This window comes from Oryzias latipes, chromosome 14 (assembly GCF_053564925.1).
Source record: "Oryzias latipes strain Hd-rR chromosome 14, Olatipes_Hd-rR_3.1".
NCBI classification, from domain to species: Eukaryota; Metazoa; Chordata; class Actinopteri; order Beloniformes; family Adrianichthyidae; genus Oryzias; species Oryzias latipes.
This window is the reverse complement of record NC_136250.1, coordinates 129,077-200,045: the sequence shown is the minus strand read 5'-3', so window position 1 is coordinate 200,045 and position 70,969 is coordinate 129,077. Positions and strand designations below refer to the sequence as shown.

Sequence of the window (70,969 nt, the reverse complement as noted above, 5' to 3'; positions counted from 1 at the left end):
TGGAAGATGGTTCTGCTGCAGGAGTGGGCTTCTCTCGTGATGGAGGAGGAGTCAGTAGAGAGCTGTCCCCTTCTGTGTGTTTCTTCTTTGTCTTCTTGGGGGAACGTTTATGTGCTTCTGCTGCGCTGTGTGGTCTTATAGAGAGAGGCTGGATTGCTGCTGGTGGAGATGATGGAGCCAGCTCGAAGCTTGGGTGTTCCTCTGGTTCCTCTGTGAGTTCTGCAACAGAGTGAGGAGGAGAGGGGGGGACCGGTTCTTTTAACCTGGTGGTGAGCATTCTCTGGCAGCGGTCCAGGGTTTCTTGCTTCAAACGCGTGCCCAGGTGTCTCTTAGCCCAGCATGTGGCGATCTCAAAGGGTCCTCTCCAACCTCCTGTGGAGAGCTGGGACAGTCTGTTCAGCTCCAAGTCTATGTTATTCTGATAGTGTTCCCTCAGAATCAGGATGGTGGTGTAGGCCCAGTTTTCAGCATTACCCTCTATGAGACTCAATGTTTGTAAATTGGGAGAGGAGGGTTTGATGATTGCAGTTAGATTTTGACTTATTCTGCATAAGGATGGAGGATAAGCCTCTTTGGATACATTATTAAGGTGGTGCACTGCTTTTATGAGTTTATTAATGACACGCACCTTCTGTGTAAAGTCTGGGTCGTCCGACTGCACTCTATGTGGGGGGGCTCTGGTTTCCGCTCCCCGTGTTGTGACCCAGTGGCCGCCCTCTTGGTTTGGGTATCTGGCGATCCTTTGGGGTCCCTGAGCACGCAGATTCTCCTCATCGTCAGGGTAAACACGCCAGTAATAGGATGCTGGCGGTGTACTGCGGCGTCGTGCGTGTTGTCGCTCAAAAGGGCTGGGCTCTCTCTGCTGCTGCGGGTCCCCCCTGGCTGCGTCAGCGTAGGAGCGCCCCTTGATGTGGTGTGGATGACTGGATGACGTGCTGCTGTAGTCTCGCTCGAACACACGGCCTCTTCTTCTGCATCTCCTGGATTGGACTTGTATCCAGTCGCCTTCATGTGGCCTCGGTGCCATATTAGCTCAATAAGGCTCTATCAGACGTGGCTACTAAGAAGCTAAAGCTAATACAAAATGGAGGACGAGTCGTGTTTTCACCGATGAATTTCGGTTTATTAATGGAGCGTTCAGGTTTAAAATAGAACTATATACAAGCCGAAGTTGCAACGTTTCGAACAGTAAAGAGTCTTCATCAGGCAATGGCTTTGAATAAATTCGAATAGAGTATGAAAACCTGCAATTGCAGCTGCGCTCCGAGTGAGGTCCGCTCTGTCTGGAGATCAAAGTCAAGTCACCGTCAACAACACGGATCAATACCCAAAATGCACCTGGGTCCTTCAGTGACCAATCGCTGCTTGTCTCTGGGCAGAGTGCGCCCTCCACTGGCCCGGCGGAGTATGGGAATATTCCAACTCGGAGGGTTACATTCAATGACTGTTGTCATTTTGTACTTGCATGTAAAAAAATCACTTTTAACTATTTACACATAAAAGGAGTCATGTTTAAACTATTTGAACAATAAAACATGAACATATATTGTAAGGTTACCAATCAGACATTACAAAATGCTTTTAAACCAATACTTTTTTCTTCTTTTAAATCAAAATTGAACTGATTGTATATTTGCAGCATGTGTCCTTCCAACTGGAGTTAGATGATGGAGGAGAAAAGGAAGAAGCCTGGCAAAGAATCAGAGGGCTCTGGCTGATTAGGAGTGAGAAAATTAAGAACCCCATGCCGAGCATGGGGTCCTGATGCACGGGCCATCTCTGTCTCGACCATGGCTCCACCTTCATCTCCCCTTAACTTTATTTTTTTCTTTTTGTTTCAGGGTTGTGCTCGTGGATGGAGCTGTCTGGTAATCACAGCAGGTAGGTATGGGTCAAATTTTACCATTATTTTGGATCCAAATCTTTAAGTGGGTAAGTATAGGGCCTTATGGGTCCAAAGGGGTTAGGATTAGGGCAAAGTAATCATCCGGTTAGGGTTAGGGGACCAAACCCATCTGGTTAGGGTCAGAGGTAGGGACCAGGGACAGTTAAATGAAGATGGTTCAATGAAGGTCAAACAGCCATGGTTAAGCCCAAAGAAATTGACAGTCAAAATTAAGCATTCAGATTATGAGACTCTTTGGTTCCATCTGCTGGATAAAAAAGAAAGGTAAATCAACCTGATTGGTTTACACATTAAGTCCCTCTTCTGGATACAGAGGGAAAGACACTGGTTGCGAACCATCTTTTGTGCTGGGGCTGCTCTGAAAACAAAGAAACAGATGTAAATGAATGTTGATCACTCTGTATTTTCCCTCCCTCCAAAGCAGATTAAGGGGGAATTATTTTAACCAGGGACCCCAGTATTGCAGAACTCTCAACGCTGCGTCTGCAGTCCAGTCCACATTGTTCTGGCCTGTTTCAACAGAGTCACCTGAAAGAGGGATGTGATTAAATAGTTCCACGACATGCTCATTCAAATAGTCCAGCACAGCTTTTTGTTGTGGTGGCAGGCTAGGTGAGTACTTGATTGCAGGGACCACAATTTTGGCCTCTGGGAAAAGTTCTTCTGCCACTTTAACAGTTTGGAACATTTCAGTCACAGGGACATCCTTGTCCTCATGAGTCCTCTGGTGGATGCCAAAGGACAGTAAAAGGGTCCTTGGTGAGGTGTGGCAGGTGGCGTTCTTCAGAAGGAATTCCGCATCACGCCATGTGGCTTCAGGAAAGCTGTCCACCTGGATGTGGCCAGACTTAAAAGCTGGAAGTCTGCCAATGTTGGAATCCCCCATAATGACAACCTCCTGACGTATGTGAAGATGCCAGTCTAGGAGTTTGTGGGTGGTGGTGGCATGTCGCATTGGTCTGCATACCTGCACAGCTGCTGTAGAATGTGCTGCACGTCTCGCTGGGGTGGAGTGAGGAGCTTCGCTGCTTTGCTCCTGTGACACACGCTGAGCATCTGCTGGCTGCAGCCCCAGGATGGAAGATGGTTCTGCTGCAGGAGTGGGCTTCTCTCGTGATGGAGGAGGAGTCAGTAGAGAGCTGTCCCCTTCTGTGTGTTTCTTCTTTGTCTTCTTGGGGGAACGTTTATGTGCTTCTGCTGCGCTGTGTGGTCTTATAGAGAGAGGCTGGATTGCTGCTGGTGGAGATGATGGAGCCAGCTCGAAGCTTGGGTGTTCCTCTGGTTCCTCTGTGAGTTCTGCAACAGAGTGAGGAGGAGAGGGGGGGACCGGTTCTTTTAACCTGGTGGTGAGCATTCTCTGGCAGCGGTCCAGGGTTTCTTGCTTCAAACGCGTGCCCAGGTGTCTCTTAGCCCAGCATGTGGCGATCTCAAAGGGTCCTCTCCAACCTCCTGTGGAGAGCTGGGACAGTCTGTTCAGCTCCAAGTCTATGTTATTCTGATAGTGTTCCCTCAGAATCAGGATGGTGGTGTAGGCCCAGTTTTCAGCATTACCCTCTATGAGACTCAATGTTTGTAAATTGGGAGAGGAGGGTTTGATGATTGCAGTTAGATTTTGACTTATTCTGCATAAGGATGGAGGATAAGCCTCTTTGGATACATTATTAAGGTGGTGCACTGCTTTTATGAGTTTATTAATGACACGCACCTTCTGTGTAAAGTCTGGGTCGTCCGACTGCACTCTATGTGGGGGGGCTCTGGTTTCCGCTCCCCGTGTTGTGACCCAGTGGCCGCCCTCTTGGTTTGGGTATCTGGCGATCCTTTGGGGTCCCTGAGCACGCAGATTCTCCTCATCGTCAGGGTAAACACGCCAGTAATAGGATGCTGGCGGTGTACTGCGGCGTCGTGCGTGTTGTCGCTCAAAAGGGCTGGGCTCTCTCTGCTGCTGCGGGTCCCCCCTGGCTGCGTCAGCGTAGGAGCGCCCCTTGATGTGGTGTGGATGACTGGATGACGTGCTGCTGTAGTCTCGCTCGAACACACGGCCTCTTCTTCTGCATCTCCTGGATTGGACTTGTATCCAGTCGCCTTCATGTGGCCTCGGTGCCATATTAGCTCAATAAGGCTCTATCAGACGTGGCTACTAAGAAGCTAAAGCTAATACAAAATGGAGGACGAGTCGTGTTTTCACCGATGAATTTCGGTTTATTAATGGAGCGTTCAGGTTTAAAATAGAACTATATACAAGCCGAAGTTGCAACGTTTCGAACAGTAAAGAGTCTTCATCAGGCAATGGCTTTGAATAAATTCGAATAGAGTATGAAAACCTGCAATTGCAGCTGCGCTCCGAGTGAGGTCCGCTCTGTCTGGAGATCAAAGTCAAGTCACCGTCAACAACACGGATCAATACCCAAAATGCACCTGGGTCCTTCAGTGACCAATCGCTGCTTGTCTCTGGTTAGAGTGCGCCCTCCACTGGCCCGGCGGAGTATGGGAATATTCCAACTCGGAGGGTTACATTCAATGACTGTTGTCATTTTGTACTTGCATGTAAAAAAATCACTTTTAACTATTTACACATAAAAGGAGTCATGTTTAAACTATTTGAACAATAAAACATGAACATATATTGTAAGGTTACCAATCAGACATTACAAAATGCTTTTAAACCAATACTTTTTTCTTCTTTTAAATCAAAATTGAACTGATTGTATATTTGCAGCATGTGTCCTTCCAACTGGAGTTAGATGATGGAGGAGAAAAGGAAGAAGCCTGGCAAAGAATCAGAGGGCTCTGGCTGATTAGGAGTGAGAAAATTAAGAACCCCATGCCGAGCATGGGGTCCTGATGCACGGGCCATCTCTGTCTCGACCATGGCTCCACCTTCATCTCCCCTTAACTTTATTTTTTTCTTTTTGTTTCAGGGTTGTGCTCGTGGATGGAGCTGTCTGGTAATCACAGCAGGTAGGTATGGGTCAAATGTTACCATTATTTTGGATCCAAATCTTTAAGTGGGTAAGTATAGGGCCTTATGGGTCCAAAGGGGTTAGGATTAGGGCAAAGTAATCATCCGGTTAGGGTTAGGGGACCAAACCCATCTGGTTAGGGTCAGAGGTAGGGACCAGGGACAGTTAAATGAAGATGGTTCAATGAAGGTCAAACAGCCATGGTTAAGCCCAAAGAAATTGACAGTCAAAATTAAGCATTCAGATTATGAGACTCTTTGGTTCCATCTGCTGGATAAAAAAGAAAGGTAAATCAACCTGATTGGTTTACACATTAAGTCCCTCTTCTGGATACAGAGGGAAAGACACTGGTTGCGAACCATCTTTTGTGCTGGAGCTGCTCTGAAAACAAAGAAACAGATGTAAATGAATGTTGATCACTCTGTATTTTCCCTCCCTCCAAAGCAGATTAAGGGGGAATTATTTTAACCAGGGACCCCAGTATTGCAGAACTCTCAACGCTGCGTCTGCAGTCCAGTCCACATTGTTCTGGCCTGTTTCAACAGAGTCACCTGAAAGAGGGATGTGATTAAATAGTTCCACGACATGCTCATTCAAATAGTCCAGCACAGCTTTTTGTTGTGGTGGCAGGCTAGGTGAGTACTTGATTGCAGGGACCACAATTTTGGCCTCTGGGAAAAGTTCTTCTGCCACTTTAACAGTTTGGAACATTTCAGTCACAGGGACATCCTTGTCCTCATGAGTCCTCTGGTGGATGCCAAAGGACAGTAAAAGGGTCCTTGGTGAGGTGTGGCAGGTGGCGTTCTTCAGAAGGAATTCCGCATCACGCCATGTGGCTTCAGGAAAGCTGTCCACCTGGATGTGGCCAGACTTAAAAGCTGGAAGTCTGCCAATGTTGGAATCCCCCATAATGACAACCTCCTGACGTATGTGAAGATGCCAGTCTAGGAGTTTGTGGGTGGTGGTGGCATGTCGCATTGGTCTGCATACCTGCACAGCTGCTGTAGAATGTGCTGCACGTCTCGCTGGGGTGGAGTGAGGAGCTTCGCTGCTTTGCTCCTGTGACACACGCTGAGCATCTGCTGGCTGCAGCCCCAGGATGGAAGATGGTTCTGCTGCAGGAGTGGGCTTCTCTCGTGATGGAGGAGGAGTCAGTAGAGAGCTGTCCCCTTCTGTGTGTTTCTTCTTTGTCTTCTTGGGGGAACGTTTATGTGCTTCTGCTGCGCTGTGTGGTCTTATAGAGAGAGGCTGGATTGCTGCTGGTGGAGATGATGGAGCCAGCTCGAAGCTTGGGTGTTCCTCTGGTTCCTCTGTGAGTTCTGCAACAGAGTGAGGAGGAGAGGGGGGGACCGGTTCTTTTAACCTGGTGGTGAGCATTCTCTGGCAGCGGTCCAGGGTTTCTTGCTTCAAACGCGTGCCCAGGTGTCTCTTAGCCCAGCATGTGGCGATCTCAAAGGGTCCTCTCCAACCTCCTGTGGAGAGCTGGGACAGTCTGTTCAGCTCCAAGTCTATGTTATTCTGATAGTGTTCCCTCAGAATCAGGATGGTGGTGTAGGCCCAGTTTTCAGCATTACCCTCTATGAGACTCAATGTTTGTAAATTGGGAGAGGAGGGTTTGATGATTGCAGTTAGATTTTGACTTATTCTGCATAAGGATGGAGGATAAGCCTCTTTGGATACATTATTAAGGTGGTGCACTGCTTTTATGAGTTTATTAATGACACGCACCTTCTGTGTAAAGTCTGGGTCGTCCGACTGCACTCTATGTGGGGGGGCTCTGGTTTCCGCTCCCCGTGTTGTGACCCAGTGGCCGCCCTCTTGGTTTGGGTATCTGGCGATCCTTTGGGGTCCCTGAGCACGCAGATTCTCCTCATCGTCAGGGTAAACACGCCAGTAATAGGATGCTGGCGGTGTACTGCGGCGTCGTGCGTGTTGTCGCTCAAAAGGGCTGGGCTCTCTCTGCTGCTGCGGGTCCCCCCTGGCTGCGTCAGCGTAGGAGCGCCCCTTGATGTGGTGTGGATGACTGGATGACGTGCTGCTGTAGTCTCGCTCGAACACACGGCCTCTTCTTCTGCATCTCCTGGATTGGACTTGTATCCAGTCGCCTTCATGTGGCCTCGGTGCCATATTAGCTCAATAAGGCTCTATCAGACGTGGCTACTAAGAAGCTAAAGCTAATACAAAATGGAGGACGAGTCGTGTTTTCACCGATGAATTTCGGTTTATTAATGGAGCGTTCAGGTTTAAAATAGAACTATATACAAGCCGAAGTTGCAACGTTTCGAACAGTAAAGAGTCTTCATCAGGCAATGGCTTTGAATAAATTCGAATAGAGTATGAAAACCTGCAATTGCAGCTGCGCTCCGAGTGAGGTCCGCTCTGTCTGGAGATCAAAGTCAAGTCACCGTCAACAACACGGATCAATACCCAAAATGCACCTGGGTCCTTCAGTGACCAATCGCTGCTTGTCTCTGGGCAGAGTGCGCCCTCCACTGGCCCGGCGGAGTATGGGAATATTCCAACTCGGAGGGTTACATTCAATGACTGTTGTCATTTTGTACTTGCATGTAAAAAAATCACTTTTAACTATTTACACATAAAAGGAGTCATGTTTAAACTATTTGAACAATAAAACATGAACATATATTGTAAGGTTACCAATCAGACATTACAAAATGCTTTTAAACCAATACTTTTTTCTTCTTTTAAATCAAAATTGAACTGATTGTATATTTGCAGCATGTGTCTTTCCAACTGAAGTTAGATGATGGAGGAGAAAAGGAAGAAGCCTGGCAAAGAATCAGAGGGCTCTGGCTGATTAGGAGTGAGAAAATTAAGAACCCCATGCCGAGCATGGGGTCCTGATGCACGGGCCATCTCTGTCTCGACCATGGCTCCACCTTCATCTCCCCTTAACTTTATTTTTTTCTTTTTGTTTCAGGGTTGTGCTCGTGGATGGAGCTGTCTGGTAATCACAGCAGGTAGGTATGGGTCAAATTTTACCATTATTTTGGATCCAAATCTTTAAGTGGGTAAGTATAGGGCCTTAAGGGTCCAAAGGGGTTAGGATTAGGGCAAAGTAATCATCCGGTTAGGGTTAGGGGACCAAACCCATCTGGTTAGGGTCAGAGGTAGGGACCAGGGACAGTTAAATGAAGATGGTTCAATGAAGGTCAAACAGCCATGGTTAAGCCCAAAGAAATTGACAGTCAAAATTAAGCATTCAGATTATGAGACTCTTTGGTTCCATCTGCTGGATAAAAAAGAAAGGTAAATCAACCTGATTGGTTTACACATTAAGTCCCTCTTCTGGATACAGAGGGAAAGACACTGGTTGCGAACCATCTTTTGTGCTGGAGCTGCTCTGAAAACAAAGAAACAGATGTAAATGAATGTTGATCACTCTGTATTTTCCCTCCCTCCAAAGCAGATTAAGGGGGAATTATTTTAACCAGGGACCCCAGTATTGCAGAACTCTCAACGCTGCGTCTGCAGTCCAGTCCACATTGTTCTGGCCTGTTTCAACAGAGTCACCTGAAAGAGGGATGTGATTAAATAGTTCCACGACATGCTCATTCAAATAGTCCAGCACAGCTTTTTGTTGTGGTGGCAGGCTAGGTGAGTACTTGATTGCAGGGACCACAATTTTGGCCTCTGGGAAAAGTTCTTCTGCCACTTTAACAGTTTGGAACATTTCAGTCACAGGGACATCCTTGTCCTCATGAGTCCTCTGGTGGATGCCAAAGGACAGTAAAAGGGTCCTTGGTGAGGTGTGGCAGGTGGCGTTCTTCAGAAGGAATTCCGCATCACGCCATGTGGCTTCAGGAAAGCTGTCCACCTGGATGTGGCCAGACTTAAAAGCTGGAAGTCTGCCAATGTTGGAATCCCCCATAATGACAACCTCCTGACGTATGTGAAGATGCCAGTCTAGGAGTTTGTGGGTGGTGGTGGCATGTCGCATTGGTCTGCATACCTGCACAGCTGCTGTAGAATGTGCTGCACGTCTCGCTGGGGTGGAGTGAGGAGCTTCGCTGCTTTGCTCCTGTGACACACGCTGAGCATCTGCTGGCTGCAGCCCCAGGATGGAAGATGGTTCTGCTGCAGGAGTGGGCTTCTCTCGTGATGGAGGAGGAGTCAGTAGAGAGCTGTCCCCTTCTGTGTGTTTCTTCTTTGTCTTCTTGGGGGAACGTTTATGTGCTTCTGCTGCGCTGTGTGGTCTTATAGAGAGAGGCTGGATTGCTGCTGGTGGAGATGATGGAGCCAGCTCGAAGCTTGGGTGTTCCTCTGGTTCCTCTGTGAGTTCTGCAACAGAGTGAGGAGGAGAGGGGGGGACCGGTTCTTTTAACCTGGTGGTGAGCATTCTCTGGCAGCGGTCCAGGGTTTCTTGCTTCAAACGCGTGCCCAGGTGTCTCTTAGCCCAGCATGTGGCGATCTCAAAGGGTCCTCTCCAACCTCCTGTGGAGAGCTGGGACAGTCTGTTCAGCTCCAAGTCTATGTTATTCTGATAGTGTTCCCTCAGAATCAGGATGGTGGTGTAGGCCCAGTTTTCAGCATTACCCTCTATGAGACTCAATGTTTGTAAATTGGGAGAGGAGGGTTTGATGATTGCAGTTAGATTTTGACTTATTCTGCATAAGGATGGAGGATAAGCCTCTTTGGATACATTATTAAGGTGGTGCACTGCTTTTATGAGTTTATTAATGACACGCACCTTCTGTGTAAAGTCTGGGTCGTCCGACTGCACTCTATGTGGGGGGGCTCTGGTTTCCGCTCCCCGTGTTGTGACCCAGTGGCCGCCCTCTTGGTTTGGGTATCTGGCGATCCTTTGGGGTCCCTGAGCACGCAGATTCTCCTCATCGTCAGGGTAAACACGCCAGTAATAGGATGCTGGCGGTGTACTGCGGCGTCGTGCGTGTTGTCGCTCAAAAGGGCTGGGCTCTCTCTGCTGCTGCGGGTCCCCCCTGGCTGCGTCAGCGTAGGAGCGCCCCTTGATGTGGTGTGGATGACTGGATGACGTGCTGCTGTAGTCTCGCTCGAACACACGGCCTCTTCTTCTGCATCTCCTGGATTGGACTTGTATCCAGTCGCCTTCATGTGGCCTCGGTGCCATATTAGCTCAATAAGGCTCTATCAGACGTGGCTACTAAGAAGCTAAAGCTAATACAAAATGGAGGACGAGTCGTGTTTTCACCGATGAATTTCGGTTTATTAATGGAGCGTTCAGGTTTAAAATAGAACTATATACAAGCCGAAGTTGCAACGTTTCGAACAGTAAAGAGTCTTCATCAGGCAATGGCTTTGAATAAATTCGAATAGAGTATGAAAACCTGCAATTGCAGCTGCGCTCCGAGTGAGGTCCGCTCTGTCTGGAGATCAAAGTCAAGTCACCGTCAACAACACGGATCAATACCCAAAATGCACCTGGGTCCTTCAGTGACCAATCGCTGCTTGTCTCTGGGCAGAGTGCGCCCTCCACTGGCCCGGCGGAGTATGGGAATATTCCAACTCGGAGGGTTACATTCAATGACTGTTGTCATTTTGTACTTGCATGTAAAAAAATCACTTTTAACTATTTACACATAAAAGGAGTCATGTTTAAACTATTTGAACAATAAAACATGAACATATATTGTAAGGTTACCAATCAGACATTACAAAATGCTTTTAAACCAATACTTTTTTCTTCTTTTAAATCAAAATTGAACTGATTGTATATTTGCAGCATGTGTCCTTCCAACTGGAGTTAGATGATGGAGGAGAAAAGGAAGAAGCCTGGCAAAGAATCAGAGGGCTCTGGCTGATTAGGAGTGAGAAAATTAAGAACCCCATGCCGAGCATGGGGTCCTGATGCACGGGCCATCTCTGTCTCGACCATGGCTCCACCTTCATCTCCCCTTAACTTTATTTTTTTCTTTTTGTTTCAGGGTTGTGCTCGTGGATGGAGCTGTCTGGTAATCACAGCAGGTAGGTATGGGTCAAATTTTACCATTATTTTGGATCCAAATCTTTAAGTGGGTAAGTATAGGGCCTTATGGGTCCAAAGGGGTTAGGATTAGGGCAAAGTAATCATCCGGTTAGGGTTAGGGGACCAAACCCATCTGGTTAGGGTCAGAGGTAGGGACCAGGGACAGTTAAATGAAGATGGTTCAATGAAGGTCAAACAGCCATGGTTAAGCCCAAAGAAATTGACAGTCAAAATTAAGCATTCAGATTATGAGACTCTTTGGTTCCATCTGCTGGATAAAAAAGAAAGGTAAATCAACCTGATTGGTTTACACATTAAGTCCCTCTTCTGGATACAGAGGGAAAGACACTGGTTGCGAACCATCTTTTGTGCTGGAGCTGCTCTGAAAACAAAGAAACAGATGTAAATGAATGTTGATCACTCTGTATTTTCCCTCCCTCCAAAGCAGATTAAGGGGGAATTATTTTAACCAGGGACCCCAGTATTGCAGAACTCTCAACGCTGCGTCTGCAGTCCAGTCCACATTGTTCTGGCCTGTTTCAACAGAGTCACCTGAAAGAGGGATGTGATTAAATAGTTCCACGACATGCTCATTCAAATAGTCCAGCACAGCTTTTTGTTGTGGTGGCAGGCTAGGTGAGTACTTGATTGCAGGGACCACAATTTTGGCCTCTGGGAAAAGTTCTTCTGCCACTTTAACAGTTTGGAACATTTCAGTCACAGGGACATCCTTGTCCTCATGAGTCCTCTGGTGGATGCCAAAGGACAGTAAAAGGGTCCTTGGTGAGGTGTGGCAGGTGGCGTTCTTCAGAAGGAATTCCGCATCACGCCATGTGGCTTCAGGAAAGCTGTCCACCTGGATGTGGCCAGACTTAAAAGCTGGAAGTCTGCCAATGTTGGAATCCCCCATAATGACAACCTCCTGACGTATGTGAAGATGCCAGTCTAGGAGTTTGTGGGTGGTGGTGGCATGTCGCATTGGTCTGCATACCTGCACAGCTGCTGTAGAATGTGCTGCACGTCTCGCTGGGGTGGAGTGAGGAGCTTCGCTGCTTTGCTCCTGTGACACACGCTGAGCATCTGCTGGCTGCAGCCCCAGGATGGAAGATGGTTCTGCTGCAGGAGTGGGCTTCTCTCGTGATGGAGGAGGAGTCAGTAGAGAGCTGTCCCCTTCTGTGTGTTTCTTCTTTGTCTTCTTGGGGGAACGTTTATGTGCTTCTGCTGCGCTGTGTGGTCTTATAGAGAGAGGCTGGATTGCTGCTGGTGGAGATGATGGAGCCAGCTCGAAGCTTGGGTGTTCCTCTGGTTCCTCTGTGAGTTCTGCAACAGAGTGAGGAGGAGAGGGGGGGACCGGTTCTTTTAACCTGGTGGTGAGCATTCTCTGGCAGCGGTCCAGGGTTTCTTGCTTCAAACGCGTGCCCAGGTGTCTCTTAGCCCAGCATGTGGCGATCTCAAAGGGTCCTCTCCAACCTCCTGTGGAGAGCTGGGACAGTCTGTTCAGCTCCAAGTCTATGTTATTCTGATAGTGTTCCCTCAGAATCAGGATGGTGGTGTAGGCCCAGTTTTCAGCATTACCCTCTATGAGACTCAATGTTTGTAAATTGGGAGAGGAGGGTTTGATGATTGCAGTTAGATTTTGACTTATTCTGCATAAGGATGGAGGATAAGCCTCTTTGGATACATTATTAAGGTGGTGCACTGCTTTTATGAGTTTATTAATGACACGCACCTTCTGTGTAAAGTCTGGGTCGTCCGACTGCACTCTATGTGGGGGGGCTCTGGTTTCCGCTCCCCGTGTTGTGACCCAGTGGCCGCCCTCTTGGTTTGGGTATCTGGCGATCCTTTGGGGTCCCTGAGCACGCAGATTCTCCTCATCGTCAGGGTAAACACGCCAGTAATAGGATGCTGGCGGTGTACTGCGGCGTCGTGCGTGTTGTCGCTCAAAAGGGCTGGGCTCTCTCTGCTGCTGCGGGTCCCCCCTGGCTGCGTCAGTGGGGGGGCTCTGGTTTCCGCTCCCCGTGTTGTGACCCAGTGGCCGCCATCAATGTGGTGTGGATGACTGGATGACGTGCTGCTGTAGTCTCGCTCGAACACACGGCCTCTTCTTCTGCATCTCCTGGATTGGACTTGTATCCAGTCGCCTTCATGTGGCCTCGGTGCCATATTAGCTCAATAAGGCTCTATCAGACGTGGCTACTAAGAAGCTAAAGCTAATACAAAATGGAGGACGAGTCGTGTTTTCACCGATGAATTTCGGTTTATTAATGGAGCGTTCAGGTTTAAAATAGAACTATATACAAGCCGAAGTTGCAACGTTTCGAACAATCAAAAGTCTTCATCAGGCAACGGCTTTGAATAAGTAGAAAAACAGTATGACAACCTGCAAATGCAGCTACGCTCCGAGTGAAGTACGTTCCGTCTGGAGATCAGAGACAAAATGCCGTCTGCAGGGCGGATGCACACCCAAAATGCACCTGGGGTCATCAGTGACCAATCAGTCCTTGTCTCCGGGCAGGATGCGCCCTCCACTGGCACGGTGGAAAATAGGAATAAGCCAACTCGGAGGGTTGCATTCAATGACACTCGTGATTTTAAAATTTCACATAGAACAATATTTTTTAAAAAAAGCTTATTTGAACTGTAAAACATGAAATTATATAACAAATGAAGCAAATTATCCTTAAAGCATCTTGATTGAAATATCTTCCATGTACAATAACATTGAACTAATTGCATTTTTACAGCATATCCTTCTGAATGGAAGTGGATCATCTGAGGAGTAAAGGTAGAAACCGGGCCAGGAAGCAGGGGGCACTGGCTGATTAGGAGTGAGAAAAATTAAGATTTCCATGCGATACGCATGGAATTCTGATGCACTGGCCTTCCCTGCCCCAACCATGGCTCCACCCTCATCTCCTCTGGAAAGTGTTTATGCCCTTGTGTTTCAGGGTTCCCTTGTGCCGAGGAAACCTGTCTGGAAATCGCTGCAGGTAAGGAAGGGTTAAAAACACAGCATCGCCTTCAACCCCTAAATTGAAACGGATGAGTTCAAAGTTTTATGAATATTAGGGTTAGAATTGAGGCAAAAAATTCTTTGGTTAGGGTTAGAGATCAAAATAAACTGGGTTAGGGTTAAAAGATGTAATCATCTGGAGAGATTAGGGGTACCTGAGGGGGAATGATTAAAAGGAAAGACAAAAAGCCATGGTAAGTCCAAAAATGACATGTCAAAACATTAATATTAGAATTTGTTACTCGTTAGTACACTCTGGTGGACAAGGAGGGAAAAACTCTGGTTTGCTCTTTATATGACCTGGAGCTGTCCTGAAACAAAGACAAAGGATTTTAAATTTTAGATCACTAATTCAGTCTTTTCCCACCCTCTGAAGCAGGTTGATGGGGGAGAATTATTTTAACCAAGGACTCCAGAGTTTCAGCATCCTCACGGCTGTGTCGGCAGTCCAGTGCACATTGTCCTGCTCTGTCTCAATGGAGTCATCTGAAAAGTAAATGTGATTAAACAGTTCTCCAATGTGTTCGTTCATATAGTCAAGGACTGCTTTTTGTTGCTGTGGTAGACGAGGTGAGTATCCGATCATAGGGATTACAATTGTGGCATCTGGAAACAGTTGTTCTGCCACTTTGAATGTTTGAAACATTTCAGTCACAGGGACATCCTTGTCCTCATGAGTCCTCTGGTGGATGCCAAAGGACAGTAAAAGGGTCCTTGGTGAGGTGTGGCAGGTGGCGTTCTTCAGAAGGAATTCCGCATCACGCCATGTGGCTTCAGGAAAGCTGTCCACCTGGATGTGGCCAGACTTAAAAGCTGGAAGTCTGCCAATGTTGGAATCCCCCATAATGACAACCTCCTGACGTATGTGAAGATGCCAGTCTAGGAGTTTGTGGGTGGTGGTGGCATGTCGCATTGGTCTGCATACCTGCACAGCTGCTGTAGAATGTGCTGCACGTCTCGCTGGGGTGGAGTGAGGAGCTTCGCTGCTTTGCTCCTGTGACACACGCTGAGCATCTGCTGGCTGCAGCCCCAGGATGGAAGATGGTTCTGCTGCAGGAGTGGGCTTCTCTCGTGATGGAGGAGGAGTCAGTAGAGAGCTGTCCCCTTCTGTGTGTTTCTTCTTTGTCTTCTTGGGGGAACGTTTATGTGCTTCTGCTGCGCTGTGTGGTCTTATAGAGAGAGGCTGGATTGCTGCTGGTGGAGATGATGGAGCCAGCTCGAAGCTTGGGTGTTCCTCTGGTTCCTCTGTGAGTTCTGCAACAGAGTGAGGAGGAGAGGGGGGGACCGGTTCTTTTAACCTGGTGGTGAGCATTCTCTGGCAGCGGTCCAGGGTTTCTTGCTTCAAACGCGTGCCCAGGTGTCTCTTAGCCCAGCATGTGGCGATCTCAAAGGGTCCTCTCCAACCTCCTGTGGAGAGCTGGGACAGTCTGTTCAGCTCCAAGTCTATGTTATTCTGATAGTGTTCCCTCAGAATCAGGATGGTGGTGTAGGCCCAGTTTTCAGCATTACCCTCTATGAGACTCAATGTTTGTAAATTGGGAGAGGAGGGTTTGATGATTGCAGTTAGATTTTGACTTATTCTGCATAAGGATGGAGGATAAGCCTCTTTGGATACATTATTAAGGTGGTGCACTGCTTTTATGAGTTTATTAATGACACGCACCTTCTGTGTAAAGTCTGGGTCGTCCGACTGCACTCTATGTGGGGGGGCTCTGGTTTCCGCTCCCCGTGTTGTGACCCAGTGGCCGCCATCTTGGTTTGGGTATCTGGCGATCCTTTGGGGTCCCTGAGCACGCAGATTCTCCTCATCGTCAGGGTAAACACGCCAGTAATAGGATGCTGGCGGTGTACTGCGGCGTCGTGCGTGTTGTCGCTCAAAAGGGCTGGTCTCTCTCTGCTGCTGCGGGTCCCCCCTGGCTGCGTCAGCGTAGGAGCGCCCCTTGATGTGGTGTGGATGACTGGATGACGTGCTGCTGTAGTCTCGCTCGAACACACGGCCTCTTCTTCTGCATCTCCTGGATTGGACTTGTATCCAGTCGCCTTCATGTGGCCTCGGTGCCATATTAGCTCAATAAGGCTCTATCAGACGTGGCTACTAAGAAGCTAAAGCTAATACAAAATGGAGGACGAGTCGTGTTTTCACCGATGAATTTCGGTTTATTAATGGAGCGTTCAGGTTTAAAATAGAACTATATACAAGCCGAAGTTGCAACGTTTCGAACAATCAAAAGTCTTCATCAGGCAACGGCTTTGAATAAGTAGAAAAACAGTATGACAACCTGCAAATGCAGCTACGCTCCGAGTGAAGTACGTTCCGTCTGGAGATCAGAGACAAAATGCCGTCTGCAGGGCGGATGCACACCCAAAATGCACCTGGGGTCATCAGTGACCAATCAGTCCTTGTCTCCGGGCAGGATGCGCCCTCCACTGGCACGGTGGAAAATAGGAATAAGCCAACTCGGAGGGTTGCATTCAATGACACTCGTGATTTTAAAATTTCACATAGAACAATATTTTTTAAAAAAAGCTTATTTGAACTGTAAAACATGAAATTATATAACAAATGAAGCAAATTATCCTTAAAGCATCTTGATTGAAATATCTTCCATGTACAATAACATTGAACTAATTGCATTTTTACAGCATATCCTTCTGAATGGAAGTGGATCATCTGAGGAGTAAAGGTAGAAACCGGGCCAGGAAGCAGGGGGCACTGGCTGATTAGGAGTGAGAAAAATTAAGATTTCCATGCGATACGCATGGAATTCTGATGCACTGGCCTTCCCTGCCCCAACCATGGCTCCACCCTCATCTCCTCTGGAAAGTGTTTATGCCCTTGTGTTTCAGGGTTCCCTTGTGCCGAGGAAACCTGTCTGGAAATCGCTGCAGGTAAGGAAGGGTTAAAAACACAGCATCGCCTTCAACCCCTAAATTGAAACGGATGAGTTCAAAGTTTTATGAATATTAGGGTTAGAATTGAGGCAAAAAATTCTTTGGTTAGGGTTAGAGATCAAAATAAACTGGGTTAGGGTTAAAAGATGTAATCATCTGGAGAGATTAGGGGTACCTGAGGGGGAATGATTAAAAGGAAAGACAAAAAGCCATGGTAAGTCCAAAAATGACATGTCAAAACATTAATATTAGAATTTGTTACTCGTTAGTACACTCTGGTGGACAAGGAGGGAAAAACTCTGGTTTGCTCTTTATATGACCTGGAGCTGTCCTGAAACAAAGACAAAGGATTTTAAATTTTAGATCACTAATTCAGTCTTTTCCCACCCTCTGAAGCAGGTTGATGGGGGAGAATTATTTTAACCAAGGACTCCAGAGTTTCAGCATCCTCACGGCTGTGTCGGCAGTCCAGTGCACATTGTCCTGCTCTGTCTCAATGGAGTCATCTGAAAAGTAAATGTGATTAAACAGTTCTCCAATGTGTTCGTTCATATAGTCAAGGACTGCTTTTTGTTGCTGTGGTAGACGAGGTGAGTATCCGATCATAGGGATTACAATTGTGGCATCTGGAAACAGTTGTTCTGCCACTTTGAATGTTTGAAACATTTCAGTCACAGGGACATCCTTGTCCTCATGAGTCCTCTGGTGGATGCCAAAGGACAGTAAAAGGGTCCTTGGTGAGGTGTGGCAGGTGGCGTTCTTCAGAAGGAATTCCGCATCACGCCATGTGGCTTCAGGAAAGCTGTCCACCTGGATGTGGCCAGACTTAAAAGCTGGAAGTCTGCCAATGTTGGAATCCCCCATAATGACAACCTCCTGACGTATGTGAAGATGCCAGTCTAGGAGTTTGTGGGTGGTGGTGGCATGTCGCATTGGTCTGCATACCTGCACAGCTGCTGTAGAATGTGCTGCACGTCTCGCTGGGGTGGAGTGAGGAGCTTCGCTGCTTTGCTCCTGTGACACACGCTGAGCATCTGCTGGCTGCAGCCCCAGGATGGAAGATGGTTCTGCTGCAGGAGTGGGCTTCTCTCGTGATGGAGGAGGAGTCAGTAGAGAGCTGTCCCCTTCTGTGTGTTTCTTCTTTGTCTTCTTGGGGGAACGTTTATGTGCTTCTGCTGCGCTGTGTGGTCTTATAGAGAGAGGCTGGATTGCTGCTGGTGGAGATGATGGAGCCAGCTCGAAGCTTGGGTGTTCCTCTGGTTCCTCTGTGAGTTCTGCAACAGAGTGAGGAGGAGAGGGGGGGACCGGTTCTTTTAACCTGGTGGTGAGCATTCTCTGGCAGCGGTCCAGGGTTTCTTGCTTCAAACGCGTGCCCAGGTGTCTCTTAGCCCAGCATGTGGCGATCTCAAAGGGTCCTCTCCAACCTCCTGTGGAGAGCTGGGACAGTCTGTTCAGCTCCAAGTCTATGTTATTCTGATAGTGTTCCCTCAGAATCAGGATGGTGGTGTAGGCCCAGTTTTCAGCATTACCCTCTATGAGACTCAATGTTTGTAAATTGGGAGAGGAGGGTTTGATGATTGCAGTTAGATTTTGACTTATTCTGCATAAGGATGGAGGATAAGCCTCTTTGGATACATTATTAAGGTGGTGCACTGCTTTTATGAGTTTATTAATGACACGCACCTTCTGTGTAAAGTCTGGGTCGTCCGACTGCACTCTATGTGGGGGGGCTCTGGTTTCCGCTCCCCGTGTTGTGACCCAGTGGCCGCCATCTTGGTTTGGGTATCTGGCGATCCTTTGGGGTCCCTGAGCACGCAGATTCTCCTCATCGTCAGGGTAAACACGCCAGTAATAGGATGCTGGCGGTGTACTGCGGCGTCGTGCGTGTTGTCGCTCAAAAGGGCTGGTCTCTCTCTGCTGCTGCGGGTCCCCCCTGGCTGCGTCAGCGTAGGAGCGCCCCTTGATGTGGTGTGGATGACTGGATGACGTGCTGCTGTAGTCTCGCTCGAACACACGGCCTCTTCTTCTGCATCTCCTGGATTGGACTTGTATCCAGTCGCCTTCATGTGGCCTCGGTGCCATATTAGCTCAATAAGGCTCTATCAGACGTGGCTACTAAGAAGCTAAAGCTAATACAAAATGGAGGACGAGTCGTGTTTTCACCGATGAATTTCGGTTTATTAATGGAGCGTTCAGGTTTAAAATAGAACTATATACAAGCCGAAGTTGCAACGTTTCGAACAATCAAAAGTCTTCATCAGGCAACGGCTTTGAATAAGTAGAAAAACAGTATGACAACCTGCAAATGCAGCTACGCTCCGAGTGAAGTACGTTCCGTCTGGAGATCAGAGACAAAATGCCGTCTGCAGGGCGGATGCACACCCAAAATGCACCTGGGGTCATCAGTGACCAATCAGTCCTTGTCTCCGGGCAGGATGCGCCCTCCACTGGCACGGTGGAAAATAGGAATAAGCCAACTCGGAGGGTTGCATTCAATGACACTCGTGATTTTAAAATTTCACATAGAACAATATTTTTTTAAAAAAAGCTTATTTGAACTGTAAAACATGAAATTATATAACAAATGAAGCAAATTATCCTTAAAGCATCTTGATTGAAATATCTTCCATGTACAATAACATTGAACTAATTGCATTTTTACAGCATATCCTTCTGAATGGAAGTGGATCATCTGAGGAGTAAAGGTAGAAACCGGGCCAGGAAGCAGGGGGCACTGGCTGATTAGGAGTGAGAAAAATTAAGATTTCCATGCGATACGCATGGAATTCTGATGCACTGGCCTTCCCTGCCCCAACCATGGCTCCACCCTCATCTCCTCTGGAAAGTGTTTATGCCCTTGTGTTTCAGGGTTCCCTTGTGCCGAGGAAACCTGTCTGGAAATCGCTGCAGGTAAGGAAGGGTTAAAAACACAGCATCGCCTTCAACCCCTAAATTGAAACGGATGAGTTCAAAGTTTTATGAATATTAGGGTTAGAATTGAGGCAAAAAATTCTTTGGTTAGGGTTAGAGATCAAAATAAACTGGGTTAGGGTTAAAAGATGTAATCATCTGGAGAGATTAGGGGTACCTGAGGGGGAATGATTAAAAGGAAAGACAAAAAGCCATGGTAAGTCCAAAAATGACATGTCAAAACATTAATATTAGAATTTGTTACTCGTTAGTACACTCTGGTGGACAAGGAGGGAAAAACTCTGGTTTGCTCTTTATATGACCTGGAGCTGTCCTGAAACAAAGACAAAGGATTTTAAATTTTAGATCACTAATTCAGTCTTTTCCCACCCTCTGAAGCAGGTTGATGGGGGAGAATTATTTTAACCAAGGACTCCAGAGTTTCAGCATCCTCACGGCTGTGTCGGCAGTCCAGTGCACATTGTCCTGCTCTGTCTCAATGGAGTCATCTGAAAAGTAAATGTGATTAAACAGTTCTCCAATGTGTTCGTTCATATAGTCAAGGACTGCTTTTTGTTGCTGTGGTAGACGAGGTGAGTATCCGATCATAGGGATTACAATTGTGGCATCTGGAAACAGTTGTTCTGCCACTTTGAATGTTTGAAACATTTCAGTCACAGGGACATCCTTGTCCTCATGAGTCCTCTGGTGGATGCCAAAGGACAGTAAAAGGGTCCTTGGTGAGGTGTGGCAGGTGGCGTTCTTCAGAAGGAATTCCGCATCACGCCATGTGGCTTCAGGAAAGCTGTCCACCTGGATGTGGCCAGACTTAAAAGCTGGAAGTCTGCCAATGTTGGAATCCCCCATAATGACAACCTCCTGACGTATGTGAAGATGCCAGTCTAGGAGTTTGTGGGTGGTGGTGGCATGTCGCATTGGTCTGCATACCTGCACAGCTGCTGTAGAATGTGCTGCACGTCTCGCTGGGGTGGAGTGAGGAGCTTCGCTGCTTTGCTCCTGTGACACACGCTGAGCATCTGCTGGCTGCAGCCCCAGGATGGAAGATGGTTCTGCTGCAGGAGTGGGCTTCTCTCGTGATGGAGGAGGAGTCAGTAGAGAGCTGTCCCCTTCTGTGTGTTTCTTCTTTGTCTTCTTGGGGGAACGTTTATGTGCTTCTGCTGCGCTGTGTGGTCTTATAGAGAGAGGCTGGATTGCTGCTGGTGGAGATGATGGAGCCAGCTCGAAGCTTGGGTGTTCCTCTGGTTCCTCTGTGAGTTCTGCAACAGAGTGAGGAGGAGAGGGGGGGACCGGTTCTTTTAACCTGGTGGTGAGCATTCTCTGGCAGCGGTCCAGGGTTTCTTGCTTCAAACGCGTGCCCAGGTGTCTCTTAGCCCAGCATGTGGCGATCTCAAAGGGTCCTCTCCAACCTCCTGTGGAGAGCTGGGACAGTCTGTTCAGCTCCAAGTCTATGTTATTCTGATAGTGTTCCCTCAGAATCAGGATGGTGGTGTAGGCCCAGTTTTCAGCATTACCCTCTATGAGACTCAATGTTTGTAAATTGGGAGAGGAGGGTTTGATGATTGCAGTTAGATTTTGACTTATTCTGCATAAGGATGGAGGATAAGCCTCTTTGGATACATTATTAAGGTGGTGCACTGCTTTTATGAGTTTATTAATGACACGCACCTTCTGTGTAAAGTCTGGGTCGTCCGACTGCACTCTATGTGGGGGGGCTCTGGTTTCCGCTCCCCGTGTTGTGACCCAGTGGCCGCCCTCTTGGTTTGGGTATCTGGCGATCCTTTGGGGTCCCTGAGCACGCAGATTCTCCTCATCGTCAGGGTAAACACGCCAGTAATAGGATGCTGGCGGTGTACTGCGGCGTCGTGCGTGTTGTCGCTCAAAAGGGCTGGGCTCTCTCTGCTGCTGCGGGTCCCCCCTGGCTGCGTCAGCGTAGGAGCGCCCCTTGATGTGGTGTGGATGACTGGATGACGTGCTGCTGTAGTCTCGCTCGAACACACGGCCTCTTCTTCTGCATCTCCTGGATTGGACTTGTATCCAGTCGCCTTCATGTGGCCTCGGTGCCACATTAGCTCAATAAGGCTCTATCAGACGTGGCTACTAAGAAGCTAAAGCTAATACAAAATGGAGGACGAGTCGTGTTTTCACCGATGAATTTCGGTTTATTAATGGAGCGTTCAGGTTTAAAATAGAACTATATACAAGCCGAAGTTGCAACGTTTCGAACAGTAAAGAGTCTTCATCAGGCAATGGCTTTGAATAAATTCGAATAGAGTATGAAAACCTGCAATTGCAGCTGCGCTCCGAGTGAGGTCCGCTCTGTCTGGAGATCAAAGTCAAGTCACCGTCAACAACACGGATCAATACCCAAAATGCACCTGGGTCCTTCAGTGACCAATCGCTGCTTGTCTCTGGGCAGAGTGCGCCCTCCACTGGCCCGGCGGAGTATGGGAATATTCCAACTCGGAGGGTTACATTCAATGACTGTTGTCATTTTGTACTTGCATGTAAAAAAATCACTTTTAACTATTTACACATAAAAGGAGTCATGTTTAAACTATTTGAACAATAAAACATGAACATATATTGTAAGGTTACCAATCAGACATTACAAAATGCTTTTAAACCAATACTTTTTTCTTCTTTTAAATCAAAATTGAACTGATTGTATATTTGCAGCATGTGTCCTTCCAACTGGAGTTAGATGATGGAGGAGAAAAGGAAGAAGCCTGGCAAAGAATCAGAGGGCTCTGGCTGATTAGGAGTGAGAAAATTAAGAACCCCATGCCGAGCATGGGGTCCTGATGCACGGGCCATCTCTGTCTCGACCATGGCTCCACCTTCATCTCCCCTTAACTTTATTTTTTTCTTTTTGTTTCAGGGTTGTGCTCGTGGATGGAGCTGTCTGGTAATCACAGCAGGTAGGTATGGGTCAAATTTTACCATTATTTTGGATCCAAATCTTTAAGTGGGTAAGTATAGGGCCTTATGGGTCCAAAGGGGTTAGGATTAGGGCAAAGTAATCATCCGGTTAGGGTTAGGGGACCAAACCCATCTGGTTAGGGTCAGAGGTAGGGACCAGGGACAGTTAAATGAAGATGGTTCAATGAAGGTCAAACAGCCATGGTTAAGCCCAAAGAAATTGACAGTCAAAATTAAGCATTCAGATTATGAGACTCTTTGGTTCCATCTGCTGGATAAAAAAGAAAGGTAAATCAACCTGATTGGTTTACACATTAAGTCCCTCTTCTGGATACAGAGGGAAAGACACTGGTTGCGAACCATCTTTTGTGCTGGAGCTGCTCTGAAAACAAAGAAACAGATGTAAATGAATGTTGATCACTCTGTATTTTCCCTCCCTCCAAAGCAGATTAAGGGGGAATTATTTTAACCAGGGACCCCAGTATTGCAGAACTCTCAACGCTGCGTCTGCAGTCCAGTCCACATTGTTCTGGCCTGTTTCAACAGAGTCACCTGAAAGAGGGATGTGATTAAATAGTTCCACGACATGCTCATTCAAATAGTCCAGCACAGCTTTTTGTTGTGGTGGCAGGCTAGGTGAGTACTTGATTGCAGGGACCACAATTTTGGCCTCTGGGAAAAGTTCTTCTGCCACTTTAACAGTTTGGAACATTTCAGTCACAGGGACATCCTTGTCCTCATGAGTCCTCTGGTGGATGCCAAAGGACAGTAAAAGGGTCCTTGGTGAGGTGTGGCAGGTGGCGTTCTTCAGAAGGAATTCCGCATCACGCCATGTGGCTTCAGGAAAGCTGTCCACCTGGATGTGGCCAGACTTAAAAGCTGGAAGTCTGCCAATGTTGGAATCCCCCATAATGACAACCTCCTGACGTATGTGAAGATGCCAGTCTAGGAGTTTGTGGGTGGTGGTGGCATGTCGCATTGGTCTGCATACCTGCACAGCTGCTGTAGAATGTGCTGCACGTCTCGCTGGGGTGGAGTGAGGAGCTTCGCTGCTTTGCTCCTGTGACACACGCTGAGCATCTGCTGGCTGCAGCCCCAGGATGGAAGATGGTTCTGCTGCAGGAGTGGGCTTCTCTCGTGATGGAGGAGGAGTCAGTAGAGAGCTGTCCCCTTCTGTGTGTTTCTTCTTTGTCTTCTTGGGGGAACGTTTATGTGCTTCTGCTGCGCTGTGTGGTCTTATAGAGAGAGGCTGGATTGCTGCTGGTGGAGATGATGGAGCCAGCTCGAAGCTTGGGTGTTCCTCTGGTTCCTCTGTGAGTTCTGCAACAGAGTGAGGAGGAGAGGGGGGGACCGGTTCTTTTAACCTGGTGGTGAGCATTCTCTGGCAGCGGTCCAGGGTTTCTTGCTTCAAACGCGTGCCCAGGTGTCTCTTAGCCCAGCATGTGGCGATCTCAAAGGGTCCTCTCCAACCTCCTGTGGAGAGCTGGGACAGTCTGTTCAGCTCCAAGTCTATGTTATTCTGATAGTGTTCCCTCAGAATCAGGATGGTGGTGTAGGCCCAGTTTTCAGCATTACCCTCTATGAGACTCAATGTTTGTAAATTGGGAGAGGAGGGTTTGATGATTGCAGTTAGATTTTGACTTATTCTGCATAAGGATGGAGGATAAGCCTCTTTGGATACATTATTAAGGTGGTGCACTGCTTTTATGAGTTTATTAATGACACGCACCTTCTGTGTAAAGTCTGGGTCGTCCGACTGCACTCTATGTGGGGGGGCTCTGGTTTCCGCTCCCCGTGTTGTGACCCAGTGGCCGCCCTCTTGGTTTGGGTATCTGGCGATCCTTTGGGGTCCCTGAGCACGCAGATTCTCCTCATCGTCAGGGTAAACACGCCAGTAATAGGATGCTGGCGGTGTACTGCGGCGTCGTGCGTGTTGTCGCTCAAAAGGGCTGGGCTCTCTCTGCTGCTGCGGGTCCCCCCTGGCTGCGTCAGCGTAGGAGCGCCCCTTGATGTGGTGTGGATGACTGGATGACGTGCTGCTGTAGTCTCGCTCGAACACACGGCCTCTTCTTCTGCATCTCCTGGATTGGACTTGTATCCAGTCGCCTTCATGTGGCCTCGGTGCCATATTAGCTCAATAAGGCTCTATCAGACGTGGCTACTAAGAAGCTAAAGCTAATACAAAATGGAGGACGAGTCGTGTTTTCACCGATGAATTTCGGTTTATTAATGGAGCGTTCAGGTTTAAAATAGAACTATATACAAGCCGAAGTTGCAACGTTTCGAACAGTAAAGAGTCTTCATCAGGCAATGGCTTTGAATAAATTCGAATAGAGTATGAAAACCTGCAATTGCAGCTGCGCTCCGAGTGAGGTCCGCTCTGTCTGGAGATCAAAGTCAAGTCACCGTCAACAACACGGATCAATACCCAAAATGCACCTGGGTCCTTCAGTGACCAATCGCTGCTTGTCTCTGGGCAGAGTGCGCCCTCCACTGGCCCGGCGGAGTATGGGAATATTCCAACTCGGAGGGTTACATTCAATGACTGTTGTCATTTTGTACTTGCATGTAAAAAAATCACTTTTAACTATTTACACATAAAAGGAGTCATGTTTAAACTATTTGAACAATAAAACATGAACATATATTGTAAGGTTACCAATCAGACATTACAAAATGCTTTTAAACCAATACTTTTTTCTTCTTTTAAATCAAAATTGAACTGATTGTATATTTGCAGCATGTGTCCTTCCAACTGGAGTTAGATGATGGAGGAGAAAAGGAAGAAGCCTGGCAAAGAATCAGAGGGCTCTGGCTGATTAGGAGTGAGAAAATTAAGAACCCCATGCCGAGCATGGGGTCCTGATGCACGGGCCATCTCTGTCTCGACCATGGCTCCACCTTCATCTCCCCTTAACTTTATTTTTTTCTTTTTGTTTCAGGGTTGTGCTCGTGGATGGAGCTGTCTGGTAATCACAGCAGGTAGGTATGGGTCAAATGTTACCATTATTTTGGATCCAAATCTTTAAGTGGGTAAGTATAGGGCCTTATGGGTCCAAAGGGGTTAGGATTAGGGCAAAGTAATCATCCGGTTAGGGTTAGGGGACCAAACCCATCTGGTTAGGGTCAGAGGTAGGGACCAGGGACAGTTAAATGAAGATGGTTCAATGAAGGTCAAACAGCCATGGTTAAGCCCAAAGAAATTGACAGTCAAAATTAAGCATTCAGATTATGAGACTCTTTGGTTCCATCTGCTGGATAAAAAAGAAAGGTAAATCAACCTGATTGGTTTACACATTAAGTCCCTCTTCTGGATACAGAGGGAAAGACACTGGTTGCGAACCATCTTTTGTGCTGGAGCTGCTCTGAAAACAAAGAAACAGATGTAAATGAATGTTGATCACTCTGTATTTTCCCTCCCTCCAAAGCAGATTAAGGGGGAATTATTTTAACCAGGGACCCCAGTATTGCAGAACTCTCAACGCTGCGTCTGCAGTCCAGTCCACATTGTTCTGGCCTGTTTCAACAGAGTCACCTGAAAGAGGGATGTGATTAAATAGTTCCACGACATGCTCATTCAAATAGTCCAGCACAGCTTTTTGTTGTGGTGGCAGGCTAGGTGAGTACTTGATTGCAGGGACCACAATTTTGGCCTCTGGGAAAAGTTCTTCTGCCACTTTAACAGTTTGGAACATTTCAGTCACAGGGACATCCTTGTCCTCATGAGTCCTCTGGTGGATGCCAAAGGACAGTAAAAGGGTCCTTGGTGAGGTGTGGCAGGTGGCGTTCTTCAGAAGGAATTCCGCATCACGCCATGTGGCTTCAGGAAAGCTGTCCACCTGGATGTGGCCAGACTTAAAAGCTGGAAGTCTGCCAATGTTGGAATCCCCCATAATGACAACCTCCTGACGTATGTGAAGATGCCAGTCTAGGAGTTTGTGGGTGGTGGTGGCATGTCGCATTGGTCTGCATACCTGCACAGCTGCTGTAGAATGTGCTGCACGTCTCGCTGGGGTGGAGTGAGGAGCTTCGCTGCTTTGCTCCTGTGACACACGCTGAGCATCTGCTGGCTGCAGCCCCAGGATGGAAGATGGTTCTGCTGCAGGAGTGGGCTTCTCTCGTGATGGAGGAGGAGTCAGTAGAGAGCTGTCCCCTTCTGTGTGTTTCTTCTTTGTCTTCTTGGGGGAACGTTTATGTGCTTCTGCTGCGCTGTGTGGTCTTATAGAGAGAGGCTGGATTGCTGCTGGTGGAGATGATGGAGCCAGCTCGAAGCTTGGGTGTTCCTCTGGTTCCTCTGTGAGTTCTGCAACAGAGTGAGGAGGAGAGGGGGGGACCGGTTCTTTTAACCTGGTGGTGAGCATTCTCTGGCAGCGGTCCAGGGTTTCTTGCTTCAAACGCGTGCCCAGGTGTCTCTTAGCCCAGCATGTGGCGATCTCAAAGGGTCCTCTCCAACCTCCTGTGGAGAGCTGGGACAGTCTGTTCAGCTCCAAGTCTATGTTATTCTGATAGTGTTCCCTCAGAATCAGGATGGTGGTGTAGGCCCAGTTTTCAGCATTACCCTCTATGAGACTCAATGTTTGTAAATTGGGAGAGGAGGGTTTGATGATTGCAGTTAGATTTTGACTTATTCTGCATAAGGATGGAGGATAAGCCTCTTTGGATACATTATTAAGGTGGTGCACTGCTTTTATGAGTTTATTAATGACACGCACCTTCTGTGTAAAGTCTGGGTCGTCCGACTGCACTCTATGTGGGGGGGCTCTGGTTTCCGCTCCCCGTGTTGTGACCCAGTGGCCGCCATCTTGGTTTGGGTATCTGGCGATCCTTTGGGGTCCCTGAGCACGCAGATTCTCCTCATCGTCAGGGTAAACACGCCAGTAATAGGATGCTGGCGGTGTACTGCGGCGTCGTGCGTGTTGTCGCTCAAAAGGGCTGGGCTCTCTCTGCTGCTGCGGGTCCCCCCTGGCTGCGTCAGCGTAGGAGCGCCCCTTGATGTGGTGTGGATGACTGGATGACGTGCTGCTGTAGTCTCGCTCGAACACACGGCCTCTTCTTCTGCATCTCCTGGATTGGACTTGTATCCAGTCGCCTTCATGTGGCCTCGGTGCCATATTAGCTCAATAAGGCTCTATCAGACGTGGCTACTAAGAAGCTAAAGCTAATACAAAATGGAGGACGAGTCGTGTTTTCACCGATGAATTTCGGTTTATTAATGGAGCGTTCAGGTTTAAAATAGAACTATATACAAGCCGAAGTTGCAACGTTTCGAACAGTAAAGAGTCTTCATCAGGCAATGGCTTTGAATAAATTCGAATAGAGTATGAAAACCTGCAATTGCAGCTGCGCTCCGAGTGAGGTCCGCTCTGTCTGGAGATCAAAGTCAAGTCACCGTCAACAACACGGATCAATACCCAAAATGCACCTGGGTCCTTCAGTGACCAATCGCTGCTTGTCTCTGGGCAGAGTGCGCCCTCCACTGGCCCGGCGGAGTATGGGAATATTCCAACTCGGAGGGTTACATTCAATGACTGTTGTCATTTTGTACTTGCATGTAAAAAAATCACTTTTAACTATTTACACATAAAAGGAGTCATGTTTAAACTATTTGAACAATAAAACATGAACATATATTGTAAGGTTACCAATCAGACATTACAAAATGCTTTTAAACCAATACTTTTTTCTTCTTTTAAATCAAAATTGAACTGATTGTATATTTGCAGCATGTGTCCTTCCAACTGGAGTTAGATGATGGAGGAGAAAAGGAAGAAGCCTGGCAAAGAATCAGAGGGCTCTGGCTGATTAGGAGTGAGAAAATTAAGAACCCCATGCCGAGCATGGGGTCCTGATGCACGGGCCATCTCTGTCTCGACCATGGCTCCACCTTCATCTCCCCTTAACTTTATTTTTTTCTTTTTGTTTCAGGGTTGTGCTCGTGGATGGAGCTGTCTGGTAATCACAGCAGGTAGGTATGGGTCAAATGTTACCATTATTTTGGATCCAAATCTTTAAGTGGGTAAGTATAGGGCCTTATGGGTCCAAAGGGGTTAGGATTAGGGCAAAGTAATCATCCGGTTAGGGTTAGGGGACCAAACCCATCTGGTTAGGGTCAGAGGTAGGGACCAGGGACAGTTAAATGAAGATGGTTCAATGAAGGTCAAACAGCCATGGTTAAGCCCAAAGAAATTGACAGTCAAAATTAAGCATTCAGATTATGAGACTCTTTGGTTCCATCTGCTGGATAAAAAAGAAAGGTAAATCAACCTGATTGGTTTACACATTAAGTCCCTCTTCTGGATACAGAGGGAAAGACACTGGTTGCGAACCATCTTTTGTGCTGGAGCTGCTCTGAAAACAAAGAAACAGATGTAAATGAATGTTGATCACTCTGTATTTTCCCTCCCTCCAAAGCAGATTAAGGGGGAATTATTTTAACCAGGGACCCCAGTATTGCAGAACTCTCAACGCTGCGTCTGCAGTCCAGTCCACATTGTTCTGGCCTGTTTCAACAGAGTCACCTGAAAGAGGGATGTGATTAAATAGTTCCACGACATGCTCATTCAAATAGTCCAGCACAGCTTTTTGTTGTGGTGGCAGGCTAGGTGAGTACTTGATTGCAGGGACCACAATTTTGGCCTCTGGGAAAAGTTCTTCTGCCACTTTAACAGTTTGGAACATTTCAGTCACAGGGACATCCTTGTCCTCATGAGTCCTCTGGTGGATGCCAAAGGACAGTAAAAGGGTCCTTGGTGAGGTGTGGCAGGTGGCGTTCTTCAGAAGGAATTCCGCATCACGCCATGTGGCTTCAGGAAAGCTGTCCACCTGGATGTGGCCAGACTTAAAAGCTGGAAGTCTGCCAATGTTGGAATCCCCCATAATGACAACCTCCTGACGTATGTGAAGATGCCAGTCTAGGAGTTTGTGGGTGGTGGTGGCATGTCGCATTGGTCTGCATACCTGCACAGCTGCTGTAGAATGTGCTGCACGTCTCGCTGGGGTGGAGTGAGGAGCTTCGCTGCTTTGCTCCTGTGACACACGCTGAGCATCTGCTGGCTGCAGCCCCAGGATGGAAGATGGTTCTGCTGCAGGAGTGGGCTTCTCTCGTGATGGAGGAGGAGTCAGTAGAGAGCTGTCCCCTTCTGTGTGTTTCTTCTTTGTCTTCTTGGGGGAACGTTTATGTGCTTCTGCTGCGCTGTGTGGTCTTATAGAGAGAGGCTGGATTGCTGCTGGTGGAGATGATGGAGCCAGCTCGAAGCTTGGGTGTTCCTCTGGTTCCTCTGTGAGTTCTGCAACAGAGTGAGGAGGAGAGGGGGGGACCGGTTCTTTTAACCTGGTGGTGAGCATTCTCTGGCAGCGGTCCAGGGTTTCTTGCTTCAAACGCGTGCCCAGGTGTCTCTTAGCCCAGCATGTGGCGATCTCAAAGGGTCCTCTCCAACCTCCTGTGGAGAGCTGGGACAGTCTGTTCAGCTCCAAGTCTATGTTATTCTGATAGTGTTCCCTCAGAATCAGGATGGTGGTGTAGGCCCAGTTTTCAGCATTACCCTCTATGAGACTCAATGTTTGTAAATTGGGAGAGGAGGGTTTGATGATTGCAGTTAGATTTTGACTTATTCTGCATAAGGATGGAGGATAAGCCTCTTTGGATACATTATTAAGGTGGTGCACTGCTTTTATGAGTTTATTAATGACACGCACCTTCTGTGTAAAGTCTGGGTCGTCCGACTGCACTCTATGTGGGGGGGCTCTGGTTTCCGCTCCCCGTGTTGTGACCCAGTGGCCGCCCTCTTGGTTTGGGTATCTGGCGATCCTTTGGGGTCCCTGAGCACGCAGATTCTCCTCATCGTCAGGGTAAACACGCCAGTAATAGGATGCTGGCGGTGTACTGCGGCGTCGTGCGTGTTGTCGCTCAAAAGGGCTGGGCTCTCTCTGCTGCTGCGGGTCCCCCCTGGCTGCGTCAGCGTAGGAGCGCCCCTTGATGTGGTGTGGATGACTGGATGACGTGCTGCTGTAGTCTCGCTCGAACACACGGCCTCTTCTTCTGCATCTCCTGGATTGGACTTGTATCCAGTCGCCTTCATGTGGCCTCGGTGCCATATTAGCTCAATAAGGCTCTATCAGACGTGGCTACTAAGAAGCTAAAGCTAATACAAAATGGAGGACGAGTCGTGTTTTCACCGATGAATTTCGGTTTATTAATGGAGCGTTCAGGTTTAAAATAGAACTATATACAAGCCGAAGTTGCAACGTTTCGAACAGTAAAGAGTCTTCATCAGGCAATGGCTTTGAATAAATTCGAATAGAGTATGAAAACCTGCAATTGCAGCTGCGCTCCGAGTGAGGTCCGCTCTGTCTGGAGATCAAAGTCAAGTCACCGTCAACAACACGGATCAATACCCAAAATGCACCTGGGTCCTTCAGTGACCAATCGCTGCTTGTCTCTGGGCAGAGTGCGCCCTCCACTGGCCCGGCGGAGTATGGGAATATTCCAACTCGGAGGGTTACATTCAATGACTGTTGTCATTTTGTACTTGCATGTAAAAAAATCACTTTTAACTATTTACACATAAAAGGAGTCATGTTTAAACTATTTGAACAATAAAACATGAACATATATTGTAAGGTTACCAATCAGACATTACAAAATGCTTTTAAACCAATACTTTTTTCTTCTTTTAAATCAAAATTGAACTGATTGTATATTTGCAGCATGTGTCCTTCCAACTGGAGTTAGATGATGGAGGAGAAAAGGAAGAAGCCTGGCAAAGAATCAGAGGGCTCTGGCTGATTAGGAGTGAGAAAATTAAGAACCCCATGCCGAGCATGGGGTCCTGATGCACGGGCCATCTCTGTCTCGACCATGGCTCCACCTTCATCTCCCCTTAACTTTATTTTTTTCTTTTTGTTTCAGGGTTGTGCTCGTGGATGGAGCTGTCTGGTAATCACAGCAGGTAGGTATGGGTCAAATTTTACCATTATTTTGGATCCAAATCTTTAAGTGGGTAAGTATAGGGCCTTATGGGTCCAAAGGGGTTAGGATTAGGGCAAAGTAATCATCCGGTTAGGGTTAGGGGACCAAACCCATCTGGTTAGGGTCAGAGGTAGGGACCAGGGACAGTTAAATGAAGATGGTTCAATGAAGGTCAAACAGCCATGGTTAAGCCCAAAGAAATTGACAGTCAAAATTAAGCATTCAGATTATGAGACTCTTTGGTTCCATCTGCTGGATAAAAAAGAAAGGTAAATCAACCTGATTGGTTTACACATTAAGTCCCTCTTCTGGATACAGAGGGAAAGACACTGGTTGCGAACCATCTTTTGTGCTGGAGCTGCTCTGAAAACAAAGAAACAGATGTAAATGAATGTTGATCACTCTGTATTTTCCCTCCCTCCAAAGCAGATTAAGGGGGAATTATTTTAACCAGGGACCCCAGTATTGCAGAACTCTCAACGCTGCGTCTGCAGTCCAGTCCACATTGTTCTGGCCTGTTTCAACAGAGTCACCTGAAAGAGGGATGTGATTAAATAGTTCCACGACATGCTCATTCAAATAGTCCAGCACAGCTTTTTGTTGTGGTGGCAGGCTAGGTGAGTACTTGATTGCAGGGACCACAATTTTGGCCTCTGGGAAAAGTTCTTCAGCCACTTTAACAGTTTGGAACATTTCAGTCACAGGGACATCCTTGTCCTCATGAGTCCTCTGGTGGATGCCAAAGGACAGTAAAAGGGTCCTTGGTGAGGTGTGGCAGGTGGCGTTCTTCAGAAGGAATTCCGCATCACGCCATGTGGCTTCAGGAAAGCTGTCCACCTGGATGTGGCCAGACTTAAAAGCTGGAAGTCTGCCAATGTTGGAATCCCCCATAATGACAACCTCCTGACGTATGTGAAGATGCCAGTCTAGGAGTTTGTGGGTGGTGGTGGCATGTCGCATTGGTCTGCATACCTGCACAGCTGCTGTAGAATGTGCTGCACGTCTCGCTGGGGTGGAGTGAGGAGCTTCGCTGCTTTGCTCCTGTGACACACGCTGAGCATCTGCTGGCTGCAGCCCCAGGATGGAAGATGGTTCTGCTGCAGGAGTGGGCTTCTCTCGTGATGGAGGAGTCAGTAGAGAGCTGTCCCCTTCTGTGTGTTTCTTCTTTGTCTTCTTGGGGGAACGTTTATGTGCTTCTGCTGCGCTGTGTGGTCTTATAGAGAGAGGCTGGATTGCTGCTGGTGGAGATGATGGAGCCAGCTCGAAGCTTGGGTGTTCCTCTGGTTCCTCTGTGAGTTCTGCAACAGAGTGAGGAGGAGAGGGGGGGACCGGTTCTTTTAACCTGGTGGTGAGCATTCTCTGGCAGCGGTCCAGGGTTTCTTGCTTCAAACGCGTGCCCAGGTGTCTCTTAGCCCAGCATGTGGCGATCTCAAAGGGTCCTCTCCAACCTCCTGTGGAGAGCTGGGACAGTCTGTTCAGCTCCAAGTCTATGTTATTCTGATAGTGTTCCCTCAGAATCAGGATGGTGGTGTAGGCCCAGTTTTCAGCATTACCCTCTATGAGACTCAATGTTTGTAAATTGGGAGAGGAGGGTTTGATGATTGCAGTTAGATTTTGACTTATTCTGCATAAGGATGGAGGATAAGCCTCTTTGGATACATTATTAAGGTGGTGCACTGCTTTTATGAGTTTATTAATGACACGCACCTTCTGTGTAAAGTCTGGGTCGTCCGACTGCACTCTATGTGGGGGGGCTCTGGTTTCCGCTCCCCGTGTTGTGACCCAGTGGCCGCCATCTTGGTTTGGGTATCTGGCGATCCTTTGGGGTCCCTGAGCACGCAGATTCTCCTCATCGTCAGGGTAAACACGCCAGTAATAGGATGCTGGCGGTGTACTGCGGCGTCGTGCGTGTTGTCGCTCAAAAGGGCTGGTCTCTCTCTGCTGCTGCGGGTCCCCCCTGGCTGCGTCAGTGGGGGGGCTCTGGTTTCCGCTCCCCGTGTTGTGACCCAGTGGCCGCCATCAATGTGGTGTGGATGACTGGATGACGTGCTGCTGTAGTCTCGCTCGAACACACGGCCTCTTCTTCTGCATCTCCTGGATTGGACTTGTATCCAGTCGCCTTCATGTGGCCTCGGTGCCATATTAGCTCAATAAGGCTCTATCAGACGTGGCTACTAAGAAGCTAAAGCTAATACAAAATGGAGGACGAGTCGTGTTTTCACCGATGAATTTCGGTTTATTAATGGAGCGTTCAGGTTTAAAATAGAACTATATACAAGCCGAAGTTGCAACGTTTCGAACAATCAAAAGTCTTCATCAGGCAACGGCTTTGAATAAGTAGAAAAACAGTATGACAACCTGCAAATGCAGCTACGCTCCGAGTGAAGTACGTTCCGTCTGGAGATCAGAGACAAAATGCCGTCTGCAGGGCGGATGCACACCCAAAATGCACCTGGGGTCATCAGTGACCAATCAGTCCTTGTCTCCGGGCAGGATGCGCCCTCCACTGGCACGGTGGAAAATAGGAATAAGCCAACTCGGAGGGTTGCATTCAATGACACTCGTGATTTTAAAATTTCACATAGAACAATATTTTTTTAAAAAAAGCTTATTTGAACTGTAAAACATGAAATTATATAACAAATGAAGCAAATTATCCTTAAAGCATCTTGATTGAAATATCTTCCATGTACAATAACATTGAACTAATTGCATTTTTACAGCATATCCTTCTGAATGGAAGTGGATCATCTGAGGAGTAAAGGTAGAAACCGGGCCAGGAAGCAGGGGGCACTGGCTGATTAGGAGTGAGAAAAATTAAGATTTCCATGCGATACGCATGGAATTCTGATGCACTGGCCTTCCCTGCCCCAACCATGGCTCCACCCTCATCTCCTCTGGAAAGTGTTTATGCCCTTGTGTTTCAGGGTTCCCTTGTGCCGAGGAAACCTGTCTGGAAATCGCTGCAGGTAAGGAAGGGTTAAAAACACAGCATCGCCTTCAACCCCTAAATTGAAACGGATGAGTTCAAAGTTTTATGAATATTAGGGTTAGAATTGAGGCAAAAAATTCTTTGGTTAGGGTTAGAGATCAAAATAAACTGGGTTAGGGTTAAAAGATGTAATCATCTGGAGAGATTAGGGGTACCTGAGGGGGAATGATTAAAAGGAAAGACAAAAAGCCATGGTAAGTCCAAAAATGACATGTCAAAACATTAATATTAGAATTTGTTACTCGTTAGTACACTCTGGTGGACAAGGAGGGAAAAACTCTGGTTTGCTCTTTATATGACCTGGAGCTGTCCTGAAACAAAGACAAAGGATTTTAAATTTTAGATCACTAATTCAGTCTTTTCCCACCCTCTGAAGCAGGTTGATGGGGGAGAATTATTTTAACCAAGGACTCCAGAGTTTCAGCATCCTCACGGCTGTGTCGGCAGTCCAGTGCACATTGTCCTGCTCTGTCTCAATGGAGTCATCTGAAAAGTAAATGTGATTAAACAGTTCTCCAATGTGTTCGTTCATATAGTCAAGGACTGCTTTTTGTTGCTGTGGTAGACGAGGTGAGTATCCGATCATAGGGATTACAATTGTGGCATCTGGAAACAGTTGTTCTGCCACTTTGAATGTTTGAAACATTTCAGTCACAGGGACATCCTTGTCCTCATGAGTCCTCTGGTGGATGCCAAAGGACAGTAAAAGGGTCCTTGGTGAGGTGTGGCAGGTGGCGTTCTTCAGAAGGAATTCCGCATCACGCCATGTGGCTTCAGGAAAGCTGTCCACCTGGATGTGGCCAGACTTAAAAGCTGGAAGTCTGCCAATGTTGGAATCCCCCATAATGACAACCTCCTGACGTATGTGAAGATGCCAGTCTAGGAGTTTGTGGGTGGTGGTGGCATGTCGCATTGGTCTGCATACCTGCACAGCTGCTGTAGAATGTGCTGCACGTCTCGCTGGGGTGGAGTGAGGAGCTTCGCTGCTTTGCTCCTGTGACACACGCTGAGCATCTGCTGGCTGCAGCCCCAGGATGGAAGATGGTTCTGCTGCAGGAGTGGGCTTCTCTCGTGATGGAGGAGGAGTCAGTAGAGAGCTGTCCCCTTCTGTGTGTTTCTTCTTTGTCTTCTTGGGGGAACGTTTATGTGCTTCTGCTGCGCTGTGTGGTCTTATAGAGAGAGGCTGGATTGCTGCTGGTGGAGATGATGGAGCCAGCTCGAAGCTTGGGTGTTCCTCTGGTTCCTCTGTGAGTTCTGCAACAGAGTGAGGAGGAGAGGGGGGGACCGGTTCTTTTAACCTGGTGGTGAGCATTCTCTGGCAGCGGTCCAGGGTTTCTTGCTTCAAACGCGTGCCCAGGTGTCTCTTAGCCCAGCATGTGGCGATCTCAAAGGGTCCTCTCCAACCTCCTGTGGAGAGCTGGGACAGTCTGTTCAGCTCCAAGTCTATGTTATTCTGATAGTGTTCCCTCAGAATCAGGATGGTGGTGTAGGCCCAGTTTTCAGCATTACCCTCTATGAGACTCAATGTTTGTAAATTGGGAGAGGAGGGTTTGATGATTGCAGTTAGATTTTGACTTATTCTGCATAAGGATGGAGGATAAGCCTCTTTGGATACATTATTAAGGTGGTGCACTGCTTTTATGAGTTTATTAATGACACGCACCTTCTGTGTAAAGTCTGGGTCGTCCGACTGCACTCTATGTGGGGGGGCTCTGGTTTCCGCTCCCCGTGTTGTGACCCAGTGGCCGCCATCTTGGTTTGGGTATCTGGCGATCCTTTGGGGTCCCTGAGCACGCAGATTCTCCTCATCGTCAGGGTAAACACGCCAGTAATAGGATGCTGGCGGTGTACTGCGGCGTCGTGCGTGTTGTCGCTCAAAAGGGCTGGTCTCTCTCTGCTGCTGCGGGTCCCCCCTGGCTGCGTCAGCGTAGGAGCGCCCCTTGATGTGGTGTGGATGACTGGATGACGTGCTGCTGTAGTCTCGCTCGAACACACGGCCTCTTCTTCTGCATCTCCTGGATTGGACTTGTATCCAGTCGCCTTCATGTGGCCTCGGTGCCATATTAGCTCAATAAGGCTCTATCAGACGTGGCTACTAAGAAGCTAAAGCTAATACAAAATGGAGGACGAGTCGTGTTTTCACCGATGAATTTCGGTTTATTAATGGAGCGTTCAGGTTTAAAATAGAACTATATACAAGCCGAAGTTGCAACGTTTCGAACAATCAAAAGTCTTCATCAGGCAACGGCTTTGAATAAGTAGAAAAACAGTATGACAACCTGCAAATGCAGCTACGCTCCGAGTGAAGTACGTTCCGTCTGGAGATCAGAGACAAAATGCCGTCTGCAGGGCGGATGCACACCCAAAATGCACCTGGGGTCATCAGTGACCAATCAGTCCTTGTCTCCGGGCAGGATGCGCCCTCCACTGGCACGGTGGAAAATAGGAATAAGCCAACTCGGAGGGTTGCATTCAATGACACTCGTGATTTTAAAATTTCACATAGAACAATATTTTTTTAAAAAAAGCTTATTTGAACTGTAAAACATGAAATTATATAACAAATGAAGCAAATTATCCTTAAAGCATCTTGATTGAAATATCTTCCATGTACAATAACATTGAACTAATTGCATTTTTACAGCATATCCTTCTGAATGGAAGTGGATCATCTGAGGAGTAAAGGTAGAAACCGGGCCAGGAAGCAGGGGGCACTGGCTGATTAGGAGTGAGAAAAATTAAGATTTCCATGCGATACGCATGGAATTCTGATGCACTGGCCTTCCCTGCCCCAACCATGGCTCCACCCTCATCTCCTCTGGAAAGTGTTTATGCCCTTGTGTTTCAGGGTTCCCTTGTGCCGAGGAAACCTGTCTGGAAATCGCTGCAGGTAAGGAAGGGTTAAAAACACAGCATCGCCTTCAACCCCTAAATTGAAACGGATGAGTTCAAAGTTTTATGAATATTAGGGTTAGAATTGAGGCAAAAAATTCTTTGGTTAGGGTTAGAGATCAAAATAAACTGGGTTAGGGTTAAAAGATGTAATCATCTGGAGAGATTAGGGGTACCTGAGGGGGAATGATTAAAAGGAAAGACAAAAAGCCATGGTAAGTCCAAAAATGACATGTCAAAACATTAATATTAGAATTTGTTACTCGTTAGTACACTCTGGTGGACAAGGAGGGAAAAACTCTGGTTTGCTCTTTATATGACCTGGAGCTGTCCTGAAACAAAGACAAAGGATTTTAAATTTTAGATCACTAATTCAGTCTTTTCCCACCCTCTGAAGCAGGTTGATGGGGGAGAATTATTTTAACCAAGGACTCCAGAGTTTCAGCATCCTCACGGCTGTGTCGGCAGTCCAGTGCACATTGTCCTGCTCTGTCTCAATGGAGTCATCTGAAAAGTAAATGTGATTAAACAGTTCTCCAATGTGTTCGTTCATATAGTCAAGGACTGCTTTTTGTTGCTGTGGTAGACGAGGTGAGTATCCGATCATAGGGATTACAATTGTGGCATCTGGAAACAGTTGTTCTGCCACTTTGAATGTTTGAAACATTTCAGTCACAGGGACATCCTTGTCCTCATGAGTCCTCTGGTGGATGCCAAAGGACAGTAAAAGGGTCCTTGGTGAGGTGTGGCAGGTGGCGTTCTTCAGAAGGAATTCCGCATCACGCCATGTGGCTTCAGGAAAGCTGTCCACCTGGATGTGGCCAGACTTAAAAGCTGGAAGTCTGCCAATGTTGGAATCCCCCATAATGACAACCTCCTGACGTATGTGAAGATGCCAGTCTAGGAGTTTGTGGGTGGTGGTGGCATGTCGCATTGGTCTGCATACCTGCACAGCTGCTGTAGAATGTGCTGCACGTCTCGCTGGGGTGGAGTGAGGAGCTTCGCTGCTTTGCTCCTGTGACACACGCTGAGCATCTGCTGGCTGCAGCCCCAGGATGGAAGATGGTTCTGCTGCAGGAGTGGGCTTCTCTCGTGATGGAGGAGGAGTCAGTAGAGAGCTGTCCCCTTCTGTGTGTTTCTTCTTTGTCTTCTTGGGGGAACGTTTATGTGCTTCTGCTGCGCTGTGTGGTCTTATAGAGAGAGGCTGGATTGCTGCTGGTGGAGATGATGGAGCCAGCTCGAAGCTTGGGTGTTCCTCTGGTTCCTCTGTGAGTTCTGCAACAGAGTGAGGAGGAGAGGGGGGGACCGGTTCTTTTAACCTGGTGGTGAGCATTCTCTGGCAGCGGTCCAGGGTTTCTTGCTTCAAACGCGTGCCCAGGTGTCTCTTAGCCCAGCATGTGGCGATCTCAAAGGGTCCTCTCCAACCTCCTGTGGAGAGCTGGGACAGTCTGTTCAGCTCCAAGTCTATGTTATTCTGATAGTGTTCCCTCAGAATCAGGATGGTGGTGTAGGCCCAGTTTTCAGCATTACCCTCTATGAGACTCAATGTTTGTAAATTGGGAGAGGAGGGTTTGATGATTGCAGTTAGATTTTGACTTATTCTGCATAAGGATGGAGGATAAGCCTCTTTGGATACATTATTAAGGTGGTGCACTGCTTTTATGAGTTTATTAATGACACGCACCTTCTGTGTAAAGTCTGGGTCGTCCGACTGCACTCTATGTGGGGGGGCTCTGGTTTCCGCTCCCCGTGTTGTGACCCAGTGGCCGCCATCTTGGTTTGGGTATCTGGCGATCCTTTGGGGTCCCTGAGCACGCAGATTCTCCTCATCGTCAGGGTAAACACGCCAGTAATAGGATGCTGGCGGTGTACTGCGGCGTCGTGCGTGTTGTCGCTCAAAAGGGCTGGTCTCTCTCTGCTGCTGCGGGTCCCCCCTGGCTGCGTCAGCGTAGGAGCGCCCCTTGATGTGGTGTGGATGACTGGATGACGTGCTGCTGTAGTCTCGCTCGAACACACGGCCTCTTCTTCTGCATCTCCTGGATTGGACTTGTATCCAGTCGCCTTCATGTGGCCTCGGTGCCATATTAGCTCAATAAGGCTCTATCAGACGTGGCTACTAAGAAGCTAAAGCTAATACAAAATGGAGGACGAGTCGTGTTTTCACCGATGAATTTCGGTTTATTAATGGAGCGTTCAGGTTTAAAATAGAACTATATACAAGCCGAAGTTGCAACGTTTCGAACAATCAAAAGTCTTCATCAGGCAACGGCTTTGAATAAGTAGAAAAACAGTATGACAACCTGCAAATGCAGCTACGCTCCGAGTGAAGTACGTTCCGTCTGGAGATCAGAGACAAAATGCCGTCTGCAGGGCGGATGCACACCCAAAATGCACCTGGGGTCATCAGTGACCAATCAGTCCTTGTCTCCGGGCAGGATGCGCCCTCCACTGGCACGGTGGAAAATAGGAATAAGCCAACTCGGAGGGTTGCATTCAATGACACTCGTGATTTTAAAATTTCACATAGAACAATATTTTTTAAAAAAAAGCTTATTTGAACTGTAAAACATGAAATTATATAACAAATGAAGCAAATTATCCTTAAAGCATCTTGATTGAAATATCTTCCATGTACAATAACATTGAACTAATTGCATTTTTACAGCATATCCTTCTGAATGGAAGTGGATCATCTGAGGAGTAAAGGTAGAAACCGGGCCAGGAAGCAGGGGGCACTGGCTGATTAGGAGTGAGAAAAATTAAGATTTCCATGCGATACGCATGGAATTCTGATGCACTGGCCTTCCCTGCCCCAACCATGGCTCCACCCTCATCTCCTCTGGAAAGTGTTTATGCCCTTGTGTTTCAGGGTTCCCTTGTGCCGAGGAAACCTGTCTGGAAATCGCTGCAGGTAAGGAAGGGTTAAAAACACAGCATCGCCTTCAACCCCTAAATTGAAACGGATGAGTTCAAAGTTTTATGAATATTAGGGTTAGAATTGAGGCAAAAAATTCTTTGGTTAGGGTTAGAGATCAAAATAAACTGGGTTAGGGTTAAAAGATGTAATCATCTGGAGAGATTAGGGGTACCTGAGGGGGAATGATTAAAAGGAAAGACAAAAAGCCATGGTAAGTCCAAAAATGACATGTCAAAACATTAATATTAGAATTTGTTACTCGTTAGTACACTCTGGTGGACAAGGAGGGAAAAACTCTGGTTTGCTCTTTATATGACCTGGAGCTGTCCTGAAACAAAGACAAAGGATTTTAAATTTTAGATCACTAATTCAGTCTTTTCCCACCCTCTGAAGCAGGTTGATGGGGGAGAATTATTTTAACCAAGGACTCCAGAGTTTCAGCATCCTCACGGCTGTGTCGGCAGTCCAGTGCACATTGTCCTGCTCTGTCTCAATGGAGTCATCTGAAAAGTAAATGTGATTAAACAGTTCTCCAATGTGTTCGTTCATATAGTCAAGGACTGCTTTTTGTTGCTGTGGTAGACGAGGTGAGTATCCGATCATAGGGATTACAATTGTGGCATCTGGAAACAGTTGTTCTGCCACTTTGAATGTTTGAAACATTTCAGTCACAGGGACATCCTTGTCCTCATGAGTCCTCTGGTGGATGCCAAAGGACAGTAAAAGGGTCCTTGGTGAGGTGTGGCAGGTGGCGTTCTTCAGAAGGAATTCCGCATCACGCCATGTGGCTTCAGGAAAGCTGTCCACCTGGATGTGGCCAGACTTAAAAGCTGGAAGTCTGCCAATGTTGGAATCCCCCATAATGACAACCTCCTGACGTATGTGAAGATGCCAGTCTAGGAGTTTGTGGGTGGTGGTGGCATGTCGCATTGGTCTGCATACCTGCACAGCTGCTGTAGAATGTGCTGCACGTCTCGCTGGGGTGGAGTGAGGAGCTTCGCTGCTTTGCTCCTGTGACACACGCTGAGCATCTGCTGGCTGCAGCCCCAGGATGGAAGATGGTTCTGCTGCAGGAGTGGGCTTCTCTCGTGATGGAGGAGTCAGTAGAGAGCTGTCCCCTTCTGTGTGTTTCTTCTTTGTCTTCTTGGGGGAACGTTTATGTGCTTCTGCTGCGCTGTGTGGTCTTATAGAGAGAGGCTGGATTGCTGCTGGTGGAGATGATGGAGCCAGCTCGAAGCTTGGGTGTTCCTCTGGTTCCTCTGTGAGTTCTGCAACAGAGTGAGGAGGAGAGGGGGGGACCGGTTCTTTTAACCTGGTGGTGAGCATTCTCTGGCAGCGGTCCAGGGTTTCTTGCTTCAAACGCGTGCCCAGGTGTCTCTTAGCCCAGCATGTGGCGATCTCAAAGGGTCCTCTCCAACCTCCTGTGGAGAGCTGGGACAGTCTGTTCAGCTCCAAGTCTATGTTATTCTGATAGTGTTCCCTCAGAATCAGGATGGTGGTGTAGGCCCAGTTTTCAGCATTACCCTCTATGAGACTCAATGTTTGTAAATTGGGAGAGGAGGGTTTGATGATTGCAGTTAGATTTTGACTTATTCTGCATAAGGATGGAGGATAAGCCTCTTTGGATACATTATTAAGGTGGTGCACTGCTTTTATGAGTTTATTAATGACACGCACCTTCTGTGTAAAGTCTGGGTCGTCCGACTGCACTCTATGTGGGGGGGCTCTGGTTTCCGCTCCCCGTGTTGTGACCCAGTGGCCGCCATCTTGGTTTGGGTATCTGGCGATCCTTTGGGGTCCCTGAGCACGCAGATTCTCCTCATCGTCAGGGTAAACACGCCAGTAATAGGATGCTGGCGGTGTACTGCGGCGTCGTGCGTGTTGTCGCTCAAAAGGGCTGGTCTCTCTCTGCTGCTGCGGGTCCCCCCTGGCTGCGTCAGTGGGGGGGCTCTGGTTTCCGCTCCCCGTGTTGTGACCCAGTGGCCGCCATCAATGTGGTGTGGATGACTGGATGACGTGCTGCTGTAGTCTCGCTCGAACACACGGCCTCTTCTTCTGCATCTCCTGGATTGGACTTGTATCCAGTCGCCTTCATGTGGCCTCGGTGCCATATTAGCTCAATAAGGCTCTATCAGACGTGGCTACTAAGAAGCTAAAGCTAATACAAAATGGAGGACGAGTCGTGTTTTCACCGATGAATTTCGGTTTATTAATGGAGCGTTCAGGTTTAAAATAGAACTATATACAAGCCGAAGTTGCAACGTTTCGAACAATCAAAAGTCTTCATCAGGCAACGGCTTTGAATAAGTAGAAAAACAGTATGACAACCTGCAAATGCAGCTACGCTCCGAGTGAAGTACGTTCCGTCTGGAGATCAGAGACAAAATGCCGTCTGCAGGGCGGATGCACACCCAAAATGCACCTGGGGTCATCAGTGACCAATCAGTCCTTGTCTCCGGGCAGGATGCGCCCTCCACTGGCACGGTGGAAAATAGGAATAAGCCAACTCGGAGGGTTGCATTCAATGACACTCGTGATTTTAAAATTTCACATAGAACAATATTTTTTTAAAAAAAGCTTATTTGAACTGTAAAACATGAAATTATATAACAAATGAAGCAAATTATCCTTAAAGCATCTTGATTGAAATATCTTCCATGTACAATAACATTGAACTAATTGCATTTTTACAGCATATCCTTCTGAATGGAAGTGGATCATCTGAGGAGTAAAGGTAGAAACCGGGCCAGGAAGCAGGGGGCACTGGCTGATTAGGAGTGAGAAAAATTAAGATTTCCATGCGATACGCATGGAATTCTGATGCACTGGCCTTCCCTGCCCCAACCATGGCTCCACCCTCATCTCCTCTGGAAAGTGTTTATGCCCTTGTGTTTCAGGGTTCCCTTGTGCCGAGGAAACCTGTCTGGAAATCGCTGCAGGTAAGGAAGGGTTAAAAACACAGCATCGCCTTCAACCCCTAAATTGAAACGGATGAGTTCAAAGTTTTATGAATATTAGGGTTAGAATTGAGGCAAAAAATTCTTTGGTTAGGGTTAGAGATCAAAATAAACTGGGTTAGGGTTAAAAGATGTAATCATCTGGAGAGATTAGGGGTACCTGAGGGGGAATGATTAAAAGGAAAGACAAAAAGCCATGGTAAGTCCAAAAATGACATGTCAAAACATTAATATTAGAATTTGTTACTCGTTAGTACACTCTGGTGGACAAGGAGGGAAAAACTCTGGTTTGCTCTTTATATGACCTGGAGCTGTCCTGAAACAAAGACAAAGGATTTTAAATTTTAGATCACTAATTCAGTCTTTTCCCACCCTCTGAAGCAGGTTGATGGGGGAGAATTATTTTAACCAAGGACTCCAGAGTTTCAGCATCCTCACGGCTGTGTCGGCAGTCCAGTGCACATTGTCCTGCTCTGTCTCAATGGAGTCATCTGAAAAGTAAATGTGATTAAACAGTTCTCCAATGTGTTCGTTCATATAGTCAAGGACTGCTTTTTGTTGCTGTGGTAGACGAGGTGAGTATCCGATCATAGGGATTACAATTGTGGCATCTGGAAACAGTTGTTCTGCCACTTTGAATGTTTGAAACATTTCAGTCACAGGGACATCCTTGTCCTCATGAGTCCTCTGGTGGATGCCAAAGGACAGTAAAAGGGTCCTTGGTGAGGTGTGGCAGGTGGCGTTCTTCAGAAGGAATTCCGCATCACGCCATGTGGCTTCAGGAAAGCTGTCCACCTGGATGTGGCCAGACTTAAAAGCTGGAAGTCTGCCAATGTTGGAATCCCCCATAATGACAACCTCCTGACGTATGTGAAGATGCCAGTCTAGGAGTTTGTGGGTGGTGGTGGCATGTCGCATTGGTCTGCATACCTGCACAGCTGCTGTAGAATGTGCTGCACGTCTCGCTGGGGTGGAGTGAGGAGCTTCGCTGCTTTGCTCCTGTGACACACGCTGAGCATCTGCTGGCTGCAGCCCCAGGATGGAAGATGGTTCTGCTGCAGGAGTGGGCTTCTCTCGTGATGGAGGAGGAGTCAGTAGAGAGCTGTCCCCTTCTGTGTGTTTCTTCTTTGTCTTCTTGGGGGAACGTTTATGTGCTTCTGCTGCGCTGTGTGGTCTTATAGAGAGAGGCTGGATTGCTGCTGGTGGAGATGATGGAGCCAGCTCGAAGCTTGGGTGTTCCTCTGGTTCCTCTGTGAGTTCTGCAACAGAGTGAGGAGGAGAGGGGGGGACCGGTTCTTTTAACCTGGTGGTGAGCATTCTCTGGCAGCGGTCCAGGGTTTCTTGCTTCAAACGCGTGCCCAGGTGTCTCTTAGCCCAGCATGTGGCGATCTCAAAGGGTCCTCTCCAACCTCCTGTGGAGAGCTGGGACAGTCTGTTCAGCTCCAAGTCTATGTTATTCTGATAGTGTTCCCTCAGAATCAGGATGGTGGTGTAGGCCCAGTTTTCAGCATTACCCTCTATGAGACTCAATGTTTGTAAATTGGGAGAGGAGGGTTTGATGATTGCAGTTAGATTTTGACTTATTCTGCATAAGGATGGAGGATAAGCCTCTTTGGATACATTATTAAGGTGGTGCACTGCTTTTATGAGTTTATTAATGACACGCACCTTCTGTGTAAAGTCTGGGTCGTCCGACTGCACTCTATGTGGGGGGGCTCTGGTTTCCGCTCCCCGTGTTGTGACCCAGTGGCCGCCATCTTGGTTTGGGTATCTGGCGATCCTTTGGGGTCCCTGAGCACGCAGATTCTCCTCATCGTCAGGGTAAACACGCCAGTAATAGGATGCTGGCGGTGTACTGCGGCGTCGTGCGTGTTGTCGCTCAAAAGGGCTGGTCTCTCTCTGCTGCTGCGGGTCCCCCCTGGCTGCGTCAGCGTAGGAGCGCCCCTTGATGTGGTGTGGATGACTGGATGACGTGCTGCTGTAGTCTCGCTCGAACACACGGCCTCTTCTTCTGCATCTCCTGGATTGGACTTGTATCCAGTCGCCTTCATGTGGCCTCGGTGCCATATTAGCTCAATAAGGCTCTATCAGACGTGGCTACTAAGAAGCTAAAGCTAATACAAAATGGAGGACGAGTCGTGTTTTCACCGATGAATTTCGGTTTATTAATGGAGCGTTCAGGTTTAAAATAGAACTATATACAAGCCGAAGTTGCAACGTTTCGAACAATCAAAAGTCTTCATCAGGCAACGGCTTTGAATAAGTAGAAAAACAGTATGACAACCTGCAAATGCAGCTACGCTCCGAGTGAAGTACGTTCCGTCTGGAGATCAGAGACAAAATGCCGTCTGCAGGGCGGATGCACACCCAAAATGCACCTGGGGTCATCAGTGACCAATCAGTCCTTGTCTCCGGGCAGGATGCGCCCTCCACTGGCACGGTGGAAAATAGGAATAAGCCAACTCGGAGGGTTGCATTCAATGACACTCGTGATTTTAAAATTTCACATAGAACAATATTTTTTTAAAAAAAGCTTATTTGAACTGTAAAACATGAAATTATATAACAAATGAAGCAAATTATCCTTAAAGCATCTTGATTGAAATATCTTCCATGTACAATAACATTGAACTAATTGCATTTTTACAGCATATCCTTCTGAATGGAAGTGGATCATCTGAGGAGTAAAGGTAGAAACCGGGCCAGGAAGCAGGGGGCACTGGCTGATTAGGAGTGAGAAAAATTAAGATTTCCATGCGATACGCATGGAATTCTGATGCACTGGCCTTCCCTGCCCCAACCATGGCTCCACCCTCATCTCCTCTGGAAAGTGTTTATGCCCTTGTGTTTCAGGGTTCCCTTGTGCCGAGGAAACCTGTCTGGAAATCGCTGCAGGTAAGGAAGGGTTAAAAACACAGCATCGCCTTCAACCCCTAAATTGAAACGGATGAGTTCAAAGTTTTATGAATATTAGGGTTAGAATTGAGGCAAAAAATTCTTTGGTTAGGGTTAGAGATCAAAATAAACTGGGTTAGGGTTAAAAGATGTAATCATCTGGAGAGATTAGGGGTACCTGAGGGGGAATGATTAAAAGGAAAGACAAAAAGCCATGGTAAGTCCAAAAATGACATGTCAAAACATTAATATTAGAATTTGTTACTCGTTAGTACACTCTGGTGGACAAGGAGGGAAAAACTCTGGTTTGCTCTTTATATGACCTGGAGCTGTCCTGAAACAAAGACAAAGGATTTTAAATTTTAGATCACTAATTCAGTCTTTTCCCACCCTCTGAAGCAGGTTGATGGGGGAGAATTATTTTAACCAAGGACTCCAGAGTTTCAGCATCCTCACGGCTGTGTCGGCAGTCCAGTGCACATTGTCCTGCTCTGTCTCAATGGAGTCATCTGAAAAGTAAATGTGATTAAACAGTTCTCCAATGTGTTCGTTCATATAGTCAAGGACTGCTTTTTGTTGCTGTGGTAGACGAGGTGAGTATCCGATCATAGGGATTACAATTGTGGCATCTGGAAACAGTTGTTCTGCCACTTTGAATGTTTGAAACATTTCAGTCACAGGGACATCCTTGTCCTCATGAGTCCTCTGGTGGATGCCAAAGGACAGTAAAAGGGTCCTTGGTGAGGTGTGGCAGGTGGCGTTCTTCAGAAGGAATTCCGCATCACGCCATGTGGCTTCAGGAAAGCTGTCCACCTGGATGTGGCCAGACTTAAAAGCTGGAAGTCTGCCAATGTTGGAATCCCCCATAATGACAACCTCCTGACGTATGTGAAGATGCCAGTCTAGGAGTTTGTGGGTGGTGGTGGCATGTCGCATTGGTCTGCATACCTGCACAGCTGCTGTAGAATGTGCTGCACGTCTCGCTGGGGTGGAGTGAGGAGCTTCGCTGCTTTGCTCCTGTGACACACGCTGAGCATCTGCTGGCTGCAGCCCCAGGATGGAAGATGGTTCTGCTGCAGGAGTGGGCTTCTCTCGTGATGGAGGAGGAGTCAGTAGAGAGCTGTCCCCTTCTGTGTGTTTCTTCTTTGTCTTCTTGGGGGAACGTTTATGTGCTTCTGCTGCGCTGTGTGGTCTTATAGAGAGAGGCTGGATTGCTGCTGGTGGAGATGATGGAGCCAGCTCGAAGCTTGGGTGTTCCTCTGGTTCCTCTGTGAGTTCTGCAACAGAGTGAGGAGGAGAGGGGGGGACCGGTTCTTTTAACCTGGTGGTGAGCATTCTCTGGCAGCGGTCCAGGGTTTCTTGCTTCAAACGCGTGCCCAGGTGTCTCTTAGCCCAGCATGTGGCGATCTCAAAGGGTCCTCTCCAACCTCCTGTGGAGAGCTGGGACAGTCTGTTCAGCTCCAAGTCTATGTTATTCTGATAGTGTTCCCTCAGAATCAGGATGGTGGTGTAGGCCCAGTTTTCAGCATTACCCTCTATGAGACTCAATGTTTGTAAATTGGGAGAGGAGGGTTTGATGATTGCAGTTAGATTTTGACTTATTCTGCATAAGGATGGAGGATAAGCCTCTTTGGATACATTATTAAGGTGGTGCACTGCTTTTATGAGTTTATTAATGACACGCACCTTCTGTGTAAAGTCTGGGTCGTCCGACTGCACTCTATGTGGGGGGGCTCTGGTTTCCGCTCCCCGTGTTGTGACCCAGTGGCCGCCATCTTGGTTTGGGTATCTGGCGATCCTTTGGGGTCCCTGAGCACGCAGATTCTCCTCATCGTCAGGGTAAACACGCCAGTAATAGGATGCTGGCGGTGTACTGCGGCGTCGTGCGTGTTGTCGCTCAAAAGGGCTGGTCTCTCTCTGCTGCTGCGGGTCCCCCCTGGCTGCGTCAGCGTAGGAGCGCCCCTTGATGTGGTGTGGATGACTGGATGACGTGCTGCTGTAGTCTCGCTCGAACACACGGCCTCTTCTTCTGCATCTCCTGGATTGGACTTGTATCCAGTCGCCTTCATGTGGCCTCGGTGCCATATTAGCTCAATAAGGCTCTATCAGACGTGGCTACTAAGAAGCTAAAGCTAATACAAAATGGAGGACGAGTCGTGTTTTCACCGATGAATTTCGGTTTATTAATGGAGCGTTCAGGTTTAAAATAGAACTATATACAAGCCGAAGTTGCAACGTTTCGAACAATCAAAAGTCTTCATCAGGCAACGGCTTTGAATAAGTAGAAAAACAGTATGACAACCTGCAAATGCAGCTACGCTCCGAGTGAAGTACGTTCCGTCTGGAGATCAGAGACAAAATGCCGTCTGCAGGGCGGATGCACACCCAAAATGCACCTGGGGTCATCAGTGACCAATCAGTCCTTGTCTCCGGGCAGGATGCGCCCTCCACTGGCACGGTGGAAAATAGGAATAAGCCAACTCGGAGGGTTGCATTCAATGACACTCGTGATTTTAAAATTTCACATAGAACAATATTTTTTTAAAAAAAGCTTATTTGAACTGTAAAACATGAAATTATATAACAAATGAAGCAAATTATCCTTAAAGCATCTTGATTGAAATATCTTCCATGTACAATAACATTGAACTAATTGCATTTTTACAGCATATCCTTCTGAATGGAAGTGGATCATCTGAGGAGTAAAGGTAGAAACCGGGCCAGGAAGCAGGGGGCACTGGCTGATTAGGAGTGAGAAAAATTAAGATTTCCATGCGATACGCATGGAATTCTGATGCACTGGCCTTCCCTGCCCCAACCATGGCTCCACCCTCATCTCCTCTGGAAAGTGTTTATGCCCTTGTGTTTCAGGGTTCCCTTGTGCCGAGGAAACCTGTCTGGAAATCGCTGCAGGTAAGGAAGGGTTAAAAACACAGCATCGCCTTCAACCCCTAAATTGAAACGGATGAGTTCAAAGTTTTATGAATATTAGGGTTAGAATTGAGGCAAAAAATTCTTTGGTTAGGGTTAGAGATCAAAATAAACTGGGTTAGGGTTAAAAGATGTAATCATCTGGAGAGATTAGGGGTACCTGAGGGGGAATGATTAAAAGGAAAGACAAAAAGCCATGGTAAGTCCAAAAATGACATGTCAAAACATTAATATTAGAATTTGTTACTCGTTAGTACACTCTGGTGGACAAGGAGGGAAAAACTCTGGTTTGCTCTTTATATGACCTGGAGCTGTCCTGAAACAAAGACAAAGGATTTTAAATTTTAGATCACTAATTCAGTCTTTTCCCACCCTCTGAAGCAGGTTGATGGGGGAGAATTATTTTAACCAAGGACTCCAGAGTTTCAGCATCCTCACGGCTGTGTCGGCAGTCCAGTGCACATTGTCCTGCTCTGTCTCAATGGAGTCATCTGAAAAGTAAATGTGATTAAACAGTTCTCCAATGTGTTCGTTCATATAGTCAAGGACTGCTTTTTGTTGCTGTGGTAGACGAGGTGAGTATCCGATCATAGGGATTACAATTGTGGCATCTGGAAACAGTTGTTCTGCCACTTTGAATGTTTGAAACATTTCAGTCACAGGGACATCCTTGTCCTCATGAGTCCTCTGGTGGATGCCAAAGGACAGTAAAAGGGTCCTTGGTGAGGTGTGGCAGGTGGCGTTCTTCAGAAGGAATTCCGCATCACGCCATGTGGCTTCAGGAAAGCTGTCCACCTGGATGTGGCCAGACTTAAAAGCTGGAAGTCTGCCAATGTTGGAATCCCCCATAATGACAACCTCCTGACGTATGTGAAGATGCCAGTCTAGGAGTTTGTGGGTGGTGGTGGCATGTCGCATTGGTCTGCATACCTGCACAGCTGCTGTAGAATGTGCTGCACGTCTCGCTGGGGTGGAGTGAGGAGCTTCGCTGCTTTGCTCCTGTGACACACGCTGAGCATCTGCTGGCTGCAGCCCCAGGATGGAAGATGGTTCTGCTGCAGGAGTGGGCTTCTCTCGTGATGGAGGAGGAGTCAGTAGAGAGCTGTCCCCTTCTGTGTGTTTCTTCTTTGTCTTCTTGGGGGAACGTTTATGTGCTTCTGCTGCGCTGTGTGGTCTTATAGAGAGAGGCTGGATTGCTGCTGGTGGAGATGATGGAGCCAGCTCGAAGCTTGGGTGTTCCTCTGGTTCCTCTGTGAGTTCTGCAACAGAGTGAGGAGGAGAGGGGGGGACCGGTTCTTTTAACCTGGTGGTGAGCATTCTCTGGCAGCGGTCCAGGGTTTCTTGCTTCAAACGCGTGCCCAGGTGTCTCTTAGCCCAGCATGTGGCGATCTCAAAGGGTCCTCTCCAACCTCCTGTGGAGAGCTGGGACAGTCTGTTCAGCTCCAAGTCTATGTTATTCTGATAGTGTTCCCTCAGAATCAGGATGGTGGTGTAGGCCCAGTTTTCAGCATTACCCTCTATGAGACTCAATGTTTGTAAATTGGGAGAGGAGGGTTTGATGATTGCAGTTAGATTTTGACTTATTCTGCATAAGGATGGAGGATAAGCCTCTTTGGATACATTATTAAGGTGGTGCACTGCTTTTATGAGTTTATTAATGACACGCACCTTCTGTGTAAAGTCTGGGTCGTCCGACTGCACTCTATGTGGGGGGGCTCTGGTTTCCGCTCCCCGTGTTGTGACCCAGTGGCCGCCATCTTGGTTTGGGTATCTGGCGATCCTTTGGGGTCCCTGAGCACGCAGATTCTCCTCATCGTCAGGGTAAACACGCCAGTAATAGGATGCTGGCGGTGTACTGCGGCGTCGTGCGTGTTGTCGCTCAAAAGGGCTGGTCTCTCTCTGCTGCTGCGGGTCCCCCCTGGCTGCGTCAGCGTAGGAGCGCCCCTTGATGTGGTGTGGATGACTGGATGACGTGCTGCTGTAGTCTCGCTCGAACACACGGCCTCTTCTTCTGCATCTCCTGGATTGGACTTGTATCCAGTCGCCTTCATGTGGCCTCGGTGCCATATTAGCTCAATAAGGCTCTATCAGACGTGGCTACTAAGAAGCTAAAGCTAATACAAAATGGAGGACGAGTCGTGTTTTCACCGATGAATTTCGGTTTATTAATGGAGCGTTCAGGTTTAAAATAGAACTATATACAAGCCGAAGTTGCAACGTTTCGAACAATCAAAAGTCTTCATCAGGCAACGGCTTTGAATAAGTAGAAAAACAGTATGACAACCTGCAAATGCAGCTACGCTCCGAGTGAAGTACGTTCCGTCTGGAGATCAGAGACAAAATGCCGTCTGCAGGGCGGATGCACACCCAAAATGCACCTGGGGTCATCAGTGACCAATCAGTCCTTGTCTCCGGGCAGGATGCGCCCTCCACTGGCACGGTGGAAAATAGGAATAAGCCAACTCGGAGGGTTGCATTCAATGACACTCGTGATTTTAAAATTTCACATAGAACAATATTTTTTTAAAAAAAGCTTATTTGAACTGTAAAACATGAAATTATATAACAAATGAAGCAAATTATCCTTAAAGCATCTTGATTGAAATATCTTCCATGTACAATAACATTGAACTAATTGCATTTTTACAGCATATCCTTCTGAATGGAAGTGGATCATCTGAGGAGTAAAGGTAGAAACCGGGCCAGGAAGCAGGGGGCACTGGCTGATTAGGAGTGAGAAAAATTAAGATTTCCATGCGATACGCATGGAATTCTGATGCACTGGCCTTCCCTGCCCCAACCATGGCTCCACCCTCATCTCCTCTGGAAAGTGTTTATGCCCTTGTGTTTCAGGGTTCCCTTGTGCCGAGGAAACCTGTCTGGAAATCGCTGCAGGTAAGGAAGGGTTAAAAACACAGCATCGCCTTCAACCCCTAAATTGAAACGGATGAGTTCAAAGTTTTATGAATATTAGGGTTAGAATTGAGGCAAAAAATTCTTTGGTTAGGGTTAGAGATCAAAATAAACTGGGTTAGGGTTAAAAGATGTAATCATCTGGAGAGATTAGGGGTACCTGAGGGGGAATGATTAAAAGGAAAGACAAAAAGCCATGGTAAGTCCAAAAATGACATGTCAAAACATTAATATTAGAATTTGTTACTCGTTAGTACACTCTGGTGGACAAGGAGGGAAAAACTCTGGTTTGCTCTTTATATGACCTGGAGCTGTCCTGAAACAAAGACAAAGGATTTTAAATTTTAGATCACTAATTCAGTCTTTTCCCACCCTCTGAAGCAGGTTGATGGGGGAGAATTATTTTAACCAAGGACTCCAGAGTTTCAGCATCCTCACGGCTGTGTCGGCAGTCCAGTGCACATTGTCCTGCTCTGTCTCAATGGAGTCATCTGAAAAGTAAATGTGATTAAACAGTTCTCCAATGTGTTCGTTCATATAGTCAAGGACTGCTTTTTGTTGCTGTGGTAGACGAGGTGAGTATCCGATCATAGGGATTACAATTGTGGCATCTGGAAACAGTTGTTCTGCCACTTTGAATGTTTGAAACATTTCAGTCACAGGGACATCCTTGTCCTCATGAGTCCTCTGGTGGATGCCAAAGGACAGTAAAAGGGTCCTTGGTGAGGTGTGGCAGGTGGCGTTCTTCAGAAGGAATTCCGCATCACGCCATGTGGCTTCAGGAAAGCTGTCCACCTGGATGTGGCCAGACTTAAAAGCTGGAAGTCTGCCAATGTTGGAATCCCCCATAATGACAACCTCCTGACGTATGTGAAGATGCCAGTCTAGGAGTTTGTGGGTGGTGGTGGCATGTCGCATTGGTCTGCATACCTGCACAGCTGCTGTAGAATGTGCTGCACGTCTCGCTGGGGTGGAGTGAGGAGCTTCGCTGCTTTGCTCCTGTGACACACGCTGAGCATCTGCTGGCTGCAGCCCCAGGATGGAAGATGGTTCTGCTGCAGGAGTGGGCTTCTCTCGTGATGGAGGAGGAGTCAGTAGAGAGCTGTCCCCTTCTGTGTGTTTCTTCTTTGTCTTCTTGGGGGAACGTTTATGTGCTTCTGCTGCGCTGTGTGGTCTTATAGAGAGAGGCTGGATTGCTGCTGGTGGAGATGATGGAGCCAGCTCGAAGCTTGGGTGTTCCTCTGGTTCCTCTGTGAGTTCTGCAACAGAGTGAGGAGGAGAGGGGGGGACCGGTTCTTTTAACCTGGTGGTGAGCATTCTCTGGCAGCGGTCCAGGGTTTCTTGCTTCAAACGCGTGCCCAGGTGTCTCTTAGCCCAGCATGTGGCGATCTCAAAGGGTCCTCTCCAACCTCCTGTGGAGAGCTGGGACAGTCTGTTCAGCTCCAAGTCTATGTTATTCTGATAGTGTTCCCTCAGAATCAGGATGGTGGTGTAGGCCCAGTTTTCAGCATTACCCTCTATGAGACTCAATGTTTGTAAATTGGGAGAGGAGGGTTTGATGATTGCAGTTAGATTTTGACTTATTCTGCATAAGGATGGAGGATAAGCCTCTTTGGATACATTATTAAGGTGGTGCACTGCTTTTATGAGTTTATTAATGACACGCACCTTCTGTGTAAAGTCTGGGTCGTCCGACTGCACTCTATGTGGGGGGGCTCTGGTTTCCGCTCCCCGTGTTGTGACCCAGTGGCCGCCATCTTGGTTTGGGTATCTGGCGATCCTTTGGGGTCCCTGAGCACGCAGATTCTCCTCATCGTCAGGGTAAACACGCCAGTAATAGGATGCTGGCGGTGTACTGCGGCGTCGTGCGTGTTGTCGCTCAAAAGGGCTGGTCTCTCTCTGCTGCTGCGGGTCCCCCCTGGCTGCGTCAGCGTAGGAGCGCCCCTTGATGTGGTGTGGATGACTGGATGACGTGCTGCTGTAGTCTCGCTCGAACACACGGCCTCTTCTTCTGCATCTCCTGGATTGGACTTGTATCCAGTCGCCTTCATGTGGCCTCGGTGCCATATTAGCTCAATAAGGCTCTATCAGACGTGGCTACTAAGAAGCTAAAGCTAATACAAAATGGAGGACGAGTCGTGTTTTCACCGATGAATTTCGGTTTATTAATGGAGCGTTCAGGTTTAAAATAGAACTATATACAAGCCGAAGTTGCAACGTTTCGAACAATCAAAAGTCTTCATCAGGCAACGGCTTTGAATAAGTAGAAAAACAGTATGACAACCTGCAAATGCAGCTACGCTCCGAGTGAAGTACGTTCCGTCTGGAGATCAGAGACAAAATGCCGTCTGCAGGGCGGATGCACACCCAAAATGCACCTGGGGTCATCAGTGACCAATCAGTCCTTGTCTCCGGGCAGGATGCGCCCTCCACTGGCACGGTGGAAAATAGGAATAAGCCAACTCGGAGGGTTGCATTCAATGACACTCGTGATTTTAAAATTTCACATAGAACAATATTTTTTTAAAAAAAGCTTATTTGAACTGTAAAACATGAAATTATATAACAAATGAAGCAAATTATCCTTAAAGCATCTTGATTGAAATATCTTCCATGTACAATAACATTGAACTAATTGCATTTTTACAGCATATCCTTCTGAATGGAAGTGGATCATCTGAGGAGTAAAGGTAGAAACCGGGCCAGGAAGCAGGGGGCACTGGCTGATTAGGAGTGAGAAAAATTAAGATTTCCATGCGATACGCATGGAATTCTGATGCACTGGCCTTCCCTGCCCCAACCATGGCTCCACCCTCATCTCCTCTGGAAAGTGTTTATGCCCTTGTGTTTCAGGGTTCCCTTGTGCCGAGGAAACCTGTCTGGAAATCGCTGCAGGTAAGGAAGGGTTAAAAACACAGCATCGCCTTCAACCCCTAAATTGAAACGGATGAGTTCAAAGTTTTATGAATATTAGGGTTAGAATTGAGGCAAAAAATTCTTTGGTTAGGGTTAGAGATCAAAATAAACTGGGTTAGGGTTAAAAGATGTAATCATCTGGAGAGATTAGGGGTACCTGAGGGGGAATGATTAAAAGGAAAGACAAAAAGCCATGGTAAGTCCAAAAATGACATGTCAAAACATTAATATTAGAATTTGTTACTCGTTAGTACACTCTGGTGGACAAGGAGGGAAAAACTCTGGTTTGCTCTTTATATGACCTGGAGCTGTCCTGAAACAAAGACAAAGGATTTTAAATTTTAGATCACTAATTCAGTCTTTTCCCACCCTCTGAAGCAGGTTGATGGGGGAGAATTATTTTAACCAAGGACTCCAGAGTTTCAGCATCCTCACGGCTGTGTCGGCAGTCCAGTGCACATTGTCCTGCTCTGTCTCAATGGAGTCATCTGAAAAGTAAATGTGATTAAACAGTTCTCCAATGTGTTCGTTCATATAGTCAAGGACTGCTTTTTGTTGCTGTGGTAGACGAGGTGAGTATCCGATCATAGGGATTACAATTGTGGCATCTGGAAACAGTTGTTCTGCCACTTTGAATGTTTGAAACATTTCAGTCACAGGGACATCCTTGTCCTCATGAGTCCTCTGGTGGATGCCAAAGGACAGTAAAAGGGTCCTTGGTGAGGTGTGGCAGGTGGCGTTCTTCAGAAGGAATTCCGCATCACGCCATGTGGCTTCAGGAAAGCTGTCCACCTGGATGTGGCCAGACTTAAAAGCTGGAAGTCTGCCAATGTTGGAATCCCCCATAATGACAACCTCCTGACGTATGTGAAGATGCCAGTCTAGGAGTTTGTGGGTGGTGGTGGCATGTCGCATTGGTCTGCATACCTGCACAGCTGCTGTAGAATGTGCTGCACGTCTCGCTGGGGTGGAGTGAGGAGCTTCGCTGCTTTGCTCCTGTGACACACGCTGAGCATCTGCTGGCTGCAGCCCCAGGATGGAAGATGGTTCTGCTGCAGGAGTGGGCTTCTCTCGTGATGGAGGAGGAGTCAGTAGAGAGCTGTCCCCTTCTGTGTGTTTCTTCTTTGTCTTCTTGGGGGAACGTTTATGTGCTTCTGCTGCGCTGTGTGGTCTTATAGAGAGAGGCTGGATTGCTGCTGGTGGAGATGATGGAGCCAGCTCGAAGCTTGGGTGTTCCTCTGGTTCCTCTGTGAGTTCTGCAACAGAGTGAGGAGGAGAGGGGGGGACCGGTTCTTTTAACCTGGTGGTGAGCATTCTCTGGCAGCGGTCCAGGGTTTCTTGCTTCAAACGCGTGCCCAGGTGTCTCTTAGCCCAGCATGTGGCGATCTCAAAGGGTCCTCTCCAACCTCCTGTGGAGAGCTGGGACAGTCTGTTCAGCTCCAAGTCTATGTTATTCTGATAGTGTTCCCTCAGAATCAGGATGGTGGTGTAGGCCCAGTTTTCAGCATTACCCTCTATGAGACTCAATGTTTGTAAATTGGGAGAGGAGGGTTTGATGATTGCAGTTAGATTTTGACTTATTCTGCATAAGGATGGAGGATAAGCCTCTTTGGATACATTATTAAGGTGGTGCACTGCTTTTATGAGTTTATTAATGACACGCACCTTCTGTGTAAAGTCTGGGTCGTCCGACTGCACTCTATGTGGGGGGGCTCTGGTTTCCGCTCCCCGTGTTGTGACCCAGTGGCCGCCATCTTGGTTTGGGTATCTGGCGATCCTTTGGGGTCCCTGAGCACGCAGATTCTCCTCATCGTCAGGGTAAACACGCCAGTAATAGGATGCTGGCGGTGTACTGCGGCGTCGTGCGTGTTGTCGCTCAAAAGGGCTGGTCTCTCTCTGCTGCTGCGGGTCCCCCCTGGCTGCGTCAGCGTAGGAGCGCCCCTTGATGTGGTGTGGATGACTGGATGACGTGCTGCTGTAGTCTCGCTCGAACACACGGCCTCTTCTTCTGCATCTCCTGGATTGGACTTGTATCCAGTCGCCTTCATGTGGCCTCGGTGCCATATTAGCTCAATAAGGCTCTATCAGACGTGGCTACTAAGAAGCTAAAGCTAATACAAAATGGAGGACGAGTCGTGTTTTCACCGATGAATTTCGGTTTATTAATGGAGCGTTCAGGTTTAAAATAGAACTATATACAAGCCGAAGTTGCAACGTTTCGAACAATCAAAAGTCTTCATCAGGCAACGGCTTTGAATAAGTAGAAAAACAGTATGACAACCTGCAAATGCAGCTACGCTCCGAGTGAAGTACGTTCCGTCTGGAGATCAGAGACAAAATGCCGTCTGCAGGGCGGATGCACAGGGTTAGGGTTAGGGTTAGGGTTAGGGTTAGGGTTAGGGGTGGGTTAGGGTTAGGAATATGAAAAATAAGAACCCCACGCTGTAAGCACGGGGCCCTGAGGCACTGGCCATTTCTGTCCCCACCATGGTTCCACCCTCATCCCCTTTGAATAAAATGTTTTCCTTGTGTTTCAGGATCATCCCGCTCATGAAAAGATCGGTCTGGTGGCCGCTGCAGGTAAGTAGATTACACACGGTTAGGGTTAGAGCAATTAAGTCACTTGGTTGGGGGTCATAAATCACAAATTAGGGTTGGGGGGGGCAAAAATTACACACGGTTAGGGTTAGAGCAATTAATTCACCTGGCTGGGGATCAGAAATCACAAATTAGGGTTAGAAAATATACTCCATGGTTGGGATTAGAGCTACCTGAATGGGGATGATTGAAATGAAAGTCAGAAAACCATAATAAAACCCAAAAGAAATGACATTTTAAAATTAAACCTTAAGACTAGGTTGCTCTTTACCACCCTCTGTTGGATGAAGACAAGGGGGGCGAGGGACCTGATTGAATTACTCATTCACTCCCTCTGTCGGACCAAGAGGGAGAAACCTAGGACTCCAATATTTCAGCATCCTCATGGCCGTATCTGCTGTCCAGTTCACATTGTCCTGGTCTGTCTCCACTGGATCATCTGAAAGGCAAATGTGGTTACACAGCTCCCCGATGTGTTCATTCAGATGATCCAGGACCGCTTTTTCTTGTGGTGGCAGGCGATGTGAATAACCAATCATGGGAATAACAATATTGGCTTCTGGGAATAATTGTTCTGCCACTTCAAATGTATGAAACATCTCAATTACTGGGATGTCCTTGTCCTTATGTGTCCTCTGATGGATGCCAAAGGACAAAAGGATGGTCTTTGGCTGAGTATGGCAGGTGGCGTTCTTTAACAGGAACTCAGCATCCTGCCATGTCGCTTGAGGAAAGCTGTCCACTTGAATGTGGTCAGCTTTGAAGGATGGGAGTCTGACAACATTCGAATCTCCCACAATGACCGTCTCCTGATGTATGTGGAGATGCCAGTCTCTGAATTTGCGTGGAGTGATGAGATGTTGTGTTGGAGTGCATACCTGCACAGCTGCTGCAGAGAATGCTGCAGGTCCAGCTGGGGTGGGGTGAGGAGCTTCTGTGCTCTGCTCCTGCGATGCACGCTGAGCATCTACTGGCTGCAGCTCTGGGATGAGAAATGATTTTGCTGCAGGGATGATCTTTCTTCGTGTTGGTGGAGGAGTCATCGGAGAATGATGATGATGAGGAGGAGGAGATGCTGCAGGGGATGAACACTCTGTGTCTCCCATCTCTGTGAGTTCAAGCAGGGGTGACCAGTCCCGTTCTGTGCTTTTCCTCTTGGTCTTTTTGGGGGCACGTTTACGTGCTCCTGCTGGGCTCTGTGGCCTTGGGGTTTGGGGCTGGACTGCTGGTGAAGGTGATGGAGCCAGCTCCAAGCTTAAATCCTCCTCTAGTTCTTCTATGTGCTCTGAAACAGAGGGAGGAGGAGAGGGGGGGACCGGTTCTCTTAACCTGGTGTTCAGCATTCTGTGGCAGCGGTCCAGGGTTTCCTGTTTCAGACGCGTGCCCAGGTGTCTTCTGGCCCAGCAGGTGGCGATCTCAAAAGGTCCTCTCCAACCTCCTGTGGAAAGCTGAGAGAGTCTGTTCAGCTCCTCGTTGATATTGTTCTGATAATGTTCCCTCAAAATCAGGATGGTAGTAAAAGCCCAGTTTTCAGCATTCCCCTGTATTAGAGTCTGTGTCTGTGAGCTGGGGGAAGCAGGTTTGATGATTGTTGCCAAATATCGGCTTATTCTGTTTAGGGTTGGAGGGTAACCTTCTTTTGACACATTCATGGAGTGATGCACTGCTTTTATCAGTCTGTTGATGACACGCACCTTCTGAGTGAAATCCGGGTCATCTGACTGCACTCTGTGGGGGGGCGCTCCAGCTGCGTCTCCCCGTGTTGTGATCCAGTGGCTGCCATATTGGTTTGCAGGTGTGGCGTAGCGTTGAGGTCTCTGAGCACGTGGCCTCTCCTCCCCGTCAGGGTAAACGTGCCAGTGATCAGATGCTGGCGGTATGCTGCGGTGTCTTACGTGCTGCGCTCCGAAACAGCTGGGCTCCCTAAGCAGCGGGTCCTCTCTGACGGCCTCAGCATAGGAGCGTCGTGGCCTCCCTTCTGGATGACGTACAAATGTGCTCCTGTCTCGATCAAAAACACGACCTCTTCTGCTGCTTTTCCTGGATTGGACCAGAATCCAGTCGTTTTCATGCGGCCTCGGTGGCATATTTGCACTTTCAGACTTAGCTGGTTATGCTCATGCAAAAACAAAATGGAGGTCGAGTCGTGTTTTCACCGACGAATTTCGGTTTATTTTCAGGAGCGTTCAGGTAAAAAATATATATATGTACAAGCCGAAGTTGCAACGTTTCGAACAATGAAAAGTCTTCATCAGGCAACGGCTTTGAATAAATTGAAAAACAATGACAACCTGCCAATGCAGCTGCGCTCCGAGAAAGGGTTAGGGTTAGGGTTAGGGTTAGGGTTAGGGTTAGGGTTAGGTTTAGAAAATTAGAATCTCACTGCCAAAGGCAGTGAAACTCAAATGCATAGGCCATCCCCCCGTCCAGAAAACCAGAATTCTTTGCCCCACACTCAAAAATTAGGATGAAAGGACTTACATATTCAAAAATTGGGCTCTCACGTCCCTGGACAACTTGTATGTTCAATTTTGTCTCCTCTTCTTTCTTCTTTGCAGGAACATTTCTTTTGTTTCCTCAGGTAAGTAGCCTTTTCTTTGCAGGATATTTTTCCTTTTAGGGCTCCACTTGGCATCACTTGTCGCCCAGAGCTTGTGCACGATATTTCGGACTTCCTGGTCCTTCTTCAGGTGCTGAACTGAGCAAATTTTGTTTGTATATCCCCTGTACATGAGAGCTTGGATGGAATAAAAATCCTTTGTCCATAAGTCCTGGTCTGATTGCCTTCTGTTTTATTGTGCCTTCGTATGACAGGGCTGCAAGGTGAGTGAGTGAGTTGGAAGAAGCAGGTCCGCTTAAATAGAGCAGGTGGGCGGAGTTGGCCTTTGTGTTGCTCCTGAATGGCTGTGGATCCATGCTCTTCCGAAATTGTCCGTAGCTTTATGGCTCTTTGAAGTATATTCTCACTTATAGTTTTTAGGAGTGGGAGCACACCCCCCCTCACCAAGATGAGGTCCAAACAGTTAAGGAAATCACCCAGCTTGCACAAACAATTTTTCTTTTTCCTCTTCTGTCATTTTTCCTCCAAAAATCCTCTCAGAATAGGTTTTTCTCACTTCTTCACTGAGGTTAAGATTAGGAAAGGTTGACTTGGAAAGCATGTAAAGTCCAACATCATGTCTGAGAGAAGGTTGTTTTTCTTCTCAGCATGGAAGTGGGGCTCCGAACTCCAGCACCAGACCGGCAGAGGGGCACGAGCGTGTCAGGTTTAGAAAATTAGAATCTCACTGCCAAAGGCAGTGAAACTCAAATGCATAGGCCATCCCCCCGTCCAGAAAACCAGAATTCTTTGCCCCACACTCAAAAATTAGGATGAAAGGACTTACATATTCAAAAATTGGGCTCTCACGTCCCTGGACAACTTGTATGTTCAATTTTGTCTCCTCTTCTTTCTTCTTTGCAGGAACATTTCTTTTGTTTCCTCAGGTAAGTAGCCTTTTCTTTGCAGGATATTTTTCCTTTTAGGGCTCCACTTGGCATCACTTGTCGCCCAGAGCTTGTGCACGATATTTCGGACTTCCTGGTCCTTCTTCAGGTGCTGAACTGAGCAAATTTTGTTTGTATATCCCCTGTACATGAGAGCTTGGATGGAATAAAAATCCTTTGTCCATAAGTCCTGGTCTGATTGCCTTCTGTTTTATTGTGCCTTCGTATGACAGGGCTGCAAGGTGAGTGAGTGAGTTGGAAGAAGCAGGTCCGCTTAAATAGAGCAGGTGGGCGGAGTTGGCCTTTGTGTTGCTCCTGAATGGCTGTGGATCCATGCTCTTCCGAAATTGTCCGTAGCTTTATGGCTCTTTGAAGTATATTCTCACTTATAGTTTTTAGGAGTGGGAGCACACCCCCCCTCACCAAGATGAGGTCCAAACAGTTAAGGAAATCACCCAGCTTGCACAAACAATTTTTCTTTTTCCTCTTCTGTCATTTTTCCTCCAAAAATCCTCTCAGAATAGGTTTTTCTCACTTCTTCACTGAGGTTAAGATTAGGAAAGGTTGACTTGGAAAGCATGTAAAGTCCAACATCATGTCTGAGAGAAGGTTGTTTTTCTTCTCAGCATGGAAGTGGGGCTCCGAACTCCAGCACCAGACCGGCAGAGGGGCACGAGCGTGTCAGGTTTAGAAAATTAGAATCTCACTGCCAAAGGCAGTGAAACTCAAATGCATAGGCCATCCCCCCGTCCAGAAAACCAGAATTCTTTGCCCCACACTCAAAAATTAGGATGAAAGGACTTACATATTCAAAAATTGGGCTCTCACGTCCCTGGACAACTTGTATGTTCAATTTTGTCTCCTCTTCTTTCTTCTTTGCAGGAACATTTCTTTTGTTTCCTCAGGTAAGTAGCCTTTTCTTTGCAGGATATTTTTCCTTTTAGGGCTCCACTTGGCATCACTTGTCGCCCAGAGCTTGTGCACGATATTTCGGACTTCCTGGTCCTTCTTCAGGTGCTGAACTGAGCAAATTTTGTTTGTATATCCCCTGTACATGAGAGCTTGGATGGAATAAAAATCCTTTGTCCATAAGTCCTGGTCTGATTGCCTTCTGTTTTATTGTGCCTTCGTATGACAGGGCTGCAAGGTGAGTGAGTGAGTTGGAAGAAGCAGGTCCGCTTAAATAGAGCAGGTGGGCGGAGTTGGCCTTTGTGTTGCTCCTGAATGGCTGTGGATCCATGCTCTTCCGAAATTGTCCGTAGCTTTATGGCTCTTTGAAGTATATTCTCACTTATAGTTTTTAGGAGTGGGAGCACACCCCCCCTCCACCAAGATGAGGTCCAAACAGTTAAGGAAATCACCCAGCTTGCACAAACAATTTTTCTTTTTCCTCTTCTGTCATTTTTCCTCCAAAAATCCTCTCAGAATAGGTTTTTCTCACTTCTTCACTGAGGTTAAGATTAGGAAAGGTTGACTTGGAAAGCATGTAAAGTCCAACATCATGTCTGAGAGAAGGTTGTTTTTCTTCTCAGCATGGAAGTGGGGCTCCGAACTCCAGCACCAGACCGGCAGAGGGGCACGAGCGTGTCAGGTTTAGAAAATTAGAATCTCACTGCCAAAGGCAGTGAAACTCAAATGCATAGGCCATCCCCCCGTCCAGAAAACCAGAATTCTTTGCCCCACACTCAAAAATTAGGATGAAAGGACTTACATATTCAAAAATTGGGCTCTCACGTCCCTGGACAACTTGTATGTTCAATTTTGTCTCCTCTTCTTTCTTCTTTGCAGGAACATTTCTTTTGTTTCCTCAGGTAAGTAGCCTTTTCTTTGCAGGATATTTTTCCTTTTAGGGCTCCACTTGGCATCACTTGTCGCCCAGAGCTTGTGCACGATATTTCGGACTTCCTGGTCCTTCTTCAGGTGCTGAACTGAGCAAATTTTGTTTGTATATCCCCTGTACATGAGAGCTTGGATGGAATAAAAATCCTTTGTCCATAAGTCCTGGTCTGATTGCCTTCTGTTTTATTGTGCCTTCGTATGACAGGGCTGCAAGGTGAGTGAGTGAGTTGGAAGAAGCAGGTCCGCTTAAATAGAGCAGGTGGGCGGAGTTGGCCTTTGTGTTGCTCCTGAATGGCTGTGGATCCATGCTCTTCCGAAATTGTCCGTAGCTTTATGGCTCTTTGAAGTATATTCTCACTTATAGTTTTTAGGAGTGGGAGCACACCCCCCCTCACCAAGATGAGGTCCAAACAGTTAAGGAAATCACCCAGCTTGCACAAACAATTTTTCTTTTTCCTCTTCTGTCATTTTTCCTCCAAAAATCCTCTCAGAATAGGTTTTTCTCACTTCTTCACTGAGGTTAAGATTAGGAAAGGTTGACTTGGAAAGCATGTAAAGTCCAACATCATGTCTGAGAGAAGGTTGTTTTTCTTCTCAGCATGGAAGTGGGGCTCCGAACTCCAGCACCAGACCGGCAGAGGGGCACGAGCGTGTCAGGTTTAGAAAATTAGAATCTCACTGCCAAAGGCAGTGAAACTCAAATGCATAGGCCATCCCCCCGTCCAGAAAACCAGAATTCTTTGCCCCACACTCAAAAATTAGGATGAAAGGACTTACATATTCAAAAATTGGGCTCTCACGTCCCTGGACAACTTGTATGTTCAATTTTGTCTCCTCTTCTTTCTTCTTTGCAGGAACATTTCTTTTGTTTCCTCAGGTAAGTAGCCTTTTCTTTGCAGGATATTTTTCCTTTTAGGGCTCCACTTGGCATCACTTGTCGCCCAGAGCTTGTGCACGATATTTCGGACTTCCTGGTCCTTCTTCAGGTGCTGAACTGAGCAAATTTTGTTTGTATATCCCCTGTACATGAGAGCTTGGATGGAATAAAAATCCTTTGTCCATAAGTCCTGGTCTGATTGCCTTCTGTTTTATTGTGCCTTCGTATGACAGGGCTGCAAGGTGAGTGAGTGAGTTGGAAGAAGCAGGTCCGCTTAAATAGAGCAGGTGGGCGGAGTTGGCCTTTGTGTTGCTCCTGAATGGCTGTGGATCCATGCTCTTCCGAAATTGTCCGTAGCTTTATGGCTCTTTGAAGTATATTCTCACTTATAGTTTTTAGGAGTGGGAGCACACCCCCCCTCACCAAGATGAGGTCCAAACAGTTAAGGAAATCACCCAGCTTGCACAAACAATTTTTCTTTTTCCTCTTCTGTCATTTTTCCTCCAAAAATCCTCTCAGAATAGGTTTTTCTCACTTCTTCACTGAGGTTAAGATTAGGAAAGGTTGACTTGGAAAGCATGTAAAGTCCAACATCATGTCTGAGAGAAGGTTGTTTTTCTTCTCAGCATGGAAGTGGGGCTCCGAACTCCAGCACCAGACCGGCAGAGGGGCACGAGCGTGTCAGGTTTAGAAAATTAGAATCTCACTGCCAAAGGCAGTGAAACTCAAATGCATAGGCCATCCCCCCGTCCAGAAAACCAGAATTCTTTGCCCCACACTCAAAAATTAGGATGAAAGGACTTACATATTCAAAAATTGGGCTCTCACGTCCCTGGACAACTTGTATGTTCAATTTTGTCTCCTCTTCTTTCTTCTTTGCAGGAACATTTCTTTTGTTTCCTCAGGTAAGTAGCCTTTTCTTTGCAGGATATTTTTCCTTTTAGGGCTCCACTTGGCATCACTTGTCGCCCAGAGCTTGTGCACGATATTTCGGACTTCCTGGTCCTTCTTCAGGTGCTGAACTGAGCAAATTTTGTTTGTATATCCCCTGTACATGAGAGCTTGGATGGAATAAAAATCCTTTGTCCATAAGTCCTGGTCTGATTGCCTTCTGTTTTATTGTGCCTTCGTATGACAGGGCTGCAAGGTGAGTGAGTGAGTTGGAAGAAGCAGGTCCGCTTAAATAGAGCAGGTGGGCGGAGTTGGCCTTTGTGTTGCTCCTGAATGGCTGTGGATCCATGCTCTTCCGAAATTGTCCGTAGCTTTATGGCTCTTTGAAGTATATTCTCACTTATAGTTTTTAGGAGTGGGAGCACACCCCCCCTCACCAAGATGAGGTCCAAACAGTTAAGGAAATCACCCAGCTTGCACAAACAATTTTTCTTTTTCCTCTTCTGTCATTTTTCCTCCAAAAATCCTCTCAGAATAGGTTTTTCTCACTTCTTCACTGAGGTTAAGATTAGGAAAGGTTGACTTGGAAAGCATGTAAAGTCCAACATCATGTCTGAGAGAAGGTTGTTTTTCTTCTCAGCATGGAAGTGGGGCTCCGAACTCCAGCACCAGACCGGCAGAGGGGCACGAGCATGTCAGGTTTAGAAAATTAGAATCTCACTGCCAAAGGCAGTGAAACTCAAATGCATAGGCCATCCCCCCGTCCAGAAAACCAGAATTCTTTGCCCCACACTCAAAAATTAGGATGAAAGGACTTACATATTCAAAAATTGGGCTCTCACGTCCCTGGACAACTTGTATGTTCAATTTTGTCTCCTCTTCTTTCTTCTTTGCAGGAACATTTCTTTTGTTTCCTCAGGTAAGTAGCCTTTTCTTTGCAGGATATTTTTCCTTTTAGGGCTCCACTTGGCATCACTTGTCGCCCAGAGCTTGTGCACGATATTTCGGACTTCCTGGTCCTTCTTCAGGTGCTGAACTGAGCAAATTTTGTTTGTATATCCCCTGTACATGAGAGCTTGGATGGAATAAAAATCCTTTGTCCATAAGTCCTGGTCTGATTGCCTTCTGTTTTATTGTGCCTTCGTATGACAGGGCTGCAAGGTGAGTGAGTGAGTTGGAAGAAGCAGGTCCGCTTAAATAGAGCAGGTGGGCGGAGTTGGCCTTTGTGTTGCTCCTGAATGGCTGTGGATCCATGCTCTTCCGAAATTGTCCGTAGCTTTATGGCTCTTTGAAGTATATTCTCACTTATAGTTTTTAGGAGTGGGAGCACACCCCCCCTCACCAAGATGAGGTCCAAACAGTTAAGGAAATCACCCAGCTTGCACAAACAATTTTTCTTTTTCCTCTTCTGTCATTTTTCCTCCAAAAATCCTCTCAGAATAGGTTTTTCTCACTTCTTCACTGAGGTTAAGATTAGGAAAGGTTGACTTGGAAAGCATGTAAAGTCCAACATCATGTCTGAGAGAAGGTTGTTTTTCTTCTCAGCATGGAAGTGGGGCTCCGAACTCCAGCACCAGACCGGCAGAGGGGCACGAGCGTGTCAGGTTTAGAAAATTAGAATCTCACTGCCAAAGGCAGTGAAACTCAAATGCATAGGCCATCCCCCCGTCCAGAAAACCAGAATTCTTTGCCCCACACTCAAAAATTAGGATGAAAGGACTTACATATTCAAAAATTGGGCTCTCACGTCCCTGGACAACTTGTATGTTCAATTTTGTCTCCTCTTCTTTCTTCTTTGCAGGAACATTTCTTTTGTTTCCTCAGGTAAGTAGCCTTTTCTTTGCAGGATATTTTTCCTTTTAGGGCTCCACTTGGCATCACTTGTCGCCCAGAGCTTGTGCACGATATTTCGGACTTCCTGGTCCTTCTTCAGGTGCTGAACTGAGCAAATTTTGTTTGTATATCCCCTGTACATGAGAGCTTGGATGGAATAAAAATCCTTTGTCCATAAGTCCTGGTCTGATTGCCTTCTGTTTTATTGTGCCTTCGTATGACAGGGCTGCAAGGTGAGTGAGTGAGTTGGAAGAAGCAGGTCCGCTTAAATAGAGCAGGTGGGCGGAGTTGGCCTTTGTGTTGCTCCTGAATGGCTGTGGATCCATGCTCTTCCGAAATTGTCCGTAGCTTTATGGCTCTTTGAAGTATATTCTCACTTATAGTTTTTAGGAGTGGGAGCACACCCCCCCTCCACCAAGATGAGGTCCAAACAGTTAAGGAAATCACCCAGCTTGCACAAACAATTTTTCTTTTTCCTCTTCTGTCATTTTTCCTCCAAAAATCCTCTCAGAATAGGTTTTTCTCACTTCTTCACTGAGGTTAAGATTAGGAAAGGTTGACTTGGAAAGCATGTAAAGTCCAACATCATGTCTGAGAGAAGGTTGTTTTTCTTCTCAGCATGGAAGTGGGGCTCCGAACTCCAGCACCAGACCGGCAGAGGGGCACGAGCGTGTCAGGTTTAGAAAATTAGAATCTCACTGCCAAAGGCAGTGAAACTCAAATGCATAGGCCATCCCCCCGTCCAGAAAACCAGAATTCTTTGCCCCACACTCAAAAATTAGGATGAAAGGACTTACATATTCAAAAATTGGGCTCTCACGTCCCTGGACAACTTGTATGTTCAATTTTGTCTCCTCTTCTTTCTTCTTTGCAGGAACATTTCTTTTGTTTCCTCAGGTAAGTAGCCTTTTCTTTGCAGGATATTTTTCCTTTTAGGGCTCCACTTGGCATCACTTGTCGCCCAGAGCTTGTGCACGATATTTCGGACTTCCTGGTCCTTCTTCAGGTGCTGAACTGAGCAAATTTTGTTTGTATATCCCCTGTACATGAGAGCTTGGATGGAATAAAAATCCTTTGTCCATAAGTCCTGGTCTGATTGCCTTCTGTTTTATTGTGCCTTCGTATGACAGGGCTGCAAGGTGAGTGAGTGAGTTGGAAGAAGCAGGTCCGCTTAAATAGAGCAGGTGGGCGGAGTTGGCCTTTGTGTTGCTCCTGAATGGCTGTGGATCCATGCTCTTCCGAAATTGTCCGTAGCTTTATGGCTCTTTGAAGTATATTCTCACTTATAGTTTTTAGGAGTGGGAGCACACCCCCCCTCACCAAGATGAGGTCCAAACAGTTAAGGAAATCACCCAGCTTGCACAAACAATTTTTCTTTTTCCTCTTCTGTCATTTTTCCTCCAAAAATCCTCTCAGAATAGGTTTTTCTCACTTCTTCACTGAGGTTAAGATTAGGAAAGGTTGACTTGGAAAGCATGTAAAGTCCAACATCATGTCTGAGAGAAGGTTGTTTTTCTTCTCAGCATGGAAGTGGGGCTCCGAACTCCAGCACCAGACCGGCAGAGGGGCACGAGCGTGTCAGGTTTAGAAAATTAGAATCTCACTGCCAAAGGCAGTGAAACTCAAATGCATAGGCCATCCCCCCGTCCAGAAAACCAGAATTCTTTGCCCCACACTCAAAAATTAGGATGAAAGGACTTACATATTCAAAAATTGGGCTCTCACGTCCCTGGACAACTTGTATGTTCAATTTTGTCTCCTCTTCTTTCTTCTTTGCAGGAACATTTCTTTTGTTTCCTCAGGTAAGTAGCCTTTTCTTTGCAGGATATTTTTCCTTTTAGGGCTCCACTTGGCATCACTTGTCGCCCAGAGCTTGTGCACGATATTTCGGACTTCCTGGTCCTTCTTCAGGTGCTGAACTGAGCAAATTTTGTTTGTATATCCCCTGTACATGAGAGCTTGGATGGAATAAAAATCCTTTGTCCATAAGTCCTGGTCTGATTGCCTTCTGTTTTATTGTGCCTTCGTATGACAGGGCTGCAAGGTGAGTGAGTGAGTTGGAAGAAGCAGGTCCGCTTAAATAGAGCAGGTGGGCGGAGTTGGCCTTTGTGTTGCTCCTGAATGGCTGTGGATCCATGCTCTTCCGAAATTGTCCGTAGCTTTATGGCTCTTTGAAGTATATTCTCACTTATAGTTTTTAGGAGTGGGAGCACACCCCCCCTCACCAAGATGAGGTCCAAACAGTTAAGGAAATCACCCAGCTTGCACAAACAATTTTTCTTTTTCCTCTTCTGTCATTTTTCCTCCAAAAATCCTCTCAGAATAGGTTTTTCTCACTTCTTCACTGAGGTTAAGATTAGGAAAGGTTGACTTGGAAAGCATGTAAAGTCCAACATCATGTCTGAGAGAAGGTTGTTTTTCTTCTCAGCATGGAAGTGGGGCTCCGAACTCCAGCACCAGACCGGCAGAGGGGCACGAGCGTGTCAGGTTTAGAAAATTAGAATCTCACTGCCAAAGGCAGTGAAACTCAAATGCATAGGCCATCCCCCCGTCCAGAAAACCAGAATTCTTTGCCCCACACTCAAAAATTAGGATGAAAGGACTTACATATTCAAAAATTGGGCTCTCACGTCCCTGGACAACTTGTATGTTCAATTTTGTCTCCTCTTCTTTCTTCTTTGCAGGAACATTTCTTTTGTTTCCTCAGGTAAGTAGCCTTTTCTTTGCAGGATATTTTTCCTTTTAGGGCTCCACTTGGCATCACTTGTCGCCCAGAGCTTGTGCACGATATTTCGGACTTCCTGGTCCTTCTTCAGGTGCTGAACTGAGCAAATTTTGTTTGTATATCCCCTGTACATGAGAGCTTGGATGGAATAAAAATCCTTTGTCCATAAGTCCTGGTCTGATTGCCTTCTGTTTTATTGTGCCTTCGTATGACAGGGCTGCAAGGTGAGTGAGTGAGTTGGAAGAAGCAGGTCCGCTTAAATAGAGCAGGTGGGCGGAGTTGGCCTTTGTGTTGCTCCTGAATGGCTGTGGATCCATGCTCTTCCGAAATTGTCCGTAGCTTTATGGCTCTTTGAAGTATATTCTCACTTATAGTTTTTAGGAGTGGGAGCACACCCCCCCTCACCAAGATGAGGTCCAAACAGTTAAGGAAATCACCCAGCTTGCACAAACAATTTTTCTTTTTCCTCTTCTGTCATTTTTCCTCCAAAAATCCTCTCAGAATAGGTTTTTCTCACTTCTTCACTGAGGTTAAGATTAGGAAAGGTTGACTTGGAAAGCATGTAAAGTCCAACATCATGTCTGAGAGAAGGTTGTTTTTCTTCTCAGCATGGAAGTGGGGCTCCGAACTCCAGCACCAGACCGGCAGAGGGGCACGAGCGTGTCAGGTTTAGAAAATTAGAATCTCACTGCCAAAGGCAGTGAAACTCAAATGCATAGGCCATCCCCCCGTCCAGAAAACCAGAATTCTTTGCCCCACACTCAAAAATTAGGATGAAAGGACTTACATATTCAAAAATTGGGCTCTCACGTCCCTGGACAACTTGTATGTTCAATTTTGTCTCCTCTTCTTTCTTCTTTGCAGGAACATTTCTTTTGTTTCCTCAGGTAAGTAGCCTTTTCTTTGCAGGATATTTTTCCTTTTAGGGCTCCACTTGGCATCACTTGTCGCCCAGAGCTTGTGCACGATATTTCGGACTTCCTGGTCCTTCTTCAGGTGCTGAACTGAGCAAATTTTGTTTGTATATCCCCTGTACATGAGAGCTTGGATGGAATAAAAATCCTTTGTCCATAAGTCCTGGTCTGATTGCCTTCTGTTTTATTGTGCCTTCGTATGACAGGGCTGCAAGGTGAGTGAGTGAGTTGGAAGAAGCAGGTCCGCTTAAATAGAGCAGGTGGGCGGAGTTGGCCTTTGTGTTGCTCCTGAATGGCTGTGGATCCATGCTCTTCCGAAATTGTCCGTAGCTTTATGGCTCTTTGAAGTATATTCTCACTTATAGTTTTTAGGAGTGGGAGCACACCCCCCCTCACCAAGATGAGGTCCAAACAGTTAAGGAAATCACCCAGCTTGCACAAACAATTTTTCTTTTTCCTCTTCTGTCATTTTTCCTCCAAAAATCCTCTCAGAATAGGTTTTTCTCACTTCTTCACTGAGGTTAAGATTAGGAAAGGTTGACTTGGAAAGCATGTAAAGTCCAACATCATGTCTGAGAGAAGGTTGTTTTTCTTCTCAGCATGGAAGTGGGGCTCCGAACTCCAGCACCAGACCGGCAGAGGGGCACGAGCGTGTCAGGTTTAGAAAATTAGAATCTCACTGCCAAAGGCAGTGAAACTCAAATGCATAGGCCATCCCCCCGTCCAGAAAACCAGAATTCTTTGCCCCACACTCAAAAATTAGGATGAAAGGACTTACATATTCAAAAATTGGGCTCTCACGTCCCTGGACAACTTGTATGTTCAATTTTGTCTCCTCT

General features: G+C 47.1%; 1 protein-coding gene across 1 annotated transcript; it reads right to left on the bottom strand.

Moving 5' to 3' along the window:
- Window positions 1-13,068: 13,068 nt before the first annotated feature.
- LOC111947055 (uncharacterized) lies at window positions 13,069-59,652 on the bottom strand. Its single transcript, XM_078930800.1, has 2 exons — window positions 59,260-59,652; window positions 13,069-59,013 (listed from the first exon to the last, which is right to left on the bottom strand). The coding sequence occupies exons 1-2, from the start codon at window positions 59,650-59,652 to the stop codon at window positions 57,883-57,885; spliced, it is 1,524 nt and encodes a 507-aa protein (XP_078786926.1). The 3' UTR covers window positions 13,069-57,882.
- Between the last annotated feature and the right edge of the window lie 11,317 nt (window positions 59,653-70,969).

What these genes read in the sequence shown, in the direction of transcription:
- LOC111947055 (XM_078930800.1), bottom strand. Translation starts at nt 59,652, where the DNA reads ATGCCACCGAGGCCGCATGAAAACGACTGGATTCTGGTCCAATCCAGG. An exon ending in ACCCGGATTTCACTCAGAAG is followed by an intron (nt 59,014 to 59,259) that starts GTGCGTGTCATC and finishes AGACTCTCTCAG; the next exon opens with CTTTCCACAGGAGGTTGGAG.